The sequence below is a fragment of the Sorex araneus genome, chromosome 5 (genome assembly GCF_027595985.1).
Source record: "Sorex araneus isolate mSorAra2 chromosome 5, mSorAra2.pri, whole genome shotgun sequence".
Classification (NCBI taxonomy): domain Eukaryota; kingdom Metazoa; phylum Chordata; class Mammalia; order Eulipotyphla; family Soricidae; genus Sorex; species Sorex araneus.
Window position 1 is genome coordinate 169,657,034 of NC_073306.1, and position 72,089 is coordinate 169,729,122.

At 37.2% G+C, this 72,089-nt stretch overlaps 1 pseudogene; it reads right to left on the bottom strand.

Moving 5' to 3' along the window:
* Nucleotides 1-13,413: 13,413 nt before the first annotated feature.
* Nucleotides 13,414-47,679, bottom strand: LOC129405034 (histone H3.1-like; annotated as a pseudogene).
* Nucleotides 47,680-72,089: the final 24,410 nt, after the last annotated feature.

Consider the following 72,089-nt stretch of genomic DNA (forward strand, 5'->3'; position numbering starts at 1 on the left):
ATCATGCATTTTTCACAAAAATGAAGACATAGAACAACCTAAAGTTGATGAATAAATGGAAAACATGTGATAGATGCATAGTTGGGAGATGGCCAGATGGATATGCTGACATAACAAAATATTATTCATCCATAAAGGAAGGAAATTTCAGGCAGAGGAGAGAGTTCAAACAGAGAGAGCTCATGCCAAGCATATATGAGGACCCAGGCTTAATACTTGGTACCACATTAGCCCGCAAACAACCCAGTATAGCCCTAGTAACCTCAAGTACCTCGGGGAACCCCCATAAAATAAGTAAATACAATTACAATAAGATGAAATAATTTAAAGGATGCTAGTTAAAATGCATAAGAAAATACTATTTATCATTACAACAGAGCTCAGACCGATGTCTGCCATATGCTAGGAGATAGAGACATATGGAGATGCTGATCAAAGTTATGAACTTGATAATTGTAAGATATATAATATACTATAAGCATAACTATAAAATAAAAAAGCTCAAATGAAAATTATTAAATTAAAGCTTAAAATGATATTCATTACATATTGAAAATCGCTAAGAGAGTACAAATGAAGTGCCAGACTTAAAAATTAAAAAGGCTATTATAAAAGAAAAGTTTTGTTCTATTGGATGAGTTGGTATTTTAGTGACTTGCAGTTATATTTTTAATGGTCTACCTTGTTTTTTGTTGGATTTTATTAAGGTACATTAGTCTAAATTTGATAATGCAAAAAAGACGATAACTGTCTCAAATTTCGGCACTTTTTATTTTTAGGTAATAAAAAAAGATAAAATACTGCAGATAAATCTTCTTTTTGCAGATAAATCTTTAACTCTGTTTTTATATTTTCATATAACTCATTGCTCAAGAACTAAAATTTTGTTTAACTGAAATTTAATGAGCCACAAGTTATATCCAAAGATAATATTTAAAAGATAATATTTCAAAAGTTGTGAATCCCAGTAAACAGAGAAAGACAATTTACTAATTGTAGTGTTGAAAAGATTAAAAAAAGAAGACCTACTAGAGATCATGTTTCAAATATCCATCATGCTTTGTTGAACTGTATAATTAATATAAATAATTTGTGATCATACTATCTTTAACTTAATGAACATATTAGCTTTTATGAGTGTGTTTGGATCATTGAAAACTACATTTCATATATAATATAATTATATTTCAAAGTGCTTTGCCTTACACAATTTAATTATTTTGCTATACATGAAACTGATTGAATTTTTCTTTCTTTTATCTTTTGGTTTGGGCCTCATCTGGCAGTGCTTAGGGCTTGCTCCTGGCTTTTTGTTCAGGAATCAGTCTTGGTGGGACTCATGTGATCATATGGGGTGCCAGGGGTAAAATCAGGGTGAGCCATGCACAAGGCAAGCTCTTTACTCATTTACTATCTCTCCAGTCCTACTTTTTATTTTTTAATAAACTTTTCATTTTAGAACAGATTTAGATTTGCATACAAGTTGAAAAGATAAATCAGAGAATTTCTGTATAGAACACTGCATATTATAACTGTATAATTAATTAGTCACTATTGACATTTATATCCATACTTTATTTAGATTTTCTTACTTTACACTTTTTTGGGTACTTGAATCTCATCCAGAATGATAATTTTCCATTTTAATCATGTCTCCTTAGGTGCCTCTTGATAATTCCTCAGATTTTCCTTGATTTTTGTGATCTTAGCATTTGGGGGTAACACTGGTGAGGTATTTCATAGGAATTGCCTGATACTTGTTTTTTTTGGACTGATATTTTTTTTTTGGACTAGGCTGGAGATTTTGTGATGAAGACTGGAGGCTAAATGCTCTTTTCATAGCATCAAATCAATGAGAAATACTGTCATTGTGATTTTATCTCTGACCACCTGGGCAAGAGAGCTTTTACCAGATTGTTTGCTGTAAAAATCACACCTTTTCTTATTCCATTCTCCAGTCAGCATATTGTTCATTACTTTGCTAGAGATGGAATAGCAAACTACCATTAACTGGGCGAGTAAACCAGCAGAAGTTTTTTTTTTTTCTCATAGTTCTGGAGGCAATAAGTTTGAGATCAAAGTGCTAACAAGGATAACTGCTTCTTAGGGTAACGTGAAAACTATATACCATGCCTTTACCTAAGGAGAGAGAGAGAGAGAGAGAGAGAGAGAGAGAGAGAGAGTGTGTGTAACGTGAAAACTATATACCATGCCTTTACCAAAGGAGTGTGTGTGTGTGTGTGTGTGTGTGTGTGTGTGGTTTACTTGCATCTTTGGAGATTTGGGTTCTTACACACATCAGCTGGATCTACAACTTTATGTTTACTGGTGTCCTCCCTTTGCTCATGTTTACGTCAAATGCATCTTATTTTAAAAGGAGACAGATCCTACTGGATTAGGGGCCCACTATACTCCAGTAAAATCTCACCCTAACTAATTGCATCTGTAATGACCTTGTTCCTAATAAAGTCAAATCCTACGCTAATGAAAAGTTAGCATAAGTGAATTGGGGGGCAGTGAGCATCTAGCAATGTTATTTGCTGTGTGAACTATACACAGCATAACCCATTTGCTTCTGTGTAGGATAGAAGATGAGGGTCTAATTTCATTCTTTTCATTGTAGACATTCAGTTTTCCTACCACTACTTTATGTGCCTTTACCATTGTGTATTCTTGATTTCATTGTCTAAGATTAGTTGTGAATTTATTCTTTTTTCACAACTTTTTAACTATCCATGGCCTTTGATAGTTTCATATGAACTTTAAAATAATTTAGACAAAATGATTCAGTTTGCTGAAATTTGGATATCATGTTGTGCAAGTCAGAGGGAGAAGGACAAATGTTGATGCCCTAACTCATCTGTGGCATAATTAGTATCAAAGCTGGGCAATAGAAGGTATCAAATGATGGCTAAACCATAGTGTGAATTACAAGTCCAAGAAAGCCAAGAAAGAAGGGGAGTGAAGTAGCATGGAATGAGTCAGGCTGGAGATAGCATAAGAAAAACATAAGGTTAAGTTTGACAGTGCAATGGTGAGGCAACAGTGTTTATCAAAACGATAGGGGTCAATGTAATTATAACCATATGACTCAAATTATAACACATTTAACAAAATGAGTTTGCTAAGGGAATAGAGTGAAGGGTAGGAGGGAACATTGGGTCATTCATTTGTTGGGGATATTGACAAGGTAGTAAGTTTGGAGTTGGATCATTATATGCCTAAAACTCTAGCACTAACATCATCCTCCTCATCATCATTCTGTTGATTGTCGAATTTCTCGAGCAGTCTCAGTAACGTCTCCATTCGTGCCAGCCCTGAGATTTTAGAAGCCTCTCTCTACTCGTCCTTCCCAACAATGATGCATTGGAGGCTCTTTCAGGGTCAGGAGAATGAGACCCAACTTGTTACTGGTTTTGGCAGATTAATACACCATGGGAACCTGGTGAGCTCTCCCATGTGGGTAGGAAACTCCCTGTAGTTTGCCAGGTTCTCCCAGAGGGAGAGGTAGGCTATAAGATGTCTTCGCAGCTGCTTGCTTCCGGGAGCTTGCTTTTAAGTCTCTGGATGCAGGCTGTTGATGCAATTCAGGGTGCTGGGGGCAGTCCTTGGGTGTGACCGCCTAGTTACTAGGAAATGGGAAATCTGGGCGAAGGAGGCCCAGTCCTGATCTGAGCAGGCTTGGAGATCTCAGCCCTGGGTCCCACAGACCTGGATTCTTCTGCCAGTACCTTCACACATGAGGCTCGTCCGAATGTATGGAGAGGGACTTTGAGCATGGCTGTGGCTAGGCTCCAGAGGTCTTTGGCTGCTGGGAGGTCTGCTTGCGCCAGGGAGGGAAGCTGGAGCCCATCCCTTCCGAGGGGCCCCTGAGATGACAGCCAGGCATTTGGGCAAGAGACTCTCTTTACAATACTAACAGTATTGTAAATTACAGTTTCTAAATATTTTTTTAAAAAAATAGAAAAATAAAATTCTCTTCTATTAGGAGAAAAAGTCATTGTGATTTTGACAACAATTGCATTATATATATATATATATATACATATATTTATACATTACGTACATTACTTTGTTTCCTGGGCTGGAGCAATAGCACAGAGGGTAGGGTGTTTGTCTTGCATGTGGCTGACTATGGTTTGATTCCTCCACCCTTCTCAGAGAGCCTGGCAAGCTATCAAGAACATCTCACCCACAGGGCAGAGTCTGGCAAGCTATCTGTGTCATATTCAATATGCCAAAAACAGTAACAGCAAGTCTCACAATGGAGACATTACTGGTGCCCACTTGAGCAAATCGATGAGTAACAGGATGATAGTGATACAGTGATACTTTGTTTTCTATGTATGTACATGTGTGTGTTTGTGTGTGTATGTGTGTGTACTCTATTAACAAGCACACTGCTGACTCTATTATTAAGATTTAATTAGTAATTACTCATCCAATTCAAGAACATAAATTTACTTCTTGTGGAACTTGTTTGTGTTTCGATTCTAACTCTAACTCAGGCCATTTCAAACCATCGTCATTGCATGAAATCTAAATACACTCAATGAAAATCTAAATAAACTCAATAAGATATCAATCAACTTCTATTCTCTATATTCCTTGCAGTATCTGCAGAACCTCTTGGCTATAATATATGCTCAGTAAATTATGTTCTGAATAAGGGAAACAGACATAAATAAATATTAAGTAATAAAATATATTAGTTTCAGGTTCTGGAGAGATGGTATAGTGGGTAGAGCACTTGCCTTGCACGCAGCCAATGTGGGTTCAATACCCAGGGCCATATATGGTTTGCTAAGGCCTGTCAGGGATGACTCTGAGTGCAGAGCCAGAAGTAAGTCATGAGCACCAAATGGGTGTGGCCCCCAAATCAAAACATGAGCCAGTTGCTGAAACACTGATGCCCTCTAGTGACTAAAACTCATCAATGTAGCCTTATGATGTGTCCAGGAATATGTTCACTCATGCATGAGACTCTACCAGAGCCTGTGGAAAGCAGCCTGGAGTGTGGTAGTGGTTAGGTGAAATGAAAAACTGCAGCTGCTCTGGGTAAAGGGTTGAGGGTGGGGAGTTAGAGGGCCCTGCTCGAATACCAACCAGGCCTTTTCTCATCTCCTTCTGCCCCACTTTTCTTTTAAACTGTTGCTCCTTTAAGGAGCCTTTCTGCTCCGAGAACACAGATTGGAAAACAAATCCATCAAATGAAAGAACACAAAGAACTATTTCTTGAGAACAAAGCTGCAAAATTTAAAGAGAGCTCACTCATTAAAATTTGATTTTCAATTTTAATATAGATATATTAAAAAAAATGGAGCTACTATCTGATGGTTGAATTTAAAACTCCACCTATGAAGTCAGGTTTTTTCCCAATCCCTCATTCCAAAATTTCGGTTGATTTCTGTATTGTGCATTATGCTTCAGGTCTTGAAGGGGAAACCTTAACATTTCAAAATCAAATATTGATCTTCACAACGAAGGAAACTGGGATTTCTAAAATTAATTCTTCATTTTTTAAAAGTTATGGAGCGAGAATCAATTTCTTCAGGAATCACATCCCTCACCCCACTGCCCACCACTTTACGTCAGGTAAAGCAGGGTATTCTAACCTTGATACCAGAATCTTTAATGTAGTATTTTTCCTCCTTTATAACCTTGATAACCTTGATTCATATTATGAGAAGTTGAACAAAGAACTGGATGGCTTACTTGATAGATGCTTAGAATATATGAGCGCTGTCGCAGCTGTGCAGTTTTGGATTTCTGATATTTTAGCTCAGTTCACAGTTTCGTGTGTGGCTGGTCCGAATCTCGTCTGTGCCGGGAACACCCCCAACCCAAGATCCCCTGCACGCCACGTCACTGTACTCCTGCACGCCACGTCACTGCAAGTTCGTACCTCTGGGTAGTGGGTTCTAGAAGATGGCAGTCGCTAGGTGGGTGCCACCACTGCTGCCGCCACCAGCGCAGAAAGAAACGGTCAAGAGAGAAAAACCTTTCCCCTCCCGGGGCGGCATGGGGTTGTAGCTCAGTTCACATTCTACATGCATTTCTATAAGAAGCCGCTGGGTACCAAAATTGGTTAGTAGTTCTCTAGGGTCATAGTCTTTAAGGAGCAGAGGAGCCCTTTCCTGCGGCTGCTCCGGATCTCTTCTGGGCGGAGAGCATTCCCCCTGAAGGCATCTTATTGAAGCCATGAAGCTACTAAACTTAAATGGTTGCATAACAAATTAGACAACTAAATCCATAGCGCAGTATTGCAGGAAAATTCATGCTTGAAAAATATTTGTAAAAACTCACTTTAAATAAGTTGAAATATATAATGCTTTTAAAATATAATGCTTTGCTATACAAAATGTAACTAAACATGTAACTTGCTTAATTTTTTAAGGATGATTCTTTTAGCCAGTTGTTTGTAAAGGTGGAGTACTTCAAAATAATTTTATTTTATTTTATTTTATTTCACAAAGAGCAAGTAGAGGAGCTGTTCAAAATCATGTATTCAATCAAAAAGAAATGTGACTTGTACTGACTGCTGAAGTTGTCTTGATGTTGGAGACTTGAGACATGCGGAGTGATCTGAATAGATTACCTTTACAAAAATAGTAGCAGTCTTTAAGTGTAGGATCCTGCCTAACTCTGGAAATGTAGGAAAAGTCAGCATTCTTCAGGTTCAAGATACTAATTTAAATAGCAGCTGAATTTAAATAGCAGCTGTGGAGTTTTTTGATGAAGAGCGACGAGCACGGTTACTTCAGTTTGTGACAGGATCACCAAGAGTGCCTTTTAGGACTTCAAAGCTTTACAAGGTGCCACAGACCCATGGCTCTTTACCGTACACCAGATTGACGCTTGCACGATCTGCTGAAAGCCCACACTAGCTTCAATCGAATAGACATTGCGCCCTGTGAAAGCTATGAAAAGTTATATGAAAAACTGCTAACAGCCATTGAAGAAACGTGGATTTGCTGTGGAGTGACAGACTTCAAGGATCTACCCAGGACTCTATTTATACCCCTGACTGACTGCCTCCTTTCAGCAGTTTCAAGGAATGCTGAAAAACAGGAAAATGTCCCTTCCCCCTCCCTTAAAAAAATTCTTTTTAGGACACTGTGAGGGTAAAAGACAATTTTGAAATTCCTTTTAAAGGGAAAAAGAGGTCCTTATGCTTTGCCATGAGGCCACATTCAGTCAGCTGCTATTTAAATTAAATTTAAATTAGTTTAATACTTTATGATTCAATAAAAGTAGAGGTTGTCCCAAATATTACCTTTTAAGATCCCTAGCACAACTCTAAGAACAAAGTCATAAACATAAATCTGTAAGTAACCACATCACTTGACAGTTTTCTAAATTTGCAGAGCAAATACAAGTGGATTTGTGCAGAAACTGGTATTTCAAGAGAAACAGAACCAACAATCTGCTAATAAATTGATGATATGATAATAACTACTCTCATTAATATGATTAACTTAGTTCACATGACTGTGACCATCTATAAGTCTCACTATCTGCCATTTGCAAGTTTCAAAGCCAGGAAAACTAGTGGCATAATTCAAAACCAAATTTAAATTTGTTTTCATTCAAAACAATAGGAGCCAATTGCTTAAGTTTAGCTCCAGTTGTCAGTCAACTAAGTCCCTGTTCAAAGGCTGAGGACATCAGTTGTTGTTACTTCAACATTATTTAACATCCACTGTTTATATTAGGATTCTTTCTTGCCATTGTAGATTCTATGGGTTTTTACAAATCTATAAAAGTTTGCCTACATCATTATAATTTTGCAAAAACATTTTTTTCCATTTCATTGCATAACGTGTGCTTAATCATCTAAATTTTGTTTCGCCTCAGATATACTTAATTTGTTCCTCTTATATGAGTGATCATTTTTCAGGGCATAGGATTACAAAATTAATGGATTTTTCTCCCAGTATTTTTAAGTATTTCATTCTGCTAGATATTTGCCTACATGGGCTCTAAGGAAAAGTCAGGCATAATAATTAATTAATTGATTGATTGATTTGACCAGCAAAGTTATGCTAGAGGGTACGGAAGAGACCTCTCATGACCTCAGCCCACTTTGCCATTTTGTTGATGGTGGATCTTGGGATGCAGCACCCTCTGGTCCTGCATGCCCAGGGGTCCAGCGCTCCATCCAGCATGCTTGGAGAGCCATGCAGTACTGGGTCAATGCTCAGTGCATGTGATCTACCTGATTTCATCTTCCTAGCCCAACATTCTTCTCCTTTTCTAATCTAGGTAAATGGCTTCTCTCAAGATATTTTATTTACTCTTTGGTTTTCTCTGCTTTAAATAGGACATACCTACTAGGTATATATTTTTTTCTTTTTCATTTAGTTCTCTTAGCTCCCTGGATCTATGGTCTGGAGTCTGATTTTTTTTTATGGACATTCTGAATCATTATCCCTAATATTCTCATCGCATATAGGCTGAACCTTTTGTTCTTTGATATTATGTTTTATTTTGCTCATACTTAATTTGTTTAGCATTAAGTTTCTATTGAGATATTTCCAAACCCAGAGATTCTTTCCTCACTGGATCTATTTTGCCAATGAATACACCACAGCCTCCATTTTTGTAGCAATGATTTTAAATTATTGAAATTGGGAGTGGGAACTCTCATGTAGTGCTTATATAGCCAAGGGGTCACTCCCAGAAATACTTGACCAACTGGACAAGATGGTTCAATACTTAGATCTAGCAAGGTGGCAAAAAGGTCCAGAGGTAATGACCACCAGGATTACACTTGGCAGTACTCTGGGGGTCATGTGATGCTAGGGTTCAAATTTGGGATTACCAAATGCCAATTATACATTCAAAACACTGAGCTCTCTTCCTTACCGTGTAGACTTTTTAAATTTTATATCTATTTTAAATTTTTCACTCTTTCTTAGAATTTCTATTCACTGCTTATATGAATAGAATAGAAAAATAGAATAGGAAAATAGAATAGAATAGAAAAACTGCATCAGTTTTTATACATTCTCTACATTTCCCCACTATAGATGTTAGCATATGTTTACTCATAGTTATTTCAAATTCCTGGTCTGGTAATTCCATCATTCAGCCATATCTGAATGTTGTTCTGATGGTTTTATGTTTCCCTAAACTATGTTTGATTGCTTAAGCCATCTTTTTTAAAATATTTTTTTTATTTTTTGTTGAAAGCTGGAAATAATGAACAAGGTAAAAGGAATGTCACTAAACTTTGTTGATGTGATAATATAGAGGTGTGAAAGAATAATTAAATACAATCCTAATTAGTTTTGAGTTAGGTCTGGCTTTTACAATCTGTCTTTTAGGTTATGAGCCTCATAAAACCATCTCATCTTTATAAATAACTTATGAGAGACAGAGCATGCAGCACTTGAGTATCTTCATTCTCCTCTATAGAATACTCAAGTCAACTGGAATTTTGGTTCTAATAAAACTCCATCAGTTTAGGTTTTGATTGAATAAATTTCTTCTGAAGATAGAACTTGTGAAGCATAAAATGCCCTGATGGGCTCTTCAGAAATTGTCAATTTCCCTACTAACCAGCATTTACAATTCTTGGGAAAGTAGTTTGCCTTGTGCTTTCATTTGTTGAAAAGTTAATGATAGTTTAGTGGGGGCAGTGTGATAATACAGTGGGTAAGACTTTTACTTTGCACGTGGCCAACTGTGGTTCAATCCCTGGCATCCCGTAGGATTCCTAAAGTCTGCCAGAACTGATCCCGGAGCCCAGAGTCAGGAGTAACCCTTGCGCACCGCTGCGTGTGGCCACCTAACAAACAAACAAACAAACAAACAAACAACCCCTGTCTACCCACCAACCCTGTACTTAGGGTTAAGGTGAAGTGACAACTTTCAAATTTCTCATAGAACCAGACACCAGAACTTATAATCCATAACTGCTGAGTGAAACATGATATTTTTAATTTGCCAATCTAAAATCTAAGTGCTCATTTACTGCCCTACTGAATCAAGTATACAGACAGTCCCATACTCCCCTCTCCCCATTAGCACTTCTGGCTGTAACCTCAGCAGTTTAATTAATCTTATATTAATTAAACTACGTCAGTGTAATGGAATCAAAAGTGATAGGTTATAGAATTATTTACTTAGGATAATTGGTGATGTTTTTGAGATGTCACATCAAAATATAGTCAGAAAAAGAATTGTGCTTATTTATGGCAAGAATGGTTTAGAATTTTAAGGTAGAATGCTGTTGGTACACTCAAGGAAAAAAGCTAATGTGGTTTAGAAAAGAAGGAATGATAAAGAGTTAAAATTGAACTTGAGTCAACACAGAGCATATTTACTTAGTCTAACAAATATTATAAAAGTGACTTCATTAATGACGTGAGTAGTGGTTAAGACTTGTGAGTTCTCTGGAAATATTTTAGACACTGTTTCTCACATAGTAAGTCCAGTGATCATTAAGGATCTGATGAAATTTGACAAATTATTAGCAAGAATTCTGGTGTCAGTAACTAGTTTGAAAGAAGCTGATTGTTTTTTAAACTATGTAAGCATACCACCACTGTTTTGTGTAATATGTCACTTTTTTTTCTAGAGAAATTTTTGAGACAAGGATAGTTAAATTATTGAAAATGATATAAAGTCCTGATTTTATTTTTCTCAGAGAATAGGTATAGAATGATCTTAGCTTTTGTTAGCAAATAAACAGTTGTGTGCATACAGAATTTTTTCAAATTATTATTCATGACCTACAAAGAAAAGATACTATGAAACCAAAATCTATCTAGAAATTATGAGGACTTGTTTTGGCATAGACCAATTTACAAATCAATCACATTCACTGATTATTTTGAAAAATTCCCACAAACATGAGTTTGAGTCTATCTTCTAATTTAGGGCAGACACACCTTAGTGGTAAAGAATCTGTCAGTGTCACCGTCATTCCGTTGCTCATCGATTTGCTGGAGCGGGCACCAGTAACATCTCCATTGTGAGGCTTGTTGTTACTGTTTTCGGCATATCGAATACACCTTGAGTAGCTTTCCAGGCTCTGCCTTGCGGGCGAGATATCTCGGTAGCTTGTCAGGCTCTCTGAGAGGGGTGGAGGAATCAAACCCGGGTCGGTCAGGTGTAAGGCGAACACCCTACCGCTGTGCTATGGCTCCAGCCCCAGGTTAAGTCAAGTGGTACTAAATACAAAGTAGGGCCTCGATCCTACAGCACTGGTGATCTTAGAAGAACTTACTTTAAAGAACTTTACTTTCCATGAGCTCACAGAGAAATAGGCTATGAAAAGATAGAGGGAAAAGTTGAATGTCTATAAACTGAGAAGAGTCATTTTATCAGGAACCAAAGCTGACAATATATTTATCTCAAACATCTAGTCTCCCAAACCTTATGAAGTAAAATTTTATGGTTTAATCCACACAGTCTGTGGTATTTTGTTGTGGTCCTTACATGAAACATGGCACAAAATGGTCTATTTGGAATGAATGTCATTCTGATAATAAGTTTTTAAAAAATCCATGACATTCATTGAGAAATATATTGTGACAAGGGATTATTTTTTCAGAATTTTAGGTATTATTATAAAACAAAAACAATTTCACATAATTTGTTGGATTGTAGTAAAAATCAAATCATTTAATAAGATAATTTAAAGAAATGCTTTGTAAATTGCAGAAACAAACAATAAAACAAATAAATATACTAATTCATCTCACACAACTTGAGAATTTCTGTTTCAAAGACAAAAATACTATCTCTTTAAAGATACTAGCTCATAAAAATAATACATCATCATTATAAAAAAGATACTAGCTCAGATCTTAGATTATTTCTGCACAGGAAGCTCCACCCAGATTTCAGACTGAGAAGATAAGTCCTCCATAAACAATGTTCTACAATTGTATAAGGATCAGTTCATTGGCTTTCCTTTTAAACCAAATTATATTCAGAAAAAATTTATCTAGGACAATTATCTTATTTAATTTCCCCCTTCCCAATATATTGAAATATATTGAAAAATAATTGATAAATTCTGATAAAGTATACAACATGATGATTTAATATACATTATGGAGTGGTTACCAAGTTTACATAAATCTTTTTATTTAGTTACCCTTTTAAAAGATTTATCTTAAGATTTACTTCCAACAATGGTCATCATGCTATACTGTTAAATTGTCATAATGCTGTAAATTTGGTCATCAGAACTTTTTTCCATCTATTCATAAAAATGATGAAGGAAAAATCTCAGGAAGAGAATAAAAAGTTAAAGTAAAGAAAATATGTTACCTATTCTATAATTTATAATTTAAAAAATAAGTAGGTTCTTTGTGCTAATTTCCATGAACAAATTTCTTTATTTGTTTAGATTATTTTATATGTGATTTGGTTCTTATTCTTCTAACATGCTTCTGTCCAGTATAAGTCACTTAGGAGTCTGATAATTTTTTTGCATTAGAAAATAGGGTAAATTTGTTTCAGTACACATATCTTTCCCTACTGTATTTATTAGAAACAAATTACTCTGTTTCGTGGCCAAGCACACTGTAAATCGCTGTTTGATTGGTTAGTCATTTCTTTTCAAACACTAAGAGACAACATTGAGAATTCCTGTAAAATGAATCAATGTGAATGAAGAAAGTATTTAGAAATATGCCTGTTTAACTATTTACAAAATGATAAACCTCAAACAAGATAACAGAACAAAATAAATATCAAATGCACTTTAAAAATAGAGCGCATTAAACCTTTGAAATAATTGACTTGACCATGGAAATAGCTCATGCCAATGGAGAGACTATCAAACTCCGTAGAACTGAGTTATTATTGTGCGGTTGTAGACAGCTGAACAAACTTCCCTTTATTTTGCACCACACCCAGGAGTACTCAGGGCTTACTCCTGCCTTTGTACTTTTAGAAATCACTCCCAATGGCATCTCAAAAGGCCATTTGGGGTATTGGAGATTGAACATGGTTTGGACTGCAAGGCAAGCGCCTTACCTGCTGTGCTGTCTCTCCAGCCTGCTAGAGAAGTATTTTAATAATATAGCGCTGCACTGCACTGTTGTCCCATTGTTCATTGATTTACTTGAGCGAGCACCAGTAACGTCTCTATTGTGAGACTTGTTGTTACTGTTTCTGGCATATCGAATACCCCACGGGTAGCTTGCCAGGCTCTGCCGTGCAATGCAGGCGGCATATTCTCGGTACCTTGCCGGGCTCTCTGAGAGGGACAGAGGAATCGAACCCAGGCCAGCCGCATTCAAGCACATGCCCTACCCGCTATGCTATCGCTCCAGTCCATTTTAATAGTATGCACTGTCACACTGTCCTCCTGCTAATCATTGGCTTACTGGAGCAGGCGCCAGTAGCGTCTCCCTTTGCCCCAGCCCTGAGATTTTAGCATCCTAATCTTTATGCCCTCTGTCCGAGGATGCGGCACGCCAGCTGGATGCCCTTGGGCATATTGATGACGCGCTTGGCATGGATGGTGCAAAAGTTGGCATCCTGGAAGAGCCCCACCAGGTCGGCCTCGCATGCCTCCTGCAGTGCCAAGATCGCTGAGCTCTGGGAGCGCAGATCGGTCTTGAAGCCCTGCGCGATCTCGCCCACCAGCCGCTGGAACGGCAGCTTGCAGATAAGCAGCTCGGTGGGCTTCTGGCCGCGGCGGACCTCGCACATCGCCACGGTGCCGGGCGGGCAGCGGTGCGGCTTCTTCACGCCGCCCGTGGCTGGCCGGCGCGCTCTTGAGGGCCGCCTGCTTGCGGGGCGCCTTCCCGCCTGTTGACTTACGTGCTGTCTGCTTAGTACCAGCCCTCTCCTTCTTCGCAACTCAGCTGGAGACTCCTTCGGGGCCAGGGAAATGACCTTTTGCTACTGTTGTTGGCGTATATAGTACATCCCGGGTAGCTTGCCAGGCTCTGCCGTCTGGGCGGGATACCCTCGGTAGCTTGCTGGGCATATGTTAATAGTATAACAATTTTTAATCATAAAATACAATACGTGGTCCATTTTATAAAGTAGAGAAGCACATTAAAACTTGTTGATGTGCTAACATAGCTGGACTTTTTTCCCACTTATCACTAAACACAAGTCTAGTGTTACTCTGAAAATATGTTATGGCTGTGATTAAAAACTCATAATCACCTAATCTTAAGAAAGGGAAATTATGTGGATGTTGTGGATGGGTCTGGTTTAATCTGTTGAAATAGCTGAAGTCGCTCAGAAAAAGAAATGTTTCTAGTGGTGGGGAGCTACATCAGCGTGTGTCTGATGCCACCAACTTGTCCTTACTGACATTATACCCAGCAGATTTGGGAGTTGTCTTTTCAACCCTAAAAACCATAATGTTCAATTCCTTATAAAAATCTGTTATACCTCCTGTAGATTATACTTTGGTTATTCAACTTTTGGTGTTATTAGAAGGGTAGGCTTAGAAAAATTTTTTTCTGGATTCTGAATTTTTGAAATTAATCTTCTAGATCAGTCTTTCTCAAACTTTTTCCAACTGTGTTTCCTGATGGCCTTATTTTCTTTTCTGAGGTTCCCTTTCCTAATGATTGTAGTCTCCTACTATGCCCCACTCTCATTTATGTGATTTTTAAAACCTTTGGTCCTTTGGAATGCACAGGGCCTACAGAACTCCTTGGCCCCTAGTTTAAAAACACTGCTCTAGGTCATGAATTGAAAGGTCTAATGTCTCTATTTCTAGAGCTATAGAAAGCCCTGATTGTCTATAAGATGACGTGGCCAATGAGAAATATTTCTATTTTTATTTCTATTTTTAAACCCATAAAAATTGAGTTACTCATAATCATAAATTTGGTACCTTAGAAACATATTAGTTTAAGTAGTAGAGTAATAGAATTGATTGGTTTCTTGTAACAATGCTAGAAGTAGTAGAGAAATAAAAATGTCAGATATCTAAATTCATAGCACAAGGTCCACAGGCATTATTTGAAATTTTCTGTATCTTCCCTGACAGAAGATTGAATATTTTCACTATCACTGCAGGAGTGAGATTTCTAAGCTAGAAACTCACACTCTTATCTTGTATTTGACTAAATTATACTGTAAATTGAGTTTACAGACTCCCAAGGGAATCTTTCATTAAAGTAGAGTTATTGGCTGGGAATGAATAAAGTTTTAAGGCTGGAAATATAGAATCTCTAAACTCCATCAAATTTTTTTCCAGGAAAAGTAGCTTTTTGTCTTTGATTAAAGAAACTGTAATTGTTACCCTTAGGCAACTGCATGACAAAACACTATTGAACCTTACTGGGGGTCTTACAGGATATCACTTCTCTTGCTTTTAAACACGTCACTAGTTCCAATCTCCAGCAGACCCCAAAGGTTGATGTACAGATGGTAACCCTGGAACTCTACTATATACCATAAAAATTGTTAGTTTTTCCTGAATTTTTATAGAGGAATCTTGGGAATGTCTGAGAATAATCTCCAGGGTTTGAAATCATGATCATGGGAGAATGAATGATTGGATCAGCTTCAATTGAATGATAATAACTGAATTATGAAGGATTCTGTATAAACCCTTTTTCTTGAACTGTAAAAAGGTTCTATGCATTTGATTGGAGACTGAAACATGAACTCGAACATGAATTATGCTCCAAGAAATGACTGATGCTAGGAAATGACTATGTTAGAGGAAACGGTCAGAAAGCCTTCTTTCCAGGCATCCCTGACAGTGCAGTTCCTGCTGCGGGGTAAACAGTGAGCCATGGAGTCAGGAAGTAACCTCTGGGGAGTGTGTGCTGCTTCATCCTGGCCACCACAACTTGCTGGTAAAGTGCCCCAAACTCAAAGAAGTGCCTGTGACCTCCTGAATCGTTTGGTCATTAAAGTCCTAACTTGTATCAGATTCCTCAAGTTGCTGTCTATTCTTATAGAAAAAAAATTTCCAGAGAATATAGAGAGTGAAGAGAAACAGTTTTATTTAGGAAATAAGAGAGATTGAGGAAAAGAAAACATATATATATATATATATATATATATATATATGTATATATATATATCTCACAGTGAAGAAAGAATTCCATAAAGTTAAGGAATTATATGTTCTTATTTGAAACGCAAACAACCTTCAAAGATGAAGTTATGCAGCTGGTGTGGTTGGTTCCAAAAGGATGTGCTGTGGTGCTTCACTTGGTTTCTCTTTTTGGTGTATTGGCCTTACCTGGTGGTCCTCAGGGCTTTCTTCTGGCCAGTGCTCAGGGATCACAGCAAGACAAGTGCTCTGCCTGCTGTACTATATCTGTCTGGACCCTTCAATGGTCATTTTAATAGAATTTAAAAAAGCAAAAATCTTAAATTTTGCATAAAACAATAAAAGATGACAGAGAAACAACGAAGCAGGGTCCCGATTGTAAGCCGTATAACAAAGTCAATGGAATTAAGACTCGACACTACTGGCATAAGAGCAGATACAGGCACAACAAAACAGGAAAAAAACAGAAATAAATACTTCCATGCTTAATTAATTTGTGAAAAAGAACTCATGAATATACAATGGGTTATACATGATCTTTTCAATAAGGGGTATTAGGAGGCTGTAGTGCTATTTGCTAAGGATTGAAACTGGTTCCCACTCCCACTCCATATACCCAAATCAACTCAAAATAAAGACCTTGTTATAAGGTCCAAAACAGTTTAACTTCCAAATTGTAACATAGACAATAATTCTTTTGACATGAACCTTAGAAATGCTGTTTTGATTTGATTTTGTTGTCTAAAAATTCATACTAAAGGTAAAAACAAGGGAAGCAAAAATGATCTGCCAGAAATACATCAAACAAAAAACGTCTTCTGTGCAGCAAAGAAAATCATCAACAAAATGGACCTGAATCTACTGAAAAGGAGAAAACATTTGAAAATTATGTATCTGATGAAGATATAACAAAGTATATAAAAGAACATACAACTCAATGGAAACAAAACAATAACTAATAAAATATCGATAAAATAATATTAGGGGATGGGCAAAGAACCAGAGCAGAAATTCTTCCAAAGAAGGTATTCAAATGACAAGTTGGTGAATGAAAAGAAACTCAGCATCACGTTACATTAAGAAAATAAAATATAATTCACAATGACATAACTTCACAGGTGTTAGTACAGTAACAATTTTCAAAAAGTGGTAACAGATGCTATAAGGAGGTAGTGAAAAGAGAAGCCTTTTGAACTATTGGTGGGAACACAAATTGGCCCAGTCACTATGAAAACAGAACTGAGATGCCTTAAATATAAAACTATCATAGTGTAGCAAAACAATAGTTAAATGTTCCTTGTGGTTTAAAGTATATTATTATTGTGCACTGTAGCACTGTTGTCCCATTGTTCACTGATTTGCTTGAGCGAGCACCTGTAATGTCTCCATTGTGAGACGTGTTGTTACTGTTTTTGGCATATCAAATACTCCACCGGTAGCTTGCCAGGCTCTCCGAGAGGGGTGAAGGAATCAAACCCGGGTCAGCCACATGCAAGGCAAACGCCCTATCCACTGTGCTATCTCTCCAGCCTTTAAAGTATATCCTTTGCTTATGTAATATTAATTGGCAGAGGTTTCAAAATTCAAAGTTTATTACTCACTGTCATAGAATGACTTATAAAAGAAATTACCAAAGGGGTCCAGAATGGTATTACAGTGGGAAAAGTGCTTGACTTGCTGTGGCAAACCCTGATTCCATTCACATATGGTCCCCCAAGCACCACCAGAAGTGATCCCTGTACGGAGTCAGGTGTAAGTCCTAAACAAAGGCAGGTGTGGCCTGTCCCTCACCCCCAAACAATTGAAATTTCAAAAGGATCAAAAGATAAATGCAAAGCTATCATAAAGAAAATAATATAATAGAAGAAATAATGAAATAAGCTGCCAATAACCAAAATCAGACTTACAGTTTTTCACACAGACACTAGAAGTGCCAATCAATTCAAAAGTTTAGGTAAAAGTGAATACATTAAAATAAAGCATTATCTAAAAGAATAGCACTAATAGAAAGTATAAAAATCTAATTATATGAAGAGAAAAAATCATAGAATTATATCACTAGGTGAATAATAGGCATTTAATTAAACATCATGCCATTTCACAAAAAAATTAGTTATTCAGAATCCAAGAGGACTTCATTAATCTTATAAAATTTGTATTGATAATATCCATCTCTCATCCTTGATTTCATCATGTTCATGTATAGATATTTTCTTAAATTTATTTCTTAGTTCTCAACCATAACCCCAGATGTGTTTTCAAGTTGTTGAAGTATAATTTAAAATACTTAAAAAATAAGTAAAATTATTTTCAATTTTATGATTGATAATTATGGCTGTTCTATTATTGTTTAACTTCTCTCTTTATTTTTGGTGTTTGGTGCTATATCCAGCAGTGCTTAAAGCTTTCTACTGGATCTGTTTTCAGAAATCAATCCTAGTGGTACTCAGGAGACCATATGGGGTGCTGGAGATTGAATATATATTGGCCACATGCAGGGAAAGCACCTTTGTTTTTCTCTCCAGTCCCTATTGTTTATTTTCTCATTGATTATCCAGCCAGGACTTGTCTCCTGAGTATGAAAAGGGAGAGTTAGAGATAATTTTTGGTAGCTGGATATTTTTTCAGAAAAAAATGATGTTTGTTTCTGGCAGTAGCCATATTAGAAATATTAGCTGAATTCAGTTCTATTTTGAGTCTCAAAATTGGACTTTGGTTCTTTTGAGGACCTGCATAATCTGAATCTAATTTTCCTTTCTCAGTGGAAAAAAATTCACTGGGGCTCAAATGGGAAGCTTGCATTCTTAATGGCTTTCATGTTTGTCAAATCCTGAAATCATCTTTTTCCTCTTTTGATGTGCAAATATTTTGAAAGCCTTGTTTGCCTCCTCTTAAGCATCTTAGAACAAGTACTTATATCGAGAAAAAAACTATAAGTGTGAGAATCAGTTCTCTGGTTTTCAATGTTCTGCCAGATGTTGCCTTTTAAATCTCTCTGCCTTGGTAGATCTCCAGTACACTGGAACAAAGATTTAAAAATATCTTGTTTAGTCTCCTTGTTGTTCTCAGTGGGAGGATTTGTCCTTATTACCTACTGTGCCATTAGCTAAGACTCTCATTATATTTTTAAGTGCATTTGGAACATAATGCTTAATTTTGTTTAAGCAATGATAAAAAATTTTTTACTAAAATTAATTTTGTGAATAAAATTGTGACTCAGAGTAAATATCAAGTACTAAGTAAAGAAATTTTCCAAATATGGTAAAGGTAGTATAAAATATGTCAATGCAGAAAGCCCAGGAAAGAAAAAAATTGAGTAATTTATGTTAGACAGATTATACAGTGTCCTTCAAATTTTTGGTACTCAAATTCCCACCTCCCTTATCATTAAACCTTCTCATTGGAAGGCTAACTGTCACAGGCCCAATTTCATAAAAACTGAGTTTCCAACTATTTTCTATGCCCAGTCCTTGTATAGTTCCAGATTTGCTCTTTTATTTTCTTCAGTAAACATTTATTTAGAATCCACAGTTTGTCAGAGGTTTATAAAATGTTGGTGATATGGGGCTAGATCTCAATATGCTCACCGGCTGCCTAATGAAATGGAGAAATGAGCAAATTACAATGAGTGTCATAAGCAGAGTCATAGGAAAAAAACAAAAGAGGAAGAGCATTGAAGAGATTAACTTTTTTTGAGACTGGAAGTCCTGAAAAGGTTCTTAGGGAAAATGTATCACTGTATCACTGTCATCCCTTTGCTCATCGATTTGCTCGAGTGGGCACCAGTAAAGCCTCCATTGTGAGATTTGTTGTTACTGTTTTTGGCATATTGAATATGCCACGGTGGCTTGCCAGGCTCTGCCATGTGGGCAGGATACTCTCGGTAGCTTGCCGGGCTCTCTGAGAGGGATGGAGGAATCACGTCAGCCGCATGCAAGGCAAACGCCCTACCCACTGTGCTCTTTAAAAATTTAGATTTTTTTGACAGATATGATGGAAAGATGGTAACGGGGGGTAGAAGGTTCAGGGAAGGAATTCTTTGGCTTGAAAAGAGCTTGTGTAAATGCAGAGAGGTATGTGTACCAGGAGGCAATTATCACTGAGGTAACTGGAAGGTGAGAGAAGGAACAGAGATTCATTAGAAAGAAAAGCAGAAATGAGTTTCTGAAGCTATGCCAAGAACTCTGAGTATTTTCTGTAGGTCACAGAGAGCTTCTGCTGAAATTTAAGCAGAGTAGTGATGTCTTCATATTTGTGCTTGTTCACTCATGCTAGTAAAAGGAAAGGACGATTTGGAGTTGGGATGAAGAGTGGGCTGACCCAGTGGTTTTCTTGCACAAGGTTATTTTGTAAAAATGACAAAACTAGGTGTAAAGAGATGCATAGAGAGGAGGTCCTTGCCTTGCACACATGGGTGTCCCACTCAGATTTGATGCCCAGGATCAAAATATGGTTCAAGCACCACCAGGAGTGATCCTTATGCACAGAACCAGGAGTAAGCCTTCAGTGCAAACAAGGAAGAAACCAAACCAAAGCAAAGCAAACCCCAAACCCAACCAAACAAACCCACAGATCGTAATTTTCACTAAAGTCTTACCCTTTGCTAAAAATTGCAACAGTTTCTAAGTCCTCGGCATATAGATAATTTTTGTTGGTGTTGAAAACAGAGCAAAGATCAATATTGGACAAGGACAATTATCCTCACCCTACCTCCTAAAGATGAGGTTAGTTTATCCTCTTTGCCTTTCCCCCCAAAACCTAAGACTTTTTAAATTTTATGCTTTTATATATAACTTTAGGAGCGATAGCACAGCGGATAGGGAGTTTGCCTTGCATGCGGCTGACACAGGTTTGATTCCTCTGTCCCTCTCAGAGAGCCCGGCAAGCTACTGAGAGTATCCCGCCCGCATGGCAGAGCCTGGCAAGCTCCCTGTGGCGTATTCGATATGCCAAAAACAGTAACAAATCTCACAATGGAGATGTTGCTGGTACCCGCTCGAGCAAATCGATGAAAAACTGGACAACAGTGTGACAGTGCTACAGACAATGCTTGTAGATAAGGTAGATAAGGGGTCAGCTCAGAGGGGGTACTACTATTCATTCTGGCATCCCTTTCTGTAGCTCAATCTATCTCCCTGTGTTTTCCTATAAAAGTCCCTTTGATCATGCAGAAAGCACAGTTGCTCTGAGTGTGCTGCTTTCAACTTGCATCTGTCTCCCAATAAAGCTCTTGCTCAATCTATCAGTCTGACTCTTCTGATTGCCTCCAGAACAGCAGTGGAATATCATATCAATTCCATTCCTTCATGGTTCCCATGTCAGTTTTAGAAGTTTTGGTCACCCATCTGTGCTCAGGGATTACTCTTGGTGGTGCTCCCGGGGCCATACGCAGTGCCGGCGACAGAATCTGGTCTGCCAGGTGCTAAGCAAACCCCTTATCACTCTACATTCTCTCTGACCTGAGAACATGCATTAAGGACTAAATTAGATTCCTCTCTTAACAATTACATTCATATTCATGGAATGGACATTTTAAGCACATATATTAAAGTTTTGGTTAGTGTCAGGAAAAAAATTTTGTTTTCTAAGAAAATATAAATGAGAGAAACATGAAACTAATCATGGTACTTGTCACTTGTCATTTGTCATCCTGTTGATCTTCGATTTGCTTGAGCGGGCGCCAGTAATGTCTCCACTTGTCCTTGTTTCGTGCGAGTGTAGCCCAATGGCATCAGCTCTCTCCAGGAACAGGAAGAGCCTCAAATCGTTCAGGGTTTTGATGAAGAAGTCTGACCATTTTGTTGGTTGGTGGCCACACGGTCTTTTGATGTCCCGTGGAATCCAGTCGGTAACAGCTCTAGTCCAGTGGTTGTTTCTGAATCTCATGACGTGTCCAGTCCATCTGATTTTTAACGCCTTGGCAAACGAGACGAGACAGCGTCCCTGATTCTTGACCGTCGATGGAGGTCACAACTCCGGATTCCTTCTGTCACTTGAGTGAGACGTGATTCTCCTAGCAAGGCTCTTTCGATTCCTCTTTGGGATACCCAAATAGCGTTCTAATCCTGTTTGTGTAGGGCCCAGGTCTCTGAGGCTTATGATTCCCGTATTCTAAAGGCAGAAAGCACCTTCAGAGTCTAGCTGGTTTATAAATATCTGCAGGAATTGGTGGCCATGGGGTCTCTGTCACTGAGCAGCCCACTACTTTGTACAGCAAGCACATCTGTGACACAGCATTAGCAAATTAATGTGAGAGCTCTTAAAACTTACTTTTGCTAAGTACCATAATAACGTAGTATAGACCTTGGACTCAATTTTCTGGGGATCAATGCTTTAACCTTTGCATAATAATTATAAATTAAGTGGGTACAAGGAGCAGAAAGAAGATAAGTGACAGTGACTTATTTTTTATGTGATTAAAATGGAGAAAAATTCTTTCTATACTCCATTTCAAGTCTCGACATATATATTAAAGGTAAGCAATTATATTCATAATTTTGATAAAATGAGATGTTTTTAACATAGAATTTATTATAGGATATGTATTCAGAATGCTCATTATTAGATATTTTGGCTTCTTTTTTCCCTCATAAATAACATATGAATTTATTTAATAGCACTGATCAAGTCCTAGCTCAATATTGGTGTCAATCTATTTATAGCAGTAAGTCTTCAGTAGTAATGGACTATAAAAAGAGATATAAAATTGGGTCATAGCTGTAGTACAGTGATTCAGGTGTTTGCCTTTCATGTGGCTAATCCAGGTTCGATCCCCAGCATCCCATATGGTCCCCCAGCACTGCCAGGAGTAGTTCCTGAGTGTAGAGCTAGGAACAACCCCTGAGCATTGATGGTTTTGATGAAAAAAAGCATATATATACATATATATACAGATATATAAGTCTGCTAAATATAGCCTATATTTAAAATAAATATTATAGTTTTATTGATAGAAATAAGAATCTGTCAAGCAAAAATGTAATTTTTCCAAAAATTAAATTACTACAGACCTGAGTTTTGAAAACATAAAAATGTAAATATGTCTTTAAATTACATATCAAATAGTGTAAAATAAAGATCTGTAAGCATTTAAAAATGATACTAAGAACTTGACAATTCATCCAGTTCTAATATTCTTTTATTTACTTGCAGGGTTTTTACTCTTTAGTGGTGGTTGAGGTGCACTTAAGTAACTTTGGAATTTCTAGATCTGAAGTCTTTATTTTAAGCATCTTGTCTAGTCCTATCTTTATTCTCTGAGGAGAGATTGAAAACTTTGTCACTCTGAGCAGCTCATCTCTCCATAGTTTTTTTAAGATGAGGAGGACAGTTAATCAGTTCATGCTCTAGAATTTCTCTATCTGTGGTGAGCACTGGGTCTGGTGGACATGTTGAAGTCCATGGTCAATGGCCAGAGAAGAGACTCAGTGAGTCTAAGAGGCTGCATGGTGGAGTAGTTCTGGATTCAGTGCAGCTTCAGATGTACAACCAGGGAAACCTGATTAACTGGGCAGAAAGAAGAGAATGAACGTTGCATGAATCTGTCTAGTTTATGCAACTGCATAGTCATAATGGTAAAATATATATCTTCTGCCTAACATCAGACACTATTGCTAAGCAAAAGGAGGTTGTAAAAATATCTTTATCTCAGTATCAAGAGTGCTACCAAATCAAACTTAGTTGCTGATAAATTATAATTATTTTGTTGACAAAAGTTATCAGACACCTTTCATCAGAAATCTTCAGAAATCTCTAGGTACCAGGAAAGAAATAAAAAAGAAAAAAGAAATTGCAAGAGCAAGTACTGATAAGCTTATTTCCACAAGGGGGCACTTTCAAACTCAGGAACTCAGTTGTTGCACCAGTTCAAAATTCAATGCTATTTGGTAGCAAAATGATTGTGGATATTTGCATTAATACTCAGCATATTGAATTTCCTTTTTGAAAAAAATAATAAACACAATTTCCTCAAACTCATTGACAGAAATGCTATCATTTGAAAATTCTGTTGCTCCCTCTCCTATTATACGATGCTCCCTATGATGCTACTAGTATTTTACAAAGAGAAAATTTGGTTGGTCTGTATACAATTTTTACCCATTTTCTCTTTAAGCTTCTAGATGGTAACTGAGAGTTTATATTCACACAATGCGTTGAAATTGCCCCATGACCCAAAACATTTGTGGTCAAAATGTGATTTTTGAGCTGAACACACAAGTACTGAATGCTTTCGTGGTTAATGGAAAGAACTATCTAACTTTTAACTCAAATTTGTATAAAATGAATATTAGCTTTATAGTAACAATATTGTGACTTTCTGTCTCAATAGAAAGAAATATGCCATTAGATAATAATTTTTCATTGAATGTGTTTGTATACTTATTATTTGCTAGAATGGGTGTATGTGTACATTTATATAACCATACAAATGTGTGCATGTGTATATTTATTTCTAAGTGTGTAGTATATATGATCTACTTTAAAAAAAAAACCTACCCCCTGCCTTTTTTTTGGAGGGAAAGTGTATCTTAATCTCCGTCATTGGGTAAATATCAGTGCTGTAAAATTTTTTAACTAGATAATTGATGTATAAATGCTTCCAGAAATACCCAGTGTTATAAAACAACTCACTTATCCCTGCAGCTTAACTTTCGTTTTGTTTTATTTTGTTGCCACATCCAGTATTGCTCGGAGGCTATTTCTGGCTCAGTGCTCCGGAGTGACGCCTGGCAGTGCTCAGGGGACCATATTGGTGTCAAGGGTTTGAAGCAGAATCTCAGCGGTTAGGGACTCATGAAAGGCCAAGTGCTTTCCCTCCTCTACTATCTCTGCTATCTCGCTAGCCCTCACTGGGGTCCCTTCCCTCACCTACCTAGATGCTTTGGCCTCACTTCGGTAGTGCACACACTGGAGCTGTAATAATTTAAAGATGACCATAGCCTATAAGAAAAGATAGCCTTCTCCCCTTATTTGAAAACATCTATCTAGTTATTTAACCAGGGCTAATACTTTCCCAAGCATGTTTGACATTGTTGTGGAATACCTACAAAGCCTAAAGAAAATTCTTCTGGAAATCTTGTCACAAAAATCTCAGAGTGTAAACTGAATGTTTGGCATACATGATGCATATTCTGTTACTGTTAAATTGGATGAATAGAGCATATATGCAAAAGCTTTTGTTTGTTCCATTATTTCTACACTCATGGTATATTACTTAACTATATTTATTACCATGCTCTTACATAATCCTATATAAAATATTTTTTAATTTTTCATCAGTTTCATTACTTCCATGTGAGAAAGTAAGGTGATGAATGTATTTTAAATGTTGCCTTATTTTATTAATTATGCTTATTAGTTCAGATGTGGTTAATAAGGGTATTATGGTATAAGGACACCAAACTTTGGTAACAATTGCCGATATATAGAAAGGAAACAAATATCATAGAAAGAACAGTTGCTCTTGTGACTTCAGTCAAATAAATGGTCCAAAAATAAATGAGGGATGAGACTAATTCAAGTGCAGCCCAGGTTAGTATTTTCCATGGTGAAGTGGATGAGTGATGGTGTAGAGAAGATAGCGGAAATCTTTCCCATTCAAAAGACATGGTTTGGGAACAGCAACCAGTGGCAGCTGGTGATATACCAGAGTAAACACATGTCATCATTGTGGATTCAGGTGTTTTGTACAATTTACAACAATGGAATGGAGAGAAGCAGTAGTGGAATTCAAAGATCTTAATTATTAGGCTGAGTGTCAGAGATTCATTCACATAATGGGTAGGGCTTTTGCCTTGCACATGGCCGATCCAGGTTCGATTCCTCTGCCACTCTCGGAGAGCCCGGCAAGCTACTGAGAGTATCTCACTCACATGGTAGAGCCTGGCAAGCTACCCGTGGTGTATTCAATATGCCAGAAACAGTAAGTAACAAGTCTCACAATGGAGACGTTACTGGTGCTCGATCGAGCAAATCTATGAGCAACGGAATGACAGTGACAATTGCAGGGTTAAAATGAGGCTCACATTCTATCAGGCATGGTCTGGAAGACAGGAACCAAGGTAGGAAATGAGGTGACCACATTTCTATGCTATTTGAAATTATGTTGGCATTATAGTTAGCTGCAAGTGTTTCTGAACGCTTCAGAATGCTTCTGAAGATGCAGCCCATGGACACCTGGACTAAAATTGTAATATGAATGTGCCATGATGACAGGAAATTTTGTTCTTTCTATTTAACTGTAAGTTTCGTGAGTTGATGATTTAATAGAAGGTAATGCCGATATACCAATCTGGTGTTGAACATCAAATGTAGGTAGATGTCATTTATCACTTGTATTACTTGTCATCTCGTTATTCAATGATTTGCTCAAGTGGAAATCAGTAATATCTCCATTCGTCCCTGTCGCATGCTAGTATAGCCCAATGGTGTCTGCTAAAATGGAGTGTAGGAACATGAAGAGCCCCAAACCCTCAAACCATTTATTAAAGGTCCTGGTGAAGAAGTCTGACCATCTTGTAGGTGGGTGGCCACGCGGTCTTTTGACATCCTAAGTAATTCAGTCTGTAACAGCTCTAGTATAGCGGTCAAATCTGAATAGCGTTACATGTCTGGCCCATCTGATTTTTGATGCCTTGGTAAATGAGACAGCGTCCCTGATTTTTGATCATCGATGGAAGTCAGAACTCTGGATTCCTTATCTCACTTGAGTGAAATGTGATACTCCAAGTACAGCTCTTTCAATTCCTCTCTGAGATAGCCAAATAGTGTTCTCATCCTGTTTTTGTAGGGCTCAGGTCTCTGAGGCATATGTTAGTGCAGGAAGAATGTTGGAGTCAAAAAGATGTGCCCGGAGCCAGAGGTTCTTCCTCCGCTAAACCACTTCTTTGATACTCTTGAAGGCGTTCCACGCCACTCTCTTCCTCCTGCACAGTTCAGGTGCCAGGTCATTTGCCATGTTGAGTTCTAGACCTAAGTATACATAACTGTTGCATTTGAAGATGTTCATTCTTTTGAGGGCAAATGGAACACCAGGAACTAATTCATTTCTCATGAACATTGTCTTTGTGAGATTCAGCTGCAGTCCAACCTTTCCACACTCACGGTCAAAGTCAGCCAGTATTCATGCCACTTGGCTGATATTTGGTGTTATTAGAACGATGTCATCAGCGAAGCAGAGGTCATGTAGTTGCTGACCATCTATCTTCACTCCCATTCCTTACCATTCCAGTTGTCGCATGAATTTCTCGAGGGTGGCACTGAAGAGTTTCGGTGAAATGGTGTCACCCCGCCAAACCCCTCTCTTTACGTTGATGAACATTTCTTTGCAGAATGGTGAGATCCTGGTGGTGAATCTGTAATACAGCTCATGGAGGATCCTGATGTACTGAGTTTGAACTCCCTGTTTGGCTAAAGCTTTGATGACCGCTTTAGTCTCAACAGAATCAAAGGCCTTCTTTAAATCAATGATTGACAAAGCGGAATCTTGAACTCTGGTGAAACCTCAATGAGCTTGATCACCGCATGGATATGGTCGATTGTTCTGAATCCTTTTCAGAACCTGGCTTGCTCGCATGGTTGTCCTTTGTCTAGTGTTCTGCCAATCCTATTTAGGATGCCTTGAGACGACTTGTAGACGACAGACAATGGGCAGATCTGGTGATAGTTGCCAGTGTTGTGGATGTCCCCCTTTTGTATAACAGGATGGTCCTGCTGGTTTTCCACTGGGACAGAAACTTGCATTCAGACAGGTAGCATATGAAAAGCTGAACGAGCATATTGATGAGTATAGGTGGCAGATTCTTCAGCTGTTTGGGTCTGACCTTGTCTGGACCTTGTCTCTATGCTTCTTTACCAATGAAATGGCATTTTGGATTTCAGAAGGGAGAATGCTGAGAATGACATATCCATCCTGCGAAATTTGGTATGTGGGCAGGTGGGTGTGGCTATCAAAGAGATCTGAGTAGAAGTCATGGATAACCTTTTCCATTTCCCTTCTGGTAGATGTGGTATATCCATTAGGACATCAGAGGGCAGTCATCTTGATCTTACAGCTGGTGAAGACAGGTGGCTGTTGCGAATACTTTTCCCGGCTTCTGCTGCACTGGCCATCACTGCTGCTCTTCTCCCTTTGAGGTCTTCCTTTATCGCTTCTCTGCACAGTTTTGTGAGCTCAGATGTTAGCTTGTGATTGCCTGTGGTTCGTGCCAGACCATGTTGGCGAACGAGCTTGAGAGTTTCCAAAGACAGGCGACTTTTTTGTGGATTTCTCTCTCTCTGCATTCCTCACACAATCATGGAGGTGCTCAACCAGTCGATCATATTCCTTGTTGATGTCAATGACAGCATCTTTCCATTTGCTGCAATAGTGCCAAGGAGCTCCCAGTTGGTGGTCATTCTGGGAATTCTCTTCTTAAACTTTGCAGTCCTTTCTCCCTGCTCCGTGAAGTATAATTTCACATGAAGAAGACAGTGGTCTGATCTCATTTGGAATTTTGGGACAACAGTGACATCGGTCAGGCAAAACCATCGATTGAATATGATGTGGTCAATTTTGTTGTGGAACTGTCCACCATGAGAATCCCATGTCCAACATTTAGATTTGGCCTTCTGGAACTGTGAGTTACCATGGATGATCTTGGTCAACATGATGAACTCAAACAGTCTCTCACCCTGGTCTTTCCATTCTAGGCCATGGGCCCCAATGTGGAGTTATTCAGGTGACCTTCTAGGTCCTATCTTGGAGTTAAAATCACCGACAATGTCCTTGTAGAAGGTGTGGTTTTCTTTATAGAACTTCTCCGGCTCTATGTAGAATTTCTCAATTTCTTCTTCATCATAGTTGGATGTTGGTGTGTAGACAACAAAGATAGAAACTGCCAGCAATGAGCCACATCTATTCAAACATAAGCATCTGTTTTGAGTTGTTAGACATTTAAATGAATCATTGCTTATGGCCAAGTTCATGTTGACAAGGACACTGACACCACCAATGCCTCTACTGTCGCATGTTCCGAGGAACAATTCTTCTCCAGTGTCAGAAATGACATGATGTGTTTGATACCTTCTCATCTTGGTCAATCCAATGACCTTGTACTTGATCTTCGACGCTTGCACCATCAGATCCTCGATGGATGCTTCCGATGCCAGCATACATGCTTTAAAAGTGTAGGCAGTCATTTTAGTCCTTGTTCGTTTTGGCAGACTAGTTCAGCCCTGAGATTTTATCAGCTTTCCTTGTTCGACCTTCTTAATGCTGCCATATCGGGGGTTCTTCCAGGGTCAAGGGAATGAGGCCCGTTGTTGTTACCATATTTGGAATATCGAGTATGCCACGGGTAGCTTGCTAGGCTCTGCCGTGCGGGCAGGATACTCTTGGTAGCTTGCTGGGTTCTCCGAGAGGGATGGAGGCTTTTAGGGCAGCCTCTAAGTGCCATTATAAGTTTTCCAATGGTTCACACCATATTCAAACTCCATCAAATATGGTGCAGTAATGATAAAAAATAGGTAGGAAGTGTTTATGCCCGCCTTCCGGACACTGGGGCCGAGCCTCAGGCATGAGTGAAGTCCCACAGAACCAGGCTCAATAGAGATCCTCTGCCTGCTAACACCAATCTCTGGTGATCCAGGGATCACACCCATAAGACCCACCCTGCCGGTGCCAGATAAATTCCTCATCAACTGACCTCCATTTTCCAACTGCTACCACGTTCCAGGCTGCCTTCCCTATAGATGTAATTTATATAGTCTTTTATTTGAAATAAATGAACTGCTTCATCAAATGACTTACAGATGGTATAAAAAGCTATAATACCATGCAAATTTACATAAAACATTTGATAGAGGGCCAGCATGGAAGAGTCTGGCAAGTTTCCCATGGCGTATTCGATATGTCAAATAGAGTAACAATAACAGTCTCTTCCCCCTGACCCTGAAAGAGCCTCCAATCATTGGGAAAGACAAGTAAGGAGAGGCTGCTAAAATATCAGGGCTGGGACAAATAGAGACATTACTGGTGCCTGCTCGAGTAAATCGATGAACAATGGGATGACAGTGATACAGTGATTCAGAGGGCCAGAGAGATGGTACAGTAGGTTGAGCACTTGGCTTACATGCAGCAGATCTTGGTTCTATCCTTGGCACCACATATATAGTTGCCTACCAAACTCTGCCAATAATGATCCCTTAGCACAGAGCCAGGAGTGAACCCTGAGCACCAGGGGGTGGGGCCCCCAAACAAAAACAAATTTAAAAAATTTGATAGATACATCTTTCTGCTAAAAGTTCAACTTTATTATTAGTGGTTTATTTATTTTTAATGGGGGAAAAAAGTGCTTCAAAAAAGATGAGTCAGAAATAATTAAAAAACTCAGCCATCGTGCTATAATTTGCTGATTTCTACTCAATGTAAACACATTCTAGCTTGCTTTCAATTTCCCTCCAAAGTGTTTTAGATAATGAGTTACTTTCTTGACTCCAAGTTAATGACAGGGCAATAGCTTGAAAACTTTTGATTATGAGATCTTGTTTTCTTTTTCATTATACACATAAAGTAAAGATGTCAGTACTCCAAAAAATTACTCAATTTGTTTCAGTTTCAGTGACTTTTCATTTAAAAATCCAATGTGATGAGTTAGCAAGAAATTTTGTCAGCCTAAGATTTATTCCTAGGAGTAAGTTTGACACTTACCATGCTTTAACATTTTTGAATTAGTAAAGTGACAGAACATAACTATAAAAATTTTAGTCTCCGTATAAGGTTCCTTTCTCCTGAATTATTACATTTAAATATACATAGATAATGCTAAAAATAATATAAAAGCCAGATTCTCACATATTTTATTCCTCTCTAGAATTGATGCAAAGGGTAGGCCAGAATGAGAGTCGAGCAAATAAGGCATTTGCTTTGCATGCAGCTGATGCAGGTTTGATTCCCAATGATGAATACGAACCCAGAGCCACAGTAGGAATGATCACAAAGCACTGAGCACTGAGTATAGCCTGGTGTGACCCAAACTTCACCCCTGAGCAACTCCCCCCACCCCTTGCCACAAAGAACTAGTGCAAACACTACTTGAAACAGAAAAATTTTGAGAGAAAAGAAATTTTAGCCATATAATGAATTAAAAGGAATTATGATTCTTATTTTAATTTAACATGAAATTAACCCTACTGACATATTTTAGAGTAATGGAAAAATTGCAGAAATTTTAACAGTTGTCTCTTCATTGATTAAGATTGAACTGTGTGTGTCCACTTATAGATTTTCTTGTAAATAAACTGTCTAGGCTCTTAATATTGTTAAACAAAAGTACAGTATTTTTTTATTTTAATTGTTAATTTTTTTTGCAATTTAGATAACATGGTTGCTACAGTGTTAACTTCTATGCTTTCAGTTTAGCAAATTATTGCTCCTAACTTAGTATCTTTTAATGCAATTTCTTTTTCCTAAATTACCTTATTTTTAGAACATGCTGTTTAAAATATAAAAAAATAACATGATATGTGTACTTCACTGTTTATGTTATAAAGTCCTATTTAAATAACCTGTAAGTTTTAGAGGACTCAAAAATGTACTTAAGAGTTAAATATATAGTGTAATATTTTTGTACAAATAATTCAAATATCTCAATATATATATTATACACATCTACCTGTAAGCAGTCTCTAGAATGTTAATATTGGGTCAGTAGTCTGATGAATTTTAAGAAATTTAATATTTTCAGGCAATTTGATTTTTCTGCATTTGGTTGACATTCTACTTTTAATTTTCCGAAAATAATTGGTTTTGTCACCTTCCAGAGAGCCTTCTCTTCAGAGATAACTGACATTCTCAACTTCAAGCCTGGGGCTCTGATAAAAAAAGTTATTTTTTATGCACAAGGTGAACCCCTAAAGTACAAACCTAGGCTCAAATTTGACCAAATTCCTACAAGTCAACATGTAGTAATAGAATCCTCACTGAAATCCAGCATTCCAGGCAGGATGATTCATAATAAAAATGAAGCCAGTATAATTAGCATTTATAGGGGCTGGAGCGATAACACAGTAGGTAGGGCATTTGTCTTGCATTCAGCCAACCTGAGTTCAATTCCTCTACCCCCTCAGAGATCCTGGCAAGCTGCCGAGAGTATATCGCTCGCACGGCAGAGCCTGGCAAGCTACCTGTGGCATATTCAATATGCCAAAAACAGTAACAACAAGTCTCACAATGGAGACGTTACTGGTGCCCACTCAAGCAAATCGATGAAAAACAGGACGACAGTGACAGTGACAGTGACAAAACAGACTTGCTTTTAGTTAGTAAGATAGCACTAGAAGACTACACTACTTCCACTTAATTTTTGTCTTCTTTGGAGTAACTCATTCCTATCATGTCTTACTTTGTGGATCTGTGATAATTTAAATTAATTAAAAGAGGTTAAGCCACTAGTCTAATCTTTGATGGCAAGCATAAATAATCTTGTGCAGTGATTTTTGTGAATAGTGAATATGAGATTCACTATTCACACTCCCATCCTGCCTCATAGATCCTGGCACGTAAATTTAATATATCATTTTGAGCTAATGTCCCAGGTGATTTTTATCCGGTTCGATTAACATGATTTTTCACTTTGGTACACATATTCATTCTGAATATGGTTTATGACATAAAATGAGCCCAGAGTCTCTTGCCTTACTATTCCTCCAGCCCAGGTGCCTCATACAGCTCATTGCTAAATAACAGAGCAGGGTTCATTTTTTCTTTTTGCATGTAGCTGCCCAGTTTTCCCAAACACTTATTGAAGAGGCTTTTCTTGGCCCGTTTCATATATTTTTGCCTTTTTATAAGAGATTAGGTAATCATATATTGAGGGTCAGTGTTAGGATATTCAACTCTGTTCCATTGATATGTGGGTTCATTTTCTTTCAAATACCATGCTGTTTTAATTACTGCTGTTTTGTAGGACAGTTTGAAGATGGTACCTGACATCTTTCCCCCAAGTATTGCTTTAGATATTTGTGGGGGGTTGTTGTTCCATAAGAATTCCAGGAGTGTTTGATCTATTTCTTTGAAAAATGTCGTGGGAGGCCTTATAGGACCTGCATTGATTCTGTATAAAGCTTTGGGGAGTATTGCCATTTTAACAATGTCAATCCTCCCAATCTATGAGCAGGAGATGTGTTTTAATTTCTTCAGATCCTTTTTTTGTTTATTGAAGTATTGCTTTGTAGTTGTCTTTGTGTAGGTTTTTCATCTCTTTAGTTAAACTAATTCCAAGATAATTGATTTTTCTGAGGCATAATTGTGAATGGGTTGTTTTTCTAATCTCTCTTCTCTTTCATTAATTTTATATAGAAAAGCCATGGACTTTGGGATATTGACTTTTTGTTAAAAAGATTTTTAACCTGCCACTTTACATGTGATTGTTTCTAGGAGTTTTTATTTTGCAGTTTCTTTGGGATTTTGTAACTATAGTATTAGGTCATCTGCAAACAGGAAAGCTTGACTTCTTCCTTTTCTATCAGGATTCCTTTGATATCTTTTTCTTTTCTAACTTCTGTCATCTAACACTGGGCATAAAAGCCAGATCAAAATGGATTAAAGACCTCATTATCAGACCTGAATCCATAAGCATCGTGGAGGAAATGGCATGCAGAACCCTACATGGTACTGAAGCTAAAGACATCTTCAAAGATGAAATACCACTGACTAAGCAAGTGGAAGCAAAGAAAAACAAATGGGACAACATTAATCTAAGAAACTTCTACATCTCAAAAGAAACAGTGACCAAGATATAGAGACAGCTCATGAAATGAGAAAAATAATTTATCCACTCCACGCCAGGCTGTTTTCACTTGGGGCACCCCAGAAGGGGGAGAGGGAGAACACTCCCCACCCCAAGGCCGACCTCCACCACCCAACCGCCACTCTCCAGGCCACTTTCTGACACATTATAAGACACTTCCTACCCATTTTCCATAATTACCACACCACATTTGATGGAGTTCAGACAGTAGATAACCAATCATAGAGAGTAATATATATATAGATAGATCTATATATATCTATATATATAACTATGATCTATATATCTATATATATATTACTCTCTATGGATAGATCTATCTATATATCTATATATATATCTAATCTCTCTCTCTCTATATATATATATCTTGGAGAACCCAGTAAGGTACCGAGCGAATCCCGCCTGCACGGACAGAGCCTGGCAAGCTACCCGTGGCATATTTGATATGTCAAAAACCAGTAACAATAGGTCTCATCCCCCTGACTCTGAAAGAGTCTCTAATCATTGGGAAAGATGAGTAAGGAGAGGCTGCTAAAATCTTATGTGCTGGGAGGAGTTGAGATGTTACTGGTGCCTGCTCGAGTAAATTGATGAACAATGGGATGACAGTGATACAGTGATACCTATCCGATAAGGAGTTAATATTCAAGATATAAAAGGCACTGGTAGAACTTTACAAGAAAAAATCCAGCCAATTAAAAAGTGAGAGGAAATGAGCAGAAACTTCTTCAAAGTATAATGGCCAAAAGACACATGAAAAAATGCTCCATGCTGTTAATCATCAGGAAGATGCTCATCAAAACAATGAAATATTGTCTCATACCACAGACACTGGCACACATCAAAAAGAACAGGACAAACAGTTCTGGCATGGATGTGGGGAGAAAGGGACTCTTCTTCATGGTTGGTGGGAATGCTGACTAGTTCAGCTTTTTTGGAGAACAATATAATCATTCCTCAAAAAAGCTAAAAATTGAGTTCCCATATGATCCAGCAATACCGTTTCTGGGATATACCCCGGGGGCTTAAAAACACAAAACAGAAACACCATCTTCACTTCTATATTTATTCATGATAGCCAGAATCTGGAAACAACTTGAGTGGATGAGAATAGGTGACTGGAAAAAGAAACTATAGTACATCTACACAATGGAGATGCACCTGTTAAGAAAAATGTACCTTTTAAGAAAAATGAAGTAATGAAATTCACTTATAAACAGATATTCATGGAGAGTATTATTCTGAGTGAAATTAGTCAGAAGGAGAGAGACAGACATAGATGGACTGCACTTATTTGTGGTATGTAAAAATCAAAATATGAGACTAATACCCAGGGAGAGTAGAAACAAGGGCCAAGGGGCTGGAACAATAGCACAGCAGGTAGGGCATTTGCTTAGCATGCGACCGACCCTGGTTCAATTCCCAGCATCCCATATGGTCCTCTGAGCACTTCCGGGGTGATTCCTGAGTACAGAGCCAGGAGTAACGCCTGTACATCACTGGGTGATACCAAAAAAGCAAAAAAAAAGAAAAGAAACAAGGGCCAGGAGGAATGGTCCAGGGTTGGAAGTCTGCTTCAAGTGCTTGGGAGTTGTCAGTTGGGATAGAAAAAGGACAACTACAAGAAAGATAAGTGGAAATGATCACTCTGGATAAGAAGTAATCATTTCCACATTTCTGCATGCTGAAAGTAGATAAAGGAATAAACATGATAACCTCTCAATGTCTGTATTGCAAACCCTAAAGGAGGGGAGAGAGAGAGACAGAGAGAGACAGAGACAGAGAGAGAAGAAAAGTGCCTGCCATAGAGGTATAGAGGTAGACTGTGGGTGGGGGGGGTGGTAGGATGAGAGAAACTGGGTTCATTGGTGGTGGGAAATGTATACTGGTGGAGGGATAGTTGTTCAAACATTGTAAGACTGAAACCCAATCACGAACAGTTTTGTAGCTGTGTATCTCATGGAGAGATTCTCTCTCTCTATCATCTATCTATCTATCTATCTATCTATCTATCTATCTATCTATCTATCTATCTATCTATCTGTATATATAAATAAATAAAATAGCAGGTAATGTGTCTGGAATCATAGGGAGAAAGAAACCCATCATAGTAACTAATAATTAAAATACAATAAAAAAGCCCAATACTTGTCATATATTTTTGCAAGGTCAATACATTCCCCTTACTTTGTCATTTACGTCAGCAATACTCCCAACCTCTACTGACAATCAGTGTTCTCTATTTTCTTTTTTTTTAACAGCATGTATCATTTTCAGCTGAATTATAAAGCTGACTCTTGAATTATACAGGTTTGAATTATGCAGGTATACTAACTTGTACACTGTTTTTCTTAAAAGGAAATGATATAATCTTCCATTATGGGTAAATACAGTTTAGTATCATAAGTGTGATTTTTATCTATTATTTTCTTAATAGTTTTACATTTTTTCTTGCTGATTTTGCTGTAAGAATACAGTCCACAATACATATATATAAAATATATGGATGCAACTGCTTATATAATTGGCAGGAAATTAGTTAACAGAAGTTTTGGAACTACGGCCACTCTGATATGTAAAATACAAAACAATCAAAGCCTCACACTTTCCAATAAAGGTTATATGGATCTCCTATGCTCTGTGTTATCCTGGTCATCCACATATCATGATAATGAAAGGATAGTATAATCAAGAAGTCAACATATAGTGATAAAAAATCAAAATAGAGTATGCTATGACCAAGGATTTTGTTTTGTTCATTATTATATAAACAAAATTACATTCACTTAGTGGAACAAAATGAATACAGTAGAATTATTTTTGAAACAAAGAAAAGTGGATAGGAACAAGTTTAAATGAACTTGACCTCTTGCCCAAAGTCTTCAGTAGCATTGAAGTTTTCTGCTCAGTCATTCTATTTTCTCTCAGTGATGAGTGAATTGAAATCTGTCAGTATCAATCTTTCATTGAACAGAATCACTGCATTGTAGCACTATCATCCCGTTGTTCATCGATTTGGTCGATGGGCACCAATAACATCTCCATTGTGAGACTGTTACTGTTTTGGCATATCAAATACGCCACGAGGAGCTTGCCAGGCGCTGCTGTGCGGGAGGGATACTCTTGGTATCTCTGAGAGTATCTCGGTATCTTAGGTTCTCTAAGAGGGATGGAGGAATCAAACCTGGGTTGGCCACGTGCAAGGCAAATGCACATTATACCTTTTTTTTTTTGGCTTTTTGGGTCACACCTATCGATGCTCACTCAGGGGTTCCTCCTGGCTCTGCACTTAGGAATTACTTCTGGCAGTTCCAGGGATGGGATGCCGGGAATCGAACCCAGGTATGCCTCCTGCAAGGCAAACGCCCTACCCGCTGTACTATCACTCCGGCTCCAGCAGGCTATATCTTGGTGAGGTCCATCCTGAAACGGTGGAGTCAGACTGGGCGTGTGGCAGTGATTCTGGATTGTGGGAGCAAGCAGCTGCTGGGAGCTCTGCCTGGGCGGGAACCAAACCAACCCGCCTCCCTTCCATTTAACCTGGTCTGTTCAGCCATGCATGGGTCCGAGATAAACTGCAACTTTTGATCTTTTTCAAGATTTGCTTATGGGGCTCTGAAATAAGCCCAATAAATGAGCTTACATAGCTGAGCTGGAGGTGGTTTGTAGGAGTGGCTCCCATACACCCAACTTTTGCCCATTTTAGTTCTTGGTAAACTTGGCCCCGAGTTGTTCAGGTCCTGTCAAAGGCATGGTGGAATACTGAGGCATTAGGAAGCCTGACAGCACCATCAGGCTGCTGATGCACTTGTACCCACAGGTACAGGTTGACCTGTTGGTGGCACCATACACCCGAGTGCTGGAATTTTTAAATGCTTCTAAGCTTTATATTATTGTTATTTAGTGCTTTAAAAAATACTAAAAAATAAATTACCTAAACACGTCAGTGTATGGAAAGAAAACTTATGTCGCCCAAGTTATCAGGGGAAATCCAATCTCCCTGCATAAAATAATAATAGTAAGATACAATTTCAGGCAAACATTAAAATTAACCATCACTGTCACTGTCACTGTCATCCAGTTGCTCATTGATTTGTTTGAGTGGGCACCAGTAACGTCTCTCACTGAGAGACTTATTGTTACTGTTTTTGGCATATCCAATAGGACATTAAAATTATCCATAGGATAACATTAAAATTATCCTCGTGTCTTGCAAATGTCCAACTCCAGTTCCTTCCTCATCAGTGTATATGGTCCTGAGAGCACTGCTACTGGTGGTCCCTGAGCACCAATGCAAGAGTAAGCCCTAAGCACAGCCAGGTATAGCCCACAAACCAAAATTATCTATAGTATACACATCTAAAAATCTACATTTTTATACATTAATAAATGGTATCTGTTTTTATGACAAACAATCTAGATACTTTTTTTAGGATCCTTTTAACCTTTTAAAGTTGTATTCTATTTTATTTTATTTTTTGACTCACCATGAACCACAAAGTTACAAAAATATTTATAATTGAGATTCAGGTGTACAGTTTTCCAACACCAGTCACTTCACCAGTGTCACTATTCTCTACCAATGTCCCCAGTTTCCCACCCACTTTCAGGCTGCCTCTGTGGCAGGTAGCTTCTCCCCCCCTCAATGTCCTAGTGTTGTCTTCCCTAATTTATCCCTTTCTGTCCCACCCCGTGACAAGCTTCCCACTAAAGACCAGTTCTCTTGTTCTTCCTTTCTATTGCCTATGGCAATGCTATTTTATTTTGGAGGAAATTGCATTCTGGTAGCTTATTTGATCTTAATAACTACTCTTTGAAAAAAAAGTTATTGTACCTCAAATATAGTAATTTAATCACAGTCTTAATGAAATGATTTTTAAGATTGGGTTTGAGAAATTTAATCTTTGTATGACATCAGTAGTAACATAAGTATATCAACATTTTGTAAGAAATGTTGTAAGGAATGTATAAATACAAACGAAGCTTTGACCCATGTCTCAGAAAAATAAAAAGAAATTTTAATCCAGTTAATTTTCTTTATGTTAGCAAATGAGTAATCTTTTGAGATTATTTATCCAAGAGTGCATGAAATATAAAACCATAGCTCCTTTCTGGGAGATTTTCTAGTTTTAATTTATTTTAAGGCAGTTTCCAAGGTGACAATTCTTCAACAAGGAGTTCATGTTGAAGTCTTATTATAGAAACCGTGGAAATATTGCTTGGTAAAAAACACAGGTTTATTTCTTTAGGAGAAAAATCAGTTACCTAATTTTCAAATAGAGTTTAGTTTCCTTTGGGAATTTAGGGATAAATATCATATTTAATATGTTATTTTCCTATTTGAAATGAAGAAGGTGACTTTTATATGTCGAAAATCATGATGTCTCCATAACCAAACAAATTTTATCAATAATTATTTACCTACCCCAAGAAGAGCACAGTGTGCAACCATAAGGATTCCAGGATGACAAATAATAAAAACTTGTTAAAGGTGATACTTTGACAGAGGACTTTTATCTAAAATGCAATATATATTACATGGACCACCTGTCTATTGAGCTGTATAAGAGAGAGATTACTAACAACTACCATGAAGAAGAGATTCCTTGGTGTTGTTATGTGAAAACACACTTCGAGGACTTTTTTTTTAATCTGTACATTAAAGTGTCACGGTCAGTTAAGTTATTAGATATTCATATATAGGCATAACAGTCTAAATTGGTATTGAAACCAAGACTTATGGGAATAATTTTATATAGCTGGAGGTTTTCTGAGCTTAATGTAAGCAGTTTCAATCATCAAGGAGGTGATAATTATTTTTTCTAAAAATTGTGAGGACATTTGAGAGTGAAACGAGTAGAAGAACAATACCAGGAATGAATAGCTAGTAAAGAATTAGAGACAAGAGTCAAGTCTAGGTTTGTTTTTTATTTTCTCACATGTCCACCATATCTTCTCTTAAAGAATGATCCTGACCATTTAAAAAGGATATAGACAGTTACATGCCCTTAGTGATGAGTGTTGGATGACACAATATACTAAAGACGCAGAGGAAAATTGTGAGCCAATTTTGGGAAAATTGCACTTTAATATTTTTTTGTTCTCCATTTTTATTTTTTTATTAGTGAATCACTGTGAGGGTACAGTTACAGATTTACACATTTTTGTGCTCATGTTTCCCTCATACAAAGTTCGAGAACCCATCCCTTCACCAGTGCCCATTCTCCACCACAAATAAACCCAGCATCCCTACCACCCCCCCAATCCCATCTCTCCCCACCCCACCCTGCCACTGTGACAGGTTATTCCCTTTTGTTCTCTCTCTCTCTAATTAGGTGTTGTGGTTTGCAATAAAGGCGTTGTAGTGGCCATTGTGTTCAGTCTCTAGTCTACATTCAGCATGCATCACCCTTCCCCCGCATGGCCTCCAACCACATTTTACTTGGTGTTTCCTTCTCTATCTGAGTTGCCCTCACCCCAGAATGTGAGGCCAGCTTCCAAGCCATGGAGTCAACCTCCTGGTACTTATTTCTACTATTCTTGGGTGTTAGTCTCCTACTCTGTTATTCTATATTCCACAGATGAGTGCAATCTTTCTAAGTCTGTCTCTCTCTTTCTGACTCATTTCACTTAGCATGATACTTTGCATGCTGATCCACTTATATGCAAAATTCATGGCCTCATTTTTTTCTGACAGCTGCATAGTATTCCATTGTATAGATGTACCAAAGTTTCTTCAACCAGTCATCTGTTCTAGGGCACTCGGGTTTTTTCCAGATTCTGGCTACTGTAAATAGTGCTGCGATGAACATATAAGTGCAGACGTCATTTCGACTATACTTTTTTGCTTCTCTGGAATATATTCCCAGAAGTGGTATTGCTGGATCAAATGGGAGCTCAATTTCTAATTTTTTGAGAATCATCCATATTGTTTTCCAAAAGGGCTGAACCAGTTGGTATTCCCACCAGCAGTGTATAAGGGTCCCCATCTCCCCACATCCTCTCCAACAGAGGTTGCTTTTGTTCTTTTGGATGTGTGCCATTCTCTGTGGTGTGAGGTGGTATCTCATGGTTGTTTTGATCTGCATCTCCCTGATGATTAGTGATGTAGAGCACTTTTTCATGTGCCTTTTGGCCATTCTTATCTCTTACTTGGGAAAGTTTCTGTTCATTCCTTCACCCCATTTTCTGATGGGGTTGGATGTTTTCTTCTTGTAGAGTTCAACCATGCACTTTAATTTTTTTATTCAAATAGTAGCCAATACTTAGGAGTTTGAATAAGTGCTTTTATATAAGCTAAATTCTTCCTTCATCTATCTATTGTGGTAAGAAACAATTATTATGAAATCTATCTTCAATATTTAAGTGTACAGCTTAATATCAATAATTGTAAGTACAGAGTTAAATGGTTCTCCTTTATTTTCTTTTACTTATGTTTGTAAATTCCTAAAAGTTCAGGGAACTTTTTACAAACCTATATTTATTTGACTTAAGATGATTATGAAAACTCCAGACAGCAGAATTATGATCAAGACGCATAGCATGTTAAAGGAAGGCTCAATTTTTTTTTTTTTTTTTAATAAACATTGATTTTGTTTTATTTCTTAATTTTTTTCCAATTTTAAGCAGACACATAAATAGACATTGGGCTAGACACCAAATATAATGAGATAAGTTTTGTATGTTTAGTGATACTTGCTATCCAAATTTGCAATTGAAGTAATTAACACGGGAAGAAAAAAAAAATCTTAGTAGGTTTAGCCCAATTAGAAAGACAAAAGCTGTGGTAAGTAAAAACTGCATGTGGTCTTTAAAAAGTTTTAGCATTTGATGACTTTAGCTCCAGATAAAATCTTTCTTGTATGATAATGCCTACAAAGCCATATTAATATAATACATTATACTTACAGGGGTGTAACTATTTCTGTATGCAATATTTTTTCTTTTCTTTTTAAAAATCTGTCTCCACACCCTCATATATTCCTGCAACAGAACTTTTTTCTTCTGAACTTAGTAATCTTCAATATCAATTTTCTATATCGTTTGAAGTTTTTTTTTTTTTTTTTTTTTTTTTTTAAATTTATTTATTTTTAATTAGAGAATCACCGTGAGGGTACAGTTACAGATTTATACACTTTTGTGCTTATACTTCCCTCATACAAAGTTTGGAACCCATCCCTTCACCAGTGCTCATTCTCCACCACCCGTAAACCCAGTGTCCCTCCCACCCACCCCAATCCCATCTCCCCCCCACCCCACCCTGCCACTGTGGCAAGGCATTCCCTTCTGTTTTCTCTCTCTAATTAGCTGTTGTGGTTTGCAATAAAGGTGTTGAGTGGCCACTGTGCTCAGTCTCTAGCCCTCATTCAGCCCGCAACTCCCTTCCCCCACATGGCCTTCGACTACAATGTAGTTGGTGATCGCTTCTCTGAGTTGACCTTTCCCCAGAACGTGAGGCCAGCCTCGAAGCCATGGAGTCAACCTCCTGGTACTTATTTCTACAGTTCTTGGGTGTTAGTCTCCCACTCTGTTATTCTATATACCATAGATGAGTGCAATCTTTCTATGTCTGTCTCTCTCTTTCTGACTCATAGGAAGGCTCAATTTTTAAACAGAACAACACAGTTCTTTATAGAAACTCTTCAGCAGTCTTCTCCTTTGCATCCTTTGATGGGACTGTGCTTCTTGGCAAAAATGACTAGGAAACATTAGTATAAATTTTCTTTCTTCTAGAGTAAGTGAAGACATTAAAAATATTGAATATGAGTATCACGTGAGGTAACTAATATCTGTCACTGAATTAGAGAAATGCACTTAAATATTTAAAGCAATGTTGAAAGTGTAAACTTCTTTCTTGCTGTCTTAGAGAACACAACGCAAGAACAGAGATACCAAGATGTCTAAAAGAAAATCACTGTCTTTACAGCTTGATAGAGTTACTGTGATCCCATGGCAAAACTTAATTTTGATTAAATTGTTTTTATTTACAGGGATTTGAATTCTATCATTACAATTGAGTGTATTTAAGTACTTCTTCCAAAGCACTTTTTAATTAATTCTCTTCTATTGCAACATTTTGTGAAGAAACTTAATTTTACTTAATCTTCATGAGAGACATTAAGAGCTGCCAGTAGTCTCACGAGAAATAGGGAACCAAGAGAGAGGGAATTAAAAAGTTAGACTTTTCTGGCTGCCTAGAATGAAACAACTCCTGTAACTTAAGTCATTTCATTTCTTCCTTACAAAATCCTATCAGTGACACTCATTATTTAAGAAAGAAACAAATCCTCTTGACTTTAGATCAATATTCTTCAAGATTAAAATCTGGATTTTAGACTCTTAAATTTAGTGAATGAGCTCAAGTCTGTCTGATTCACTGTACTGTTTATTTGTTATTTGATACATTTCTCATGGATAGGTTTCATTTATGATGCTCTTCAAGTAAATGTTTATTAAAATATAAAGGAAAGTCTAAAATCCGAGTTTTTTTGGTATTTCAATTAGATCAGTGAAATCAGAACCAGATTCCAATCATTTACTGTTTTAAATTTTACCGTTAATTGATTTTAGCTTGTTAATTGAAAATCTCTTTGGCTACATCTTTTTATTTTCTGTTTTAAAATAATACCTAACACATATATTGCTTTCTAGATGGGAGTAATTCTTCAAAACTTTCACAAAATTTAAACTTTATAATACTACTGTGTCCTATATAAAATTATTTTGTTTTACAAATGTGTAAATTGCTATTATGAAATAAAAGTTGTATATAAACCACCCACAAATCCATGTGCTTAAAGACCCGAATATATCTCAGAGACTTTAAGACTTTAAAGGCCCTGACTATTTTCTTGACTATGAAGTTTGGTTGAGGGTTAATTATCTTGACTGAGTTGTTTGAAGGCCCTACTCATTGTAAGCTAAAGGGCATGCAAGGTGGGCTTGAATATTTTTTTGTTAGTTCCATAAGTGAAAGTTATGAACAATTAACAAGTGCTGCTCAAAGTATTTGTACCGTATCTTCTAACATCAGACTAGTCAAAAAAGATACAGGGTCAGGTTCATAGTTAAATAGTGGATAAACAGTCATGATTCTCAGTGTTGGGTAGAAGGAAGTAGATAGTTGAAACTAGTGTTTCTCAGTTTGAGGCCCACAGAATACTTCAAAGAGGGCACAAAGAACATGCCATTAGTGGAAGGTGGCATGAAATAAGAATATAGTGCTAAGTAGTAGAACAAGTGGGTAATAGGAAGGAAAAAAATCAAAAGATACAGACCACAGTTGAAAACTTATTTAAAAATGGTTGATCTGAACAATAATCTATGATATTAAGAAGCTTGATTATGCTTATAGGATAAGACCAAAGCTGATATATATAATATATATACATATGTGTATATATTTGGTCATTGATTAAGCTTTTTAATACTGCAATATATTCCACTAAAACTAGAATTAAAAAAAAGTTCACAAAGTATTACTTAAGATATATAACATTAAAATATATAATTAATGTAGGCTACTTCACAGTAACTGACAAACAATAAATTAAAAAATGATTGAAATATGATTATTTCTTGTATAGAGAAATGCAAATACATAAAATATTCTTTTTTAAAAATTGAACCACCGTGAGATACACAGCTGCAAAGCTGTTCATGATCAATTTTTAGTCATAAAATGTTTTAACACCCAGCCCTCCACTAGTGCACATTTCCTACCAAACAATGTCCAAGTAAAATATTCTTATAGGTAGAAATGAAATTGACAGAGATCTAAACTGTATTTAAATTTATGTGAACTTATTTTGTTCAAACTGGAGCAACAGCACAGCGGGTAGGGTGTTTGCCTTGCATGCAGCCGACCTGGGTTCAATTTCTTCGTCCCTCTCGGAGAGCCTGGCAAGCTACTGAGAGTATCTAAGCTGCACGGCAGTGCCTAGCAAGCTTCTCGTGGTGTATTCAATATGCCAAAACAGTAACAGTCTCACAATGGAGATGTTATTGGTGCCCATCGACCAAATTGATGAACAATGGGACGATAGTGCTACAGTGCAGTGATTCTGTTAATTGAAAGATTGATACTGACAGATTTCAATTCACTTATCACTGAGGAGAAAATAGAATGACTGAGCAGAAAACTTCAATGCTACTGAAGACTTTGGGCAAGAGTTCAAGTTTATTTAAACTTGTTCCTATCCATTTTTCTTTGTTTCAAAAATAATTCTATTATATTCACTCTGTTCCACTAAGTGAATGTAATTTTGTTTATATAATGATGAACAAAACAAAATCCTTGGTCATAGCATATTGTATTTTAATTTTTATCAATATATTTTGACTTCTTGATTATAATACTCTTTCATTTTCATGATATGCCAATGACTAGGAAAACACAGAATCATAGGAGTTCCATATAACCTTTATTGGAAAGGGTGAGGTTTTTTGAATGCAATGATATCCCAGTGAAATTATTAAGGACAAAATATATTTACCAAGGCCATAAGGGTTTTAGGAACAGAGAGGGGGAAAATTGTACGTCAGGCCAGAAAACAATTGTATGTAAGATTTTTTTAAAAAATGAAAAACTCAGTTCAGAAGAAGCTGTTTGAGGTCACTGGTGTAGAGTTGTATGGAATCTGGTTCTACATACTTAATGTGGTTACACATTGGATTCCCAAGTTCAGTGAAAAGAGAGAAAAAATGAGTTAAAAATATCAGTGATGATTTTAAATGGACCTACTCAAATAATATTCTGCGTATATTAGCTCAAATAAAATGGATTGTGGAAATTTTATTACTTTTTCAAAGACTGCTGCAAAGGTTAAAATTATATATTTGTCTGCCTTTGTGTTATATATTGATTTTCAGTCAGAGGCACTAGTGGGAAAGTTTCAGGGAGAAAGTACCAGATGCTGTGTAGGTAAAGAGAGAAGAGAAAGGCTGTGGAATATTTCTGTTGCCCATGCAACTACACACTTTGAAGAATGCTCTCTGTGGGAAGACTTTCTCACCACAGAACTCAGCACCTAAGACCAGTCTACTTTTTTTTTCCGGCTCTTTCTAATGTGGCCACAATCTAGTCGCATCATGAAAAGGGCTGCAGAGATTCAATTTTCCTTCTTTAGAATCCATTCATCCATGTTTTCAATGCTCACAGCCCAGCAGAGGGACTCCAAAGACTAGTCAAGATAATGCAAATTAAAGGAAAAAATGGGAAATTTTGCCTCTCTTCATTGATTTTACACTAACTTCTCAGGAAGTCCACTCTTGCTCCTGTTTTTGCCAAATGGCTTCTGGAGGGATTTGTTCCTTGCTCTCAGGTTTCAGGTCTGGACTTCACTTGTTTCTTGTCCTTTAGATGTCTGTGTGGTTTACATGCTGGCCTCTGGGGCTTACTTCGGAAAGGTGGGTGTGCAATCCACTCAGAGAGAGTGAGTGACAAGGTAGTGTTTTCTTTATTTTATTGGAAATAAAATATGTTCTTCTGTGGAAATTACTAGAGGAATTCTCTCTAATGCTGATTGTGCAGCTAGGGCTTGTCCTGAGCTGCTAGACTTCCTGCCAAAACGAGGTCAGCTCTGAGGTAAAAGGATGAATAATCAGTTGAAGGGGACTTGTGTCTTGGCGTTGGTAGCTCACAAGTCAACCAACTTTGTGCTTTAATATAGTTAGCACTGTCGTTGGGGGAGCACTGTAGCACTATCATCCCGTTGTTCATGGATTTGCTCGAGCGGGCACCAGTAATGTCTCCCTTGTGAGACTTGTTGTTACTGTTTTTGGCATATCGGATACAACACGGGGAGCTTGCCAGGCTCTGGCATGCAGGCGGGATGCTCTCGGTAGCTTGCTGGGCTCTCGGAGAGGGACGGAAAAATTGTGCCCAGGTTGGCCGTGTGCAAGGCAAATGCACTACTAGCTGTGCTATCGCTCCAGCCCACTTTGATATAGTTAGGTTGAGATAAAATTTTTGTTTTGTTTTGGGACCATAACTGGCAGTGCTCAAGGCTTTCTCCTGGCTCTGTGCTCAGGTATCACTCCTGCTAGACTTTGGGGGACTATACATGGTGCTGTGGATAGAACCTGCATTGCAGCCAAGCCAGGAAGTTCTGCCAACCCTCACCTATCATTCCCTTTACTTTTTTGTACTTGGTCTTGCTATCAACTTTGCAACTTAAATTGTCTAGAAAAATAAGCCTATATGATTATTTCATGTGGTTTTATTTTTTAGGAAAAAAATCATACAAAATAACTAAAAATCACATCATGTATGAATTTTATTCTTAGTAATTATAATCATGGATCATATTATTTACTGAAAAACAATATGCCCTAGAGAATATTAATGATCATAATGTGCATTATTAGCAGATCATTGCTCAAAAACAATGAGACATTATAATTTTTCTTTGAGTCACATCTGGAAGTACTTAGGGCTTTCTTCTAACTCTGCTTTCACAGACCACTCCTGACAGTCTGGAGTGCCTTATAAGGGTACTCAGGATTGAGTCCAGGTTGGGTTGATGGAAGAAAAGCACCTTATCTGTTCACTCTAACCTACTAAAGATGTTGAGTAGGAGAATTATGACAAATTCTTTCTCATCTCTCTACTTAGTAGCCACACTCTGCCAACACTCAGCATTAAGAGGTTTATTTATTTATTTCCGTTTTGAAAACTTTGTTCTGTTGTCAGAAATGTTTGGAAATTGGCTTAGATTGGCAAAAATATTGCTTGGCTGGCCTACTTTAAATTCTTTAATCCAGAAACACTTTTCATCTAGTAAGAAGCAGTCATGTATTAACAATTGCTAGACAGGCTAACTTACCTCGAGTAAATAGAAGAGTAGAAGACATGTTTATGTAGGTTGAAGAGGTAGTTTTCATACTGATACCACCCTTAGTAATATTCTGTGTCTAAGAAAATGGGTAGGGTGCTTGCCTTGCTCTTGTCCAACCTCACTTCCATCCCTGGCACCCCTTATGGTCCCCTGAGTGATCTCCGAGTATAAGCTAAGAGTAAGCCCAGGAACATTGCTGGATATGGTCCCCAAATAAAAAGCAGATGAAATCTGAATCTTTTTGGATTCTGGGAATTGAATTCAGGGACCACATGAAGAAATAAAACCATGCATGCTGCCACTCTGAGATGTTAACACCCCCTCCCACCCCATTTCTTTTCTTCCCCTTTCCTCTTTCTTGCAATGCTGGCATAAAATTGATTGAAAAATTGTTAATGTGCATATACAGACTTGGTTGCAGTGCCCCAAGGTTTGGACATTTGTGCTGCTGGGCATCACGACTGCATTGAAGGGATGCTGGAGATCTGCCTTTGATCCTTATCTGCCTTTTGATCCTACTGTGCTTTCCCCTTCTCCCTCAACTACCTCATGACCCATGACTTTGCATAAGAGTGTAGTGAGTTAGGGGCATGTTTGTGTCAAGCTAAATCCAATTATTTAAGGCTATACAATCCCATAAGTGCTTGTGTGATGGGGGGTGATGTTTGAACTTTAAGCATTGCTTTCCCTAACTTGCTCTGTAACTTAACAAATAATTCATCTCACAAGCAAAAATACATAATTAATTAAGTCTACATATATAGATATACATATATACATATATGTTAGCATATATATTATTCTTGGAGACAACAGTGCTACTCTTGTCCAGCAAGCGACCGAGAGTGTCCCGTCCGCATGGGCAGAGCCTGGCAAGCTACCCATGGCATATTCAATATGCCCAAAACTGTAATGATAGGTCTCATTCCCCTGACTCTTAAAGAGCCTTCAATCATTGGGAAATATGAGTAAGGAGAGGCTGCCAAAATCTCAGGCCTGGGAGGAATAGAGACGTTACTGGTGCCTGCTCGAGTAAATCAAGGAACAACGGGATGACAGTGATACAGGGAGGACAGAATGACTTACTAAATAGGCCTTTTAAAGGTGCATCCTCCAGATTTTGCTAGTCTAGTGGTTCTGAAGCAGTAGGATAAAGATGTTTTGAAGGAGAGGCGAGAATCTTTCATAGCAAGTTCAAGGAAGAAACAAGTAGCAAGTCAATGGAAGTATGTGTCAAAACATCAATGAAGAAACAAACATAGGTAGAAAGAGAATTTCTTATATTCCTTATAAGGAAAAGGGAACAATTGCCTTTTAACAATGCAGGATGAGAAAAATAATGTGGATACATTTGAAGAATGTATATGAAAAATCAAGATAAAATCAAGCTTCTTTATAAAATAAGCTTTTTCATTTACCTACTTTCAGGGTAAAAATATTTGCAATAATAGTAATCCTACATTGCTAGGAGGAGAATATCAAAAGCAATGGTCTGTACACTCATTGTGAGTCAATGTCTTAAGTCATGAATGCTTCTTTCTATTTTCTTTGGCCACTGTGCTCAGCTGAGGAGTTCCTGTGGACTTTTCGATGCATATAATTTGATGAATGAATAAATGTGCATCGGTGCAGAGGAAGGTGATAATTCACCCTTTTCATAAAGATCTGTGTTTGAATCTCTGCTGGCAATTTTTGTTTTAAAATAAAACTGTAGTTGCTTGGAGAAGATAATACCCAGATGCCTACGCTCTCTCTTATGAGGAAGATTTTGACATTCTCTATAGTGACAAATGACATTTTCTTTCACGGAATTAACACAAGATTAACAGTTGGTGGCAGAATCATTCCTATGTTCTGCAGGAAGACTAGTTTTGGACATAATTTTGCCTTAAGTTTGTCTGTTGTCTTTTCATAGATCACAAGAAAATCTGTCCAAACGCTAATGGCAAAATGACAATATTTGTGAGGTTACAAGGGTTCTACTCAGGTATATGATTCATAATGATAATGTAAATAATATTAAAAACACAAGAATCTATGGAATATCTGCTTTGTACCATAAAAACTACAAAAAATAATATGAAAACTGAGTCTAGTGATTCAATTTGGAAATGAAATGTCTTAGAAGAAATTTATATTTCCTGAGAATTTGAACCATAATAAAAATATGCAGAGACTTGTATAGAAGGTAAACAAAGGTAAAGAACTTCACTAATATTCAAAATAAAATGAAATCATTAAAACATAGTTAAAATTCTACTAGATATTGAGTCTGAATTCAAGAACACTTGTGAATGTATGGATTCCAGGTGCATTATAACAGGTCTATTTATTTTTTATTTAAAACATTTGCTATTAAATTTATTGATTGTGATTCTGGAGTTTTCAATATTGTTAGTAATGGTTTCTCATGCATATAATTCTAACATCATACCCACACCCTCCCCTTTTAATCCCACCCCCTACAACTCAATTGTGTGATTGATTCTCCTATTAACTTGCCATTATACCTCCGGGCCTTTGGCTCTACTCTGCTATATTTTTAAGTGTTATATATAAGTGTGATCATTCTGTATGTATCCCACTCCTTAAGACTTACTTCACTCAGCTTGATATCCTCTAGTTTCACTCATATTTCTGAAAATTGCATGTTTTTGTTATTTCTTAGAGCTGAATAGTATCCCATTATGCACAATATCTTTATTCATTCAGTTATAGTTGTGCATCTGGGTTGTTGTTTCCATATCTTCACTACCATTCAAAGTGTGGAGATGAGCATAGGGGTTCACATATCCTTTCAAATTAATGTTTTTGTGTATGGGGATAGATACTAGGAAGTAGTATCTCTGAGACATATACGGGAAGGGAATTCCTAAATTTTAGATAGATCTCCATATTGCTTTCAATGTAGGCTGAACTAGACACCATTCCTACCAAGAGCGGATGAGGCTTTCTTTCTGATCACAACTCCTCCAATACTGACTGTGTCCAGACTTTTTGGTATGTGCCATACTCACAGCATGAGATGATATCTCACTGATGTTTTGATTTGCATTTCCTTAATCATGAATGATGATGAGCACTTTTTCATATGCCTCACAGCCATCTGTATGACTTCTTTGGGAAAATGTCTGTTCATCTTCTTATCCCATTTCTAGAAAGGATGTTTGAACTTTTTGTTGTTGAGGTTGTGAATTTTAGCAATTTTAAAACATTTTCCTCTTGACATCCCTTTTGCCTGAGTAATACATATCAACATGTGTGTATACATATATATGTACATACATATATACATTACATATATTATAGGACACAAATAAGTAAGTATAAAACTAAAACCCAGATTATTTTCTGAAAATAACTCAGAAATAAATTTATTTTAAAAATAAGTTTTAAAAAGCTACGTTACCCAGTATGGGTTTTCTACCAAAGTTTTAAGAAGTTCTAAAGAGTGTGCCAAGGAAATTAGCATTCTGAATTTCTTTAAAAGTTGTTAACAGTTTCTGGATATGAGCAAGCTATTAATAAGGAGTGAGCTGTGATTTAGGTGATTGAACACTTTTCTTACATGTGGAAGACCCTGAGCTTGGTCACTTCCAGGAGTGGCTCTGGATACCCAAGTACCAGCATTTGTGGCCCTCAAAATTACATGTAAAATAATTTATTAATAAGTAATGTTATTTAATGAAGATGAAATACTTGCTCTATTTAACATCAAATTTTATAGTTTATTAAATTTTGTATATCTTATACTAAAAAGTGTTCTTACTTTTAGTTCGGAAAATCTAATACAATAGGTTATGGAAATTTAATTTATGCCTTTAGAGGGTGCCATTACTCAGAGAATTTAATACAAAGTTCAACTTCTGTGGTATTTATATCAAGATATCCCATATTCAAATAACTCTTAAATAATTCTCACTTTTTCTGTCCAATTTCTGCATTGTAATTGATAAACAAGGCGAAATATAATATTAATGAAAAAGACTATGCCATTTCACATTTCATTTGTCCTTAGCTTATGTTGCCAGTAATAGTTTCCCATCTTTCCTTTCCTTTTTATCATTCAGGTAAAAAACTGTTCAGAATATAATGAACACAAATATCCAATTTTAATTTCCTATCCAGAACTAAGACTTTGTTCATATCAGATATATTTGAAAAATAAAATTTGTCTCCATAATGGAGGGTCATGACTAGGAATAAATTGGAAAGAACAAACTAAGATCTTAGAATTTAAAAAAATTTCATATAGAATGGGATTGCTATCAATGGTTTAAGTATACCAGGGGTTTTTATGCACATATAATTTTTACATATGATAGTTAATTTTGCATATCATCTTCACTAGGCCACTGGGTTTCTAAATATTTAGTCAAAAATTATTTTGGTGTTCCTGTGAAAGTGTTTTGAGATTAACAGAATGAGATTAACACTTGTCATTGTGGGCTGAATAAAACAGATTGTCGACCCCAATTTGAGTGGTTCTCAACAAATTGTCTGTAGACCTAATAGAATAACAAGGCTGTCTCTCCTCCCTTAAATACAAGTGACTAACTGCCTACAATTTGACTTTTTCTCCCTCTGACTTTTCTCTCAAAGGAAAATATTAGTTCTTGCTGGATTCCATCAGATGGAGACATATGAGAACCATATGTTCTGGTTCTCATGTTTTTGGAGTTGGTCTAAAATTACCATTGTTTCTTCTGGTTCTCTATAATTATAAGAGCCAGGGTTTTTTTATAAGAGGTTTCATATATATATATACACATACATATAAACACATCCTATTTGTTTCTCGAACCCTACAAATATAATGTGAATTGAAAACTTTGAATGATATATAGTAGAATTGGCAAATGACTCAAATTAATGGATAAAAGCTGAAAGTGATATACATTTACTCTTATTAAATTAAGTTCCCTAAAATCAAAAGCAACACTCAGTTCAAAAAAATACTTGCAATGTTAATGCTTTACTATTATAACTTTTATTAAAAGTAGTACTTTTAATATAATTTTGTAGCCGATATTGTGTTGTGATTTTGAAACAAACTGAAAATACTACAGGGGAGTCTGTGCACATTCACACGTCCAGCACTTTGAAAAATAATTCTGTAACTATTTAATTACTGATATTAAGTTCTATTTGCACGTGATACCTCAGTGTTTTATTTATTTATTTAATATATTTATATTTTTGAAGTCTCTCAAGCAGTGACTGGGAGATCTGGGGCCCATGGCTGGTGATTCTCTGTCATTCAGTCCAGATGGTTGAACACTGGGGTCCAGGATGCTAAGGCCCTGCTGTCCTGAGAATCACCAGGATCATTCTACAATGCCTGGGTCAGCAGGTGACAGTGAATGATGTGCTGGTGAGGGAGACTGTGGCCACCAAAGGTGCTTAACACTGCCATTTGGTCGTAGAGATGAAACCCAGCCAAGAGCCTTGCATGCACGCTGACTCCTGTACTATCTCCCTTGCCCCATCTCTGTGGTTATTTTCATCTGTATAAACTGAGTGAAGACATTTTCAAGACATTGTGCTTAAATGTTTTTTATCCATTAAAATATTTCTACAAGCGTTATTTTAATGTCAATGTAAAATGTTCCTGTTGTTTACCTCTTTGAAAACTAACATGTAGAAGCTATTTGAAAATCTTTTTAATTCATTTATTATGACTGGGTTTCCAAGTTTGCTTTTCTAAAAGTTGTGCTTCTACTTTTCAAGAACATCATGAAAACTTATTTTTTGGTATTTCTTTTTTTCCTATAAAACCACTGAATTATAGTAAGGAACTGAAACATAATGGTCCTTTTAAATTTTTTATGACAAAGTTTTCTTTGGAAATGTAAAACCTAAAATATATGGGCTAGATATTTCTAAAACAATAGTGCTTTCACAAACTGTTTCTGTGAATCTAATTTTAAATATTTTGTTGAATTAATGAACATATCCAACAGTTGATAACTGACGGAGCTCATTACAGCAATATAACTTTTAGTTTACTAGCAGTACATTTTTTCACATATGCTTGCTTCTCATAGATCACTCTACCTCGCTCCGAAAAACATAAAACATGCTTCGCAAGAGTCTCCTGTATATTCCAACAATTCCCTTTATTTTGTTGTGGTTGTTGCATTAGGGTGGTACCCAGCAGTGCCAGGGACTGCTCTTGGCTTTGTACTCAGGGGTCACTCCTAGTAGTGCCCAGGTATAGTACAATGTACTCAACTGAGGTTTGTCGCATGCAAAGCAAGCATCCTAATTCCTGTTCCATCTCTCCGGTCGACTTACCCATACTTTTTCTTACAAATTGTAACTTCTGTTTCTTGAATCACTTGTCTCTCTTCGATAGTGGTGATTCACTTTAATTTCTATTAATTGTAATATATGTGCCTGTTGCACTAGTCTCTTCTAGCCTATTTCCTTAGCTCGTGCTTCAGTTGAGAATCATTTTGGATGAAGTTCCATCCTCATAGAAATTCAGAAATGTTGGACATGCTCTATATGGGATATTAGTTTTTATGACTCCTGTTGATTCTCAGTGGTTTTGTGTCCTAGCCAAAACTCTTGTACTAACTGTACTGCTTGGAGCAGTCAATACTGATTCTGCTGTGTTTTAAGTGGAGAGGAAAAGAGACAGTAGTGAACTGCATGCGCTTTCCTCTTTAGCAGCGGGGCTAATTGCCTTGTTGGTTACTGCTGGTGCACTTTGGCTCCCAGACAAACCACTGCTCATGGTCATTAATGAGCCTCTCCACTTACAAACTATAATTATGAGACTGTGGTATGTGCTCATTCTCTCATCTCCAAACCAAAATATTTTTTTAAAAAATCGACATCTTTTTTGTTTCAATGAAACACTGCAGGATTTTTTTTTTCCTCTTTCATAAAATCTTGGATCTGGGACATAATTCACCTCATACATTCTGTATATTACTTCCTGGTTGGCATTTCTTCAAAGTATACTTCAGAGTATGAGAATACTCTTATTATCACTTTTTGGTAATAAAATATGGTGATAAAAATAGTTACAATGAAACGTTATTACTCTATGTATAATTTATTTTCTCATACAAATTATTTTTGGTATGGAATGTATGAGTTATAATTTCAACATTTCATTGAAGTCAAATTTTGCTGCTTATTAATCAAAGAATTATAAGATGTTTAAATTGTCAGTGAAGATTGTTTTTAATTTTTGTTACTACTGTAAAATTTTATTGTGGATTTATTGAGATATCATCAGTAGTTTTTCAATTATAGGATTTTAAGGCACATTTTTGTCTAATGGGAAGGCAAAATGTATATTTATTTAATATATATACTATATTTATTAATTAGCTTTAATGTTAACATTAGTAATCAGTATTCTGATCTATGTGTGTATATCTATTATATCATTAAAATTAATATATTTTAGTTTAATCACTGTCACTATCATCCCATTGCTCATCTATTTGCTCAAGTGGGCACCAGTAACGTCTCCATTGTGAGACTTGTTACTGGTTTTGGCATATTGAATACGCCATGGGTAGCTTGCCAGGCTCTGCCATGGGGACTAGATACTCTTGGTAGCTTGCCGGGCTCTCTGAGAGGGGCAGAGGAATCGAACTCAGGTGGGCTGCATGCAAGGCAAGCACCCTACCCGCTATGCTATCACTCCAGCTCTTTAGTTTAATATCTTTGACAATCTGTTTCTGCCATTTTCTAAATATACTAGATAATAACTTTCATACTTGGTCCAATAGTTATATTAAAATATATAATTTTACTTTCTTAAGTGGTTCATTTATACAGAAAACACAGCACGACATACTGGTATTTCAGATTTCTAGTACTTAACACTAAGTACTAGAAGTGTTTTAAAGTTGAACTGGAATCCACCACAGTATAATATGTCATTTCAAGCCTTATAATAAAAGCATTGAAAAACCCAGTTGAGACATGTTGGAAGAAAATAGCATTGCTCAATTTTAGATTAATAGTCTATACTTTAATCACAGGTGTCAATAGGGACAAGCAGCCATTTTCTCAACAAAAGATATTTATAAAAATGAACCAGAACAAATGTTGTGAAAGAAAATAGCAAACACACCTTGGATGTTCTGAATATAAGTTTTACAAAATGGGATTATACTTAACTATTCAGATTTTATAATATACAGCCAATCTGATATAAACTTCTCATATGCACTGGTTTTCAAATAAGTTTTTATATTTGCTTATTTCTCTATGTTTATTTGCTGCTTCCCTTTTTGCTCTGTCTCAATCTCACCTGTACCAATTCTATTTCTATTGCCCACTCTTCCAATAGTATTTATCTATTTTTCTTTTGGTTTTGGGGACACACCAGTAGTACTTAGGGAACTGATCCTTTCTCAGAGATAGGCAAGAGTCGTCATTTAAATAATTTAGGAATTATTTTCTCATTTACAAATGAAGAAGCAGAAGTACACTGAAATTAGTAACTTTTTATCATTATATAATACATAAAGGTTAATACTGGATTGTAAAGAGTTCTCTTTCCTCTTATTTTCCTGTTTTATTTTCTGGTTTTTGGGGGGCCACATCTGGCAATGCTCAGGGCTTACTTCTGGCTCTGCACTCAGAAATTATTCCTGGAGGGCTCAGGGGACCATATGAGATGCTGGGGATTGATCCCAGGTTGGCACATGCAAGGCAAATGTTCTACCCTCTGTACTATCACTCCTCCCCCACCACCTCAAAGTACAAAGTGCTCACTTTTTACTTTTCTTTAAAACTGCCTTTACTTTGAAGTTCAAACCGTTATCTGTACCCATCTTTTCCCTTCTCATAAGGGTTAAACATAATCCCCTATTTTCCTCTTTGAGTTTTCTTCTTTATTGATTTATTACAAAAACCTAAATCATTCACTCTAGTTTTATTTGTTGTTATTGTTATTGGGGTGGTGGGCACACATGGCTGTACTCAGGGATTACTCCTAGCTTTGCACTAAAAGAGCACTCCTGATGGGTTTCCAGGGGGATATGGGTGCTAAAGATGAAATCTAGGTGGGCTGCTTGCAAGGAAAGTGACTACATGCTGCATTCTTTCTCTCCACTCCCTCTAATTTTGTTCTTAATATGCTTTTCCTTAAACATTCAATGCTTCTCATTATGTTTTCAATCTTATTTGTTTAGTTATTACCACTGTCGGGGAGGAAAGGAAATCTCTCCCTACACTTCTGGGTTCTTCTCGGATAGGCTGAACATTAACCAGATTAGTAGGAGAAATTAACATTAGGCATAGTTAAAAAAATAACTCATATATGGAGAGCCTGGCAAGCTCCCTGTGGTGCATTCATATGCCAAATACAGTAACAATGATGGGTCTCATTCTCCTGACCCTGAAAGAGCCTCTAATGCGGCACCATTGGGAAGGACAAGTAAAGAGAGGCTGCTAAAATCTAGGGCTAGGACAAATGAGACATTACTAGGCCCACTCCAGCAAATCAAGGATCAACAGGATGATAGTGATAGTGATAGTGAACTCATGTATATAGGAAACCTGCATAGAGAAGGATTCTAAAATCAATGGGGCAAAAAGAGGATATAAACATGTGGTCAAAAATGGGACAGGACTTAAGGTTTAAAGAAGGGGTTCATAGGACAAGGAAGGGGGCATTTAGGATGAAGGACAGATAATCCTTAAAAAGATGTTTTTCCTGCCATACAAATCATACACTGATATAAAGGCCATTTTGCCAAAAAATAAAAATTCTGGATATACATCCAATTTTTTTCTTATACAACTAAAAAAGGTAAAAGTTTATTGTAAGAATAGGGATTATGCTCTATTCAGTTATCTGTTTGCGTCAAAGACACTCTTAGTAAAGGTTTATTCTGAAAATCTTGATGCCTCTAGGATCCTTCTAGAGAGGTCAATCTTTACATTCACCTGCATGTATATTCAAACTAGACTAAATGATTTAAAAGCTAGGCTCAAATTAAAGTTGGCAAACTCCTCTGGCATGACCTTTTCTGAACATAAAGTTTTCTCATAATATCTTTTCCTTCAAAGCCTGTAATAAATCTTTCTTTACATATAGAGGCATATCAGAATTTCTTCTTCCCAAGTTAACACTGGAGAAAAGGCTTCACATAAGGATAATGAGAAAATCCTATTAGAATGAGCATAATGACTGGTTCTGGATAGATTGATCCCACAAAATCTTAATAGATTTTAAGTAAAACATTTATTCAGCTTAAAAGGGAATTTAGCAATCAGAAAAGTCTATAATTTTAATTAAATTAAGTTAAATTTTTAATCGAATCACCATAGATACAGTTACAAAGCTTTCATGACTGAGTTTCAGTCATGCCATGATCAAACACCCATCCCTCCACCAGTGTTCATTTTCCACCACCAATGTCCCCAGTATCCCTCCCATCAGCCCCACCCCACCCAATGCCAGGATGGGAAGAACTTTCTTTATTACTCTCTCTCTACTTTGGGGCATTATGGTTTGTGATAGAGATACTGAGAAGCCGTCCTGTTCTTTGTCTACTTTCAGCACAAATGTCTCATCCCAAGTGATCTTTCCAACTATCATTGACTTAGTGATGTCTATCCCAGCTGTCTTCTCCCCAGCACAGCTGGCAGGCTTCCAACTGTGGACTGATTCGTCTATCCATTGTCTATACTGTCTTTGGGTGTCAGTTTCATAGTATGCTATTTTATGTTCAGCAAATGAATGCAGTCATTTTGTGAAGACACAGGACAGTGTTTGACCCTCTCTTTCTTACTCATTTCATAGTCTTATTTTTTAATGATTTATTCAACTTTTAAATTTTTAATTAATTTCACATAAATTTTATTTTCATCTAAAAGATTTAAAATGTAAAATTATTTGAATATGTTTTGCTAACTTAATTTTTTTCTTTTAACTTGCCTTAAAACATCAAATAATTGAACAGAAGTTTCAAAATTAAAATGAGATTTTCCTTTTGGTTTCAGTGAAGATAAACTATTGTGAAATATTACTCTTGTCTGAAAAATGACCATTTAAGTCAATCATCAAAATATTGCCAATATTATGTGATTAATAATTAGAAATATAGTTTTATTCAAAGTATGACCACTGACTTAATATTTTAGCAAGTGTATTCATTACATTGAAATTACAAAGGCTACATGAGTTATAATAGGTATAATAAGAAATAAAATAAAATAAATTTTGCTGGACATCTGCAGTCTCCCAAAACGTTTTTGGTATTCAGAGCTCTCTTATGCCCAGTGTCAAACTGAAGACTGGTTAAGGACCAGGAATTCTCATAATAGGTTTCTCCAAGGCGCACGACTTTGAGACATAGATTATTTGGAGCCAAGATCCATCAAAACCCTGCAGGTTCAAGACAAATCTTTCCCTCTTATAAATTACCTAGAGGAGAGCAAATTTAGGAATCTTAGCAGGGGCTAGGGATATTGCAAGAGATAAAGTTTCTGTGAGAATAACCTACAGGAGAGTAAATAAATTATTTCTCAGCATTTTTTTTTCTTTTTGGGTCACACCTGGCGATGCACAGGGGTTACTCCTGGCTCATGCACTCAGGAATTACTCCTGGTGGTGCTCTGGGGACCATATAGGATCCTGGGAATCGAACCCGGGTCGGCCATGTGCCAGGCAAACGCCCTACCCGCTGTGCTGTCGCTCCAGCCCCTCAGCATTTGGTTTTGCCTCATGTGAATTACACTCCTTCTCCTTAAAGCCACAACACCCTCCCCCATCCTATCCTTAGCCCAAGATATGTACCTACATGCCTGTGAGAAGTTTCCGGCATAAAACATTGAATTTATTTTATTGTAAAATACGTTTTAAATATTAAGTTAATGTTTTTACATCTGCCTAATGTTAACTTGGTTATTTGATTAACTCAAGAACACAGGGAGACATTTATCCTCAAACATCCCAAGACACTGGGAGACACATATATGGGATTTTGAAAATACATATCAGCCAACTACAATTTAGATTCAGGGAAGTTGAGAATGGTTTATAAGCTTGAATGGGACAAACACTGAATACCAAATATGATTCCACTACTCTTCATGTGTCTTCATCTGACATCTGTGGTGCAGAAAAAAAGAATCTGTGTTTTTACATAGTAAATTTTTGTGCTAAAATTTTACTGAAATTTAGAGTCTGAACTAAAAAGAAACTGAAAAATAATTAGCAAAAATATAGGAAGTGAGATTTGAACAGAAAACGCTTAACATGGTAGTTGATGGCATGTGAATTGAAAAGCTAAAGATGTTGGAATCATCTGATACTTGGAGATAGTTGTATTGTAAAGGTTAGAATAAAAATATAATATCCTCATACCATCCCTGTGCAGCAAATACTTCTACTTTTAAAAATAGTAATCACTTCTTCATTTTTATGCTGGATGAATATCCATATTTATTATTTTTCAATATTTTTGTATATATGGAATTTTTGACTAAAATATTCTACCTCCATAGGAGCAATAATTATGACATGGAGATCAAATCCAGGTGGTCCGCATGCAGGGCAAGTGGCCTACTTGCCATATGGTTATTATTTATTTGAAATGAATAATAATAATATGTTTTTGATTCACAACAATAACAAAACAAGCAGAAACAACCTATTTATACAGTCAGACAAAATTAATAAAGATGACAACTTATATGGGATAGAATCCTAGATATATTTTTACAGGAACTGCAATTTATTAATATAGTTAACCTTAGGTTGAGAGGACTCCATGGGGAAGGTATTAAGTTTGCTCTTTTCAAAACATTAGTAATTATACCTATGCTATTATCACTTTTTTATGTTACCATATTCCTACAATAATGTTCTTTTGGGGCTGGAGCTATAGCACAGCTGGTAGGGCATTTACCTTGCACGCAGCTGATCTGGGTTCAATTCCCAGCATTCCGTATAGTCCCCCAAGCACCTCAAGGAGTAATTTCTGAGTGCAGAGTCAGGAGTAACCCCCCTGAGCATTGCCGGGTATTACCCCCCCAAAGCAAATAAATAGATAAATAAAGTTATAGTACTATATTTAATTGTTAATTTTTTTTACCAGTCCCTTCAGGACTGATATCAGAGCACAGAATCAGCAGTGGATACACCATGTGTGGCCCCAAAATAAACTAATAAAAGAACATATGCTCATATCAATGGGCTGGAGTGATAGCACAGCGGGTAGGGCATTTGCCTTACACGAGGCCGACCCGGTTCGATTCCTCCATCCCTCTCGAAGAGCCTGGCAAGCTACTGAGAATATTCTGCCCCCACAGCAGAGCCTGGCAAGCTACACGTGGCATATTTGATATGCCAAAAACAGTAGCAAGTCTCACAATGGAGACGTTACTGGTGCCAGCTTGAGCAAATCGATGAACAGTGATATGACAGTGATACAGTGATCTCATATCAATAGATACAGAGAAAAAGTTCACAAATTCAACCACACCTATTTAATCACACCTATTTATGATTAAATTAATAAAGTGCAACAAACCAGCGGTTGAAGAAATGTACTTCATATAATAAAAGCCACATATAACAAACTCACAGCAATTTATCATACTTGATGGCCAGAAACTTAAAGCCCGTCTCTCTAAGATTCAGGAAAATGGGAAGTATGTCCACTCTCACCATTAATATCAACATAGTATTTTTGTCCAGGTCACAGCAACTAGGCAAATAAATGAAATTAAAGGGGCTTAACATAGTAAAGAAGTCATTTAGTCATTGCTATTTGTAGATGACATGATGATATATTTACAGAATACCATAAGGGCTCAACAAAATTTTTCAAAACAATTATCCAATACTGTATAGCTGTAGTTACAAAATAAACTCATACCCAGCACCACCAGGAGTAACTCCTGATTGCAGATCCATGACTAACCCCTCTGAGCATCGCTAGATGTGGCCCAAAATATCAAAACCAAAACAAATACACAAAAATCTGTTAGCTTTTTATATGCAAACAACAAAGAGAGTGAAAAAATTTTTCAAGTACCAATACGATTGTTCCCAAAAAGTATAAGTACCTAGAATTAAATTTAATAAAAGAGGTGAAAGACTTTAATAAAGTGTCAGAAAAAATTTAAGTCACTACTAAAATAAATAGAACACACAAGAAATAAAAAAACTTTACTCATGAATTGAAAGACTTAGCATTGTTAAAATTTCCTCTTACCCCAATCATTTCATAGATTCAATATAACCTCTATCAAAATCCAACTAGTATTCTTCAACTTCATAGAAGAATGTTACTAAAATCTTTATAAAGAAATAAAATCCCCGAATAATCAAAACAATTTGGAGTGAGATGAGAAGCCTTTGACCTCAAAACTATTATAAAGGTAGCACTGTAGCACTATCGTCTCGTTGTTCCATCAATTTGCTGGAGAGGGCACCAGCAAAGGCTCCGTTATGAGATTTATTGTTACTATTTTTGGCATATCAAATTGGGTAGCTTGCCAGGCTCTGCCATGGGGGAGGGATACTCTTGGTAGTTTGCTGGGTTCTCCCAGAGGGATGGAGAAATCAACCCAACATGCCCTACTTGCTATGCTATCTATCGTCCCAGTCCTACGTATAATTTTTCTTGTTATATACACTGGAACACAAATATTAACTGTGAACCTCCATGATCTTTGGAACACATCCAGAAAGATGAAATAATTCATTTCAGGTATTCTAGAAGGGTTCTTCACGCCCCTTTTAGATTGCTCACTTCCAAACTGTAAGGATATCCCAGAGGTGCTGGGCATCAGCTTTTGAGAGCTAAAACTTCAGGGTTCTTAACACAGAGCCATGATCAACCAATTATATCAAGTTCATGCCCTTAAATACTAAAGCTGAAAAAATTTACTTGGGAGAGTGTTTTAAATATTTCCCCCACCCCCAAGCTAAAATGAAATCAAATGAAAGAAAACTCTAGTTGGGTAAATGGCATCTGCTAACATGAAACCCAATGCTGGGTGTGGCACAACTAATTTTAAAGCTCATTTAATTTTTGCTTGGAAGGGGCCTCAGAGGATCACGATAGAGCTGGGACAGAATTTGGGGCTTGCCCTCTGACCCATCTCCCAGCCTTAGTCCAGTTTATCATTATTGTGCTCAGGGAACCATCTGGGGAGCTGGGCACAGAGCCCGGGCAGGCTGTGTACTGGGCAAGCAGCTGCCCTCAGTACTAGCCCTCTCCCCGAGGCCACTTTATTTTTAATTTCGAGGGGGTGGGGCGTACCCAGCTTTGCTCAGGGCTTACTTACTCCAGGCTGTCCTCAGGGATCACTCCGGGCATGCTCAAGTTACCTTGTTGGGGTGCAGGGGCTCAAATCCCGGGGAACTTGTGCAGGACAAGTGCCTTGCCTGCGGTACCATCTCTTCAGCTATCCAGATTTATTTCAAAAACCCCAAAGTGGCCGCACAAGTCTGAGGGTGCTGAGGGGCTGATGGGAGCAACAGAGTCAGTCCAATGAAGCTACCTCCCCAAAGGGCTAACCAAGCTTTGGGGTTTGATCTCTTCAGGTGCAGGGACACGCCTGAAAACATCAGCGTGGCTGGCGGCCGGAAAGGGACAGGCTCAGGTGCAGGCAGTCACTACCTATATTATAAAGGTATATTAACAAAAATCACGGAGATTTTATCTTTGTCAAAACCCTGCATGAATGGTTTGAGGCTCTTCCTGTTCCTGGAGTGAGCAGGTATCATTGGGCTACACTAGAAGGCGATAGGGATGAATGGAGGCATTACTGGCGCCTGCTCGAGCAAATCGAAGATCAAAGGGATGACAAATGATAAGGGACAACAGAACCATGTGGTACTGTAGTGGAATCAGGCTCCCAGAATGAAATCAAACTGAGAACCCAGAAGTAAATCTTGAGCTGTATGGATAGTCAAGTTATGACAAAGTAAAGGGTGCATTTAGTGGGAGATAGATTAACAAAGTGGTTCTGTTAAAACTAGTTAGCTACATTAAAAAGAAATAATAAGTTGACTCCTATTTTATACCATACACAAAAGTTAAGTCAAAATGTGGCAAAGACTTCATTATTATATCCCAATCCATAAACAAGTATGGAGGAAAACATAGGCAGAACTCTGCATCAATAAATGGGAGAGGAGCTGAACAGACACACAAAGAAGACACAGAGGTGGTCAATAGGTATTTATCATCACTGAGTGTCACAGGAATGCAAATCAAAATGACAGTTAAATATCACCTCAACACCAGAGAGGATGTCTTTATTAAAAAGTTCAGAGGTAATGCTATTGGGGATATAGTTAATAGGGAAACCTTATTTATTCCTGGTGGGACTGTCATCTACTTTAGTCTCTATGGCAGAGTGAAATTCAAACACGTGACTATTATAGCTCTGGGTCTTCTGAGGTGTTTGGTGGTAGTGGGGTGGTTCAAACTCAGCGATGCTCAGGGATTAGTACTGGCTCTGTACTCAAGAATTGCTTTTGGCAATGCTAAGGGTACAATGTGGGTTGCCAAGGATTGAACCCAGGTTGTTTATGTGCAAGGCAATCGTCCAAACTGCTATACTGTCACTCCAACCCCTTCTGTGGTCTTTTAACGTCTTTCTGTGTTACTTTTATCTATTGAGACATTTTCTGCCAATTGGCCCAAATGTCACACACGCCAGGAAGAGTCCTTAGAAGTTAGTGTTAGGAAAACTCTTTCCTGTAATTACCAGTTGGCATCATTCTAACAGTATTTATCCCATACTTAGGGTATAATTATTCAGAGCTTCTTATCTCGATAGGAAAGTCATTTATTTGGAAGCAGAAGCAGACTTTCGATTTCTGTTTTTTCACCATAACACTTGGTGATATATCTAAGCTGTTGAAATGAAAAAAAATTTTTTTAATGTGACTGGTCTGCCAACATCTTTATAAACATATTCACTTTCAATTTTCTCAGTGTTCAGTCGTTCACTCTAATTATAACTATAGGAGAAATTCAATTAGGGAAGTGAGTAATGGAATGTGAACTTGGAAAGAGGTAGAGTAATATGAAATTCATTTGGAAGGTTTAGAATTTTTGTTGTAGGTCACAAAAATTGTTGCCAGAGAATAATTTTTATTGAAAAATTCCATATTTCTGAGAGGACCTAAATTTTGAGTTTTATTTTGTTTTGTTTTGTTTTTGGCCACATCCAAGTGGTACTTATGACTTATTTCTGTCTCTGCGTTCAGGTATCACTCCTGAGGACTAGATGGGCGGCTGGGAATTGAATCCAGGATTCTTGAGGGACATTTTTTTTCTTGTAGATTACTGGTTTTCAGAGAATACTTCTAGTAGTTCTAATACTCACTGAAGAATATTAAAAATGCTGATAATTCAGGGATATGAGGCAGAGATAGAAGAAAGCAAGAAAATGAATTGGTAAAAATCTAAATCTTTCATCTTTTACATTTGGGGATTCTGCATATTGATTTTAAGCTTCATTTAGATGAATAAAAACAATAACAGCTCTGTTATAAAATACAGAGACCAATCAATAGATGAAACCTAAAAATAGATAAGACAAGACGGTATGTGTCCTATAGAAAGAGTCCTATGATGGAATTTTACTATGCGACACTAAAGTCTGCAGAGATTTAGGGCAGTCAGGCAACTCCAAAGATATGAGAGTCATCCATGGTCATGGAGAGGAAAGGGGTCAAGGGTCGCAGGCAAAGGTAACAGCAGTGTGCTTCCTGTAAAGGGATCGCTGATTCATGAGACTGGATGCCAGGAAAATGAACTTGGGTTGCAAAACCACTATTCTGTGACATTGTGATATGTAATGCTTAGATACGGAGTTGCTTCAACCATTTCTGCTTCCTCTTTTGTTTTTGGTCATAATCACATGCCAATGGTTTCTCCCCACTGTTGTCATTATTCCTTTCTTAGTTGTGTGACTACATAACTGCAGTCATATGCTTCCATATTCACAAAAAGGTTGAAACTTGGGTTGATTCTCACCTTCTAACCTTCATCAGCAGTTCACTAGGATATTAGAGTTCTTTCTGGTGCAGCTACCCTGACCATTTTGGCTGCTGGACCTCATGCAAGGAAACCTCAAGTCCTAGACTTGAGAGGGTGATCTGTTGCCAGGAGAACCAGCATTCCGCAGAGATTAGCATGGTTCAATCGCCTAGCAAATCCCTGTGGCCCATTTTTGAGATTAGGGACATTCCAACCCATCTATCTTATGTGAACCGTAGCTTTCACCTTCCTCTTCCTGTCTCATGATCCACATGTAGTGCATCTCTTTCTGCCCATATATAATTATTATTCCCCCAATAAATTTTGTCATAAAGCCCATGTGGGTGACTTTGTCTCGATCATATATATGGCACACACAAATCATTGAGCATTTGTCACCCTAGGTACCCTGAAACTGTCTCAAGTTCCCAGGGCTTAATAGTGACAGGCTGTATACTAGGACACTCGAGAATTCATAGCATAAACATAAAAATGTTTCTCCCTGTCTCTCTTTTACAGAACCTACATGTTTGTGTAAATCATACTGCACTTGGAGTACAAAGATTTAAAGCAATAATTTAATTGATCCTACAGATATCCCTGTGGACTCTCAAAATCTCTATTTGACACTTTTCCTATACCTTTCATTAAATGAATGATTTATATATTTTTATTCATATTTAAATGCTAGAGGTTTTGGCAACGTATTTGAAAGAATAAAACTTTACTGAATAAGTCATCAATCATTACTGCATAAGCATTTATTGAATTATAAAACTGTCTTGCAAGGACTAAAAAGCCATTTACAGACTGTCTTGAGCTAAGTTTAGTATCTATTATTTACTAGTCAACAACCATGACCAAGGTCAGTGACTTTCTAAAGTCTACTAAAGCCTTTTTTTCTTACATCAAAATGAAGGACTTTTCCTTGAATATTAAATGAGATAATGTAGATAAAACATTTTATATAATTATCAAAACAAAGTATTTATAAAAAAATTAATATTTTCAAGTGAGCACAACATAATTATTTTTCATACATTCAACACTATCAGAAATGGAAGAAAATTCCAGTTGTTTCATACTGTTATTAGCATTTGGTGTTGTTAGTGTTACAGATTTAGACCAGAACAGATAAGTAGTAGTATATAATTTTATTTTCAATATCCGAGTGACATACTATTTCAAGCATATTTTAAAATGCTATTTGATATTTATATTTTTTCTTCGGTGAGGTGACTGTTCTGGTTTTTTACCCTGTTTTAAAAATTAGGTTATTTTCTTAATTGTTGACGTTTAAGGACTTAAACGTACATTTACAACCATAGTCCTAGATAAGATAGAATTGCCTTTTGCAACTATTTTCTTGTACTCAGTAGGTTGTCTTCTCAAGATCATTTTTCCTCCTTAAAATTTAAGAGTTGTGAGAGTATTGGAAGGAGTATACCACTGATGCTCAGGATTAAGAAGTCTTAATAAGTATAGTGAGCTGCAATTTGAAGATTGTTTTTCTAAACCCATGTAGATCACTGAATTTCTCTAAGGATTTTCTATCTGTAAAAAATACATGATAAATATTTTGTATAGGTGGATAATTTGGTCAGCTGTACTCTGGCCCAATTACATGTGCTATAACCACAAAATATTTATTTTAATGTAACAAGATATACTGAAACTTTTCATTTTTAAATCTTGACTGTACTCATGAATATTTGATTGTATGTGGAATTCTTGGATAAAAAGCATTTTCTTCCAGTACTCTGTAAACTGTGCATATTTTCTTCCTGAATTTAACATTTATAAAACATATGAAATTAATCATTTTATTACAGGCTTTCTGTATTAGGATACAGGAATTGTACCTTATGCTAGTTTCTTCATTGATTCTAGTGTGTAGGATAACATAGCCTCAGGTAGTTTAGGTTTATTGGGTTACTCCCATTACAGTGCTCCTATTCCTCTTTGTTTATTTGTAGCTTCTTTCTTAGTGTTCTGTTGACTTGTAAATAATGTTTTTCTCTTCTCCTTGAGTCCTTTGCATAGTTTATTCATAGCAAGTCCTTTTTGTATGGACTTAACAAATGTTATGCTTTTGTAACCTGGGAGTCATTTGACTCTACATGATATTTTCCTCCAGGGCATCTGTTCTCTTGACCTAAGCCTCAGCTGCCCTTACTTCCTAGCATCCCCAAAGCAGGGTCCCTACGTGAGACAAGAAGGACCCAGGGCAAGCGGTGAGTTGAGTGCTACCCTGGCATCGAGATGGGCCTGGCCAAAGTGCCTAATGCTTAACTATAAGTTAAGAGCTTGATCATGTACAAATGCTGTCATGATCCAAACAGTGATAACTAGATTCGGACCCTGCTAGGGTTAGGAGTGATTAATCTGGCCTGAGTGCTGTAGTCTGAGTCTGTGGCAAGATGTTGCCAGGAGAGTTGCCTTGCAAGCCTCAATGTATCCCTTGCTATGTCCATACAAAAATAACTAGTATTAAGATGTTAATGAGTGTTTGGAATGCGGAGAGGAGAAAAAACCCTTAAGAGGTATTTTGCCTACCAGCCCTCAGGAAGGGCTTTCTTATGTTGATTTTGCTACCTGGCTGGGTGTAGCCTAGAGGGCAAGGTGGGAGAGACAAGTAGGAGAGAGACAGAGAAAGAGGCGGCAGTTGATCCAGAGCGAGGCCTGAGCTGGGAGTGTGGAAGATGAGAAAGATGGAAGATTGAATAAATGGTAACTAATCAGCAACCAGCTTGGTCCTCATTCTTCCTTCGCCTGTCCTTGACCACCGGCCGTCCGGATCCGGTCCACACACTGCGGTTCCAGGGCATCGAACGTGGGCGGTGAGACAGAGCTGCCCGGAGAGCCCGCGAGTGCACTCGCCCCTCGGCGAGCTTTAGTTTTTAACACTAGTGTATGGTGAAAATATTTCATTTTTAAGACAAGAATATTTTGATAATCATTTATTGTTCTGGACTGGAGTGGTAGCACAGTGGGCAGGGCATTTGCCTTGCATGCGGCCGACCTGGGTTCGATTCCTTCATCCTTCTCGGAGAGCCCAGCAAATAACCGAGAGTATCCTGCCCTCATGTCAGAGCCTGGCAACTACCCGGGGTGTTTTTACTTATATTTTCAGGTATGGAACTGAAGGAATTGGCAATCTATAAACTTCAAAAAGTGTAAATAAATCCAATCACTGTATCACTATATCACTGTCATCCCACTGTTCATCAATTTGCTCGAGCAGGTGCCAGTAATGTCTCCATTCGTTCCTACCTCGTGCTAATGTAGCCCAATGGCATATTGGAAGCTCTTTCAGGGTCAGGGGAATGAGGACTGTCATTGTTACTGTTTTTGGCATATGAAGTACGCCACAGGTAGCTTGCCAGGCTCTGCCGTACACGGTATATATATATACAATGGAATACTACACAACTGTAAGAAAAGGCAAAATCTTGCAGTTTGTTGCATTTTGGAAAGAATTATTGAACTAGTTAGATTAGTCCGAGGGAGAAGGACAAATACTGGCTGATCTAATTCATCTTAGTATAGAGAGGAAACAAAGCAAGGGAATAGATACTATTAAATGATAACAAACCTTTGGCCATTAATTATAAAACTATAATTTATAATTATACCAAGCAATGGGGGTATTAAGGGGGCAGAGAAAGAAGAGGGGGACTCGAAGTGACATAGTACAGTGGAAACAGGTCTTGGTAACTTCAGTGGTGGTGAAAGTGCAATAAGTTTGTACATTAAAACTGCAAATATTAAAAGTTTTTTTTACAGTATTACGTAAACTACAATTAACAATTTAATTTGAAAGACAAAAATTTTTCTTTAATTTTTTGGTCAGTGCATGAGATGTTTCTGATCACTGTAAATGAAACTAAATTTTACTATCTGATTGTTTTCTGCCAATGTATAGAAATACCACTACTGATGGGCTTTCCACTCCTAAACCAGAGTTGCATTCCAAAATCTGCTGAACAAGAAGGTCCTGGGAGACTCCACACTTATTTGTCCTTCTCTCAAACTGGTGCCCTCTGCAGCTTTGAACAGGAGCTGTGAAGTTTCTTTACAGCTGGTTCCATTACCGCCATAGTTGCTTTAGATCCTTAAGGGAGGCTTCAGTACTCATTATGATTTGCTGCCAAGTATAAGCAAAGCACTACCTTTTTCTTTAATAAAATATAGATATTCATTTGGGTCAGGAGAGGGCTAATTACATTTCTTGGACAGTTTTAAAAATACTTTAAGGAAAAAAAATTAATGTGTAGAGATATTAGCGATCAGGTAGCTTATTTGAAAACAAATACAATACAAAGAAAAAAGTCAAACATAGTAGGAGAGCCCGGCAAGCTACTGAGAGTATTCCGCCTGCACAGAAGAGCCTGGCAAGCTCCCTGTGGCGTATTCGATATGCCAAATACAGTAACAATAACAGGTCTCATTCTCCTGATCCTGAAAAGAGCCTCCAATCATTGGGAAAGACAAGTAACGAGTAAGGAGAGGCTGCTAAAATCTTGGGGCTGGGATGAATGGAGACGTTACTGGCACCCACTCTAATAAATTGATGAACAAGGGGATGACAAAGGGGATGACCAAGGGGATGACAGTGATGACAGTGACAGCAATACTAGTCAGAGGACTGAAAAAAGCAACAAGGTAACAAACCAGGCAAAATTGAAAACAATGACTCTAGTTCTGCTAAATATCACAAAATACATGTGTGTGCTCACCCTCAACCATGCCAGTAAAGACTGCATAGGAAGATTACATCGCCATCCACACATGTTATAAGATAATACTCACATTCCGTCCCACGGTTCTGTCAAGAAATAGACCATAAGAAGCAACTTTTAGATGAACTGAGCAGGTATAATCCTTTCTTCTCGGTGGTCAACGAAGAGCACATCAATGAGGAGAAAATCTGTTAAGGGTCATGGCCAAAGAGGAGATCTAGAGGAGACCAGGGAACGTCAACACTCTCACCACTCTTTAGTAACAAGGTCAACTCCTCTCCTATTAGTGGGAGGTCATTCACAGGGCATTAAGTCATTCTTTCCTCTTCTAGATAGAATAGAATCCAGTTGGAATCCAAATTCCCATCTCCATCTAAATGTGAGTCAGTACCTCTCTCCATTTTAGTTCTTACCCTAGGCTGAGTGGAGATCTGGACTTCTTCCTAAACTGGCAGTAACAGGAGTTAGCACCCTTCTCTTGCCTGACACAACAGTTTTTAAAGAAGCCATTGAACACAACAAACTAAAGATCAAGAGCTTTAGAGCATCACACATAAAAATTTCCAAGTTTCAATTAAAATATATCTCATGTCAAGAATCAAAAATGAGAAAAACGAGAGCATCAATAGACATTAATACACTCTAAAGACCAAACAAGAAAACAAAGATACAGCAGTAGGCATTCCTGCTAGTGTGGTGGGTTCTAAGCCAGTTCCAAACCTAGCTAGACATGCTCCCTGATGTCTTAGGGCTAAAGAATAATCTTTGGTTGTTCCCAGATTCTGGCTATTGTGAATAGTGTTGCAATGAATATACAAATTCAGGTGGCAATTCTGCTGTGTGTTTTTGTACTCCCAGGGTACAGACGCAGAGGCGATATTTCTGAGTCATGTGGAGGCTCAATTTCTGATTTTTTGAGGAATGTCTGTATTGCTGTACATTAGTGGTGCAAATGTACACTGGTGGAAGAATGGGTATTGGAACATTGTATGACAAACTCAATCATAATCAGCTTTGTAACTGTAAATCTCACAGTGATTTAAAAAAAAAAAGAACAAGGCAAGGATGTCCACTATTTTATTCAACATATTGATGAAATCATACCTAGTGAAATAAGGCAATAAAAGGAAATAGAGCACATATAAATCATAAAATAAGAAACGAAACTGACCAGATATATTACCTAAAACTAGATATACATGGCAAATGGAAATGTTTATCACCATTGAAGATATACAAATCAAAACCACTAGGTTTTTCTGGGGGGGCGTGGGGCGGGTGGAGAGAAAGTACAATAGGCGGGGCACTTACCTTACACATGCCTGGTCTGGTTGTGAGCACCAGCGTCCTCTATGGTCCCCCAGATACAGTTAGTAGAGATCCCCAAGCACAGAGCCAGGAATAAGCACTGTGCACCACTGGGTATGGCCCAAGCCCTAGAAACAAAGCCACCGAGTTTTAAAGTATTAAAACACTCCAGTGAGAGAGAAAAATAGAAAAAGAGAGAGACAGAGAGAGAGAGACAGAGACAGAGAGAGGGAGGGAGGGAGAGAGAAAGAGAGCACGTGCCCCAGCCCAAAGAGAATATAGAGGAATAGCTCATAATTAGAAATAAGGGTTATATGATTAATCTTGGATGATTAACTGAAGTTAAGCAAATTAAAAAATTTTAGACAATTTAACCACATCTGTTTTCTTTTTTTGCTACTTTTTTGCTGTAT